The sequence below is a fragment of the Rhipicephalus microplus genome, chromosome 9, assembly GCF_043290135.1.
Source record: "Rhipicephalus microplus isolate Deutch F79 chromosome 9, USDA_Rmic, whole genome shotgun sequence".
NCBI classification, from domain to species: Eukaryota; Metazoa; Arthropoda; class Arachnida; order Ixodida; family Ixodidae; genus Rhipicephalus; species Rhipicephalus microplus.
The window spans coordinates 96,405,166-96,477,254 of record NC_134708.1 but is presented as its reverse complement, the minus strand read 5'-3'; the positions used below and the strand labels follow the sequence as shown (position 1 = coordinate 96,477,254).

Sequence of the window (72,089 nt, the reverse complement as noted above, 5' to 3'; positions counted from 1 at the left end):
CAGGCCAGCCGCAGTAGATGCCGAAAGAAAGCCACCTCGACCACCTGCATGCAGCTCCCATTCGGTCAGGTACGTCAAGAACGAAAGAAGCTTGTCCTCCGACGCAGAGTCTGGCCGCAGGGCTTGTCTTGGAAATCTGGATGTCATTATTTCAATGACGTCTCGTATCATTCTGAAAAAAATACAAGAAGTTGCATTTTTAGATTTAGTTCATGGTTGAATATATAGTGCTGCGATTTTTTTCATAGCTGAATAACTGTACCTTTGAAAAAGCGTTGCGTGTAAACTTACCCAAAGAATATGAGCACTGGTTGTTTGCTTCCACAGTTGCGTTCCAGCTCTGTCTCATACAGTCGAAGACCATTGAGCACCTTGTCACCAAACACTTGAAATGCAAAGGGAACCCTCATTTTCTCAATGTTGTTCGGGTTTGTGTGAGTGCTTGTTATTCCAGACATGGCTTGAAGGGTTACATTAGAGCTGTCAAGCTCCAGTGCTTTCCTTAGTAGACGAAGAGAGACCTGCGAAATATACACAGAGAAAAGACAAGCCGTTTGCATAAAAAAACCAATATACAGCCCTGGACATACAAACACGGCCTGCTTGCAACAGATGAAATGCAGGGAAAACCTACTGAACTATCTTACCTCGCCTGCTGGTTTGTTGAAGCTGCTCTTCAGGAGGCCATTTCTGAGGCACCTAATTAAGTGCAGAAAGTCGGACACAAAGTGAAGTGAACGGCTTGCATCAACTGGGTGTTGCACCTTGCATTCTGTCAGTGTTGTAGTCGCTCCAATTCCTATCAGAGACGACATCTTCCTGTTCCAAGATGCGCCGTCACTAGTAATGAAGTCAACAAATAATCCCGCATTTTCTGCAAGGATAACTGCTTCTGTCATAATTTTTGCTAGCAGGTCTCCTTTCACGTTACCATGAGTGGCGAATACGGCTAGAATCTGCGTCCACTTCCGAACAAACGGTACAAAACAAATGAACAGTGAACAGTGAACAGTGAACTTTATTGACATCATGTACATAGTACACAATGCCGGAGGCCGGCAGAAAAAGCCATCGCAAGGATAGCTTGACGAAGCTGCGGGCCCCCGTTTTGGCACCAGCGTACAACAGTGTTCTCAGTACATAAACAGACAACAACAATAACAACAACAAGAGAAAAAAAAATGTACTGAACAGATAAGTCACTTAGTACAGGACCCGAAGGAAAATGTGAGCCCACTACAAATAACCACGTCTTGCGTACAAACCATACACAAAAGAAAATATACACCAACGGATGTACTAAATAGCTCAGTACATATAGATTACCTTCATAATACATGCATACAGATTAACATAACTTTGTAATTTACATAGAGTACACTATAGATATATAATTGCACAAATCATTCAATACACGACCGAAAAAAAATATGAGAAAATATGAGAAAATATGAGGTGGTTACAAATCGCCATGCCTAGCGTACACCGACATATTCTCTATAGCTGACACTCATAGGCATGCGCGAGATATTATATAGTGTCAATGTAATTATTTGCAAGAAAGGAACGTATTGCATTGAAAGTGTTGGTTTCCAGCTGAAAGTTAAATTCATATAAAGCATTTAGTAGCCTCGGAAGTCTGTTTCCTAACGTATGTCGCCCATATGTTGTTCTACAAGTTTTAACAGTTCAAATTTCGCAGTTTCGCATTTTATAAGGCTGACAATTTCTTTTAAAGTTGGCAAGTTCAGTCAAGAATACATGTTTCCCCTTTAATTCTTGTTTATAGGCTTTCGTTAATCTAAAGTTGTACATCTTCTCAAAAGGCATTACATTATACTTTTCAAACAACGGGTAGGTGTGAAAATGTGAAGGCACGTCCTCTACAGCACGTAAAAATCTTTTTTGTAGACAATACAATTTTTGTATGTTTTCTTGACTAGTGGATGCCCAAACTAGATGGCAATAGTTAAACATAGGTTCTTGAGGAAAATAAAGAGTTGTAAATTAATATCATTACATGTCTCGGAATGATCAGGCGATTCCGGTAGACTAGTCCCACTATTTGAGATAACTTACTTGATATTGTGTCGATGTGCTCGTTCCAAGAAAGGTTTTTCTGGAAGACCACTCCTAGTGTTTTAATGCTGGGTATAATATCAACCGGGGTCGAATTCAGCAGTATTTGTTGCGTCAATGTTACCTTCTTATTTTTACTTCTGAATATTACAGATTTGGTTTTGCTCGTGTTTATTTTAAGATGGTTTTTCTCAGTCCAGCTATTTAGGTTTTCCAATACAAAATTTGCTTCGCCAACTAATTTGTCCGCCAAATTTCCTCGTAAAAATATGCTGGTGTCATCAGTATAAATAATAATTTCAGCGCTAGGGCTAATGCTGACCACGTCATTAATATAGATATTAAAAAGAAATGGTCCCAAGATGCTCCCTTGTGGTACACCAGAAGATAAAGGCAATAGATCGGAAAAACAGTCGTCGATATGAACCCTTTGTTTCCGATGTTCCAGATAAGACGTAATTAGGTGCGCGGCATTCCCTCGAAAACCGTAACGGTCAAGCTTTTTAGTTAGAATTTGGTGATTTATGTGATCGAAAGCCTTAGAGTAATCAATCAACAGCCCAAGAACCAATTCTCCTTGTTCTAGCGCTGCCAAAAGTGACTCTTTTTGTTTTAGCAATGCAAACTCCGTACTAAGTCCTTTGCGGAAGCCAAACTGTGAGCTGTTTAAGAGACTGTGCTTCTCTTCAAAATCTGTAAGACGATTTAAAATAACTTTTTTTAACACCTTTGACATGACCGACAGTATAGACAGGGGACGATAATTTGCCATGTCGTTTTTGTTTCCTTTTTTGTGTAAGGCTGTTACACGGGCTACTTGCATTTCACGGGGGAAAACAGCCTGGCACAAACATAGGTTAAAAATGTGGGTAAGTATGGGTGCGAGGAAATCGGAGGTGTACTTTATGGGTTTAATTTGGAAGCCATCGATATCTTTAGCCGTACTGGTTTTTAAGTTATGAATTATATTTACTACTTCAGCCTCAATAACTGGTTTCAGGAAAATAGAGCTGCTGTTATGCGCAATATTTTCAACGTCATTCTGCACTGTAGCAGGCTGTGAAACCCCTACAAAGTATTGATTAAACGCGTCTGCCAGAGACTTCCCTGTCAGCTGTACGTCGTTCACAATCACTTTGCTCACTTTATCAGGTGGGATGTTACGTTTTAAGATGGAATTTAATCTTTTCCAGATAAGATGGGCGCGCCCGTCAGCAGATTCAAATTGGTTAGAGTAATAGTCACACCTCGCTTTTTTTAAGTCTTTGTCAAGGCAGTTACGAATTTTTTTGAAGTCTCGAAATAAGTCTGGGTCTTTGTATTTAATGAATTGCCTGTAGAGCTTGTTTTTTTCTCGTATTCTTTTCATAAGCTCAAGGCTAACCCATGGTTTCCATATGTTTTTACGTCTTTTAATATGCACATAAGGAAAGCAAGATTCATAGATAGAGCTCAAAATGGCGAGAAATGTTTCATAGGAACTGTTTGCGTCATTACAGGACAACACATCATACCAATCCACTAACTCCATTCTCTCCCGAAACGTCAACAAGGCATGTTCCGACATTTTTTGCACTTTTTGTATTGGCTGCCGTATCTTCCGCACGTTTTGTTTACAGCAAATGAAAATCAGCAAGTGATCGCTGAGGTCACATGTCAATCCACCGGCTTTGATCTTATCGATGTCTAAATTGGTAAAAAACATATCAATAAGGGATGATGACTCAGTGGTCACTCTTGTGGGTACATCTATTACGTTTATAAGACCGTAAACCTTCAACAGTACATTCAGCTTGCATGCCGTGGCATCATTTTTCAGTATATCTATATTTAAGTCACCACCACAGATAAAAGAGAGGCGATTTCGAGTAGAAAATTCAAAACATTGTTCTAGCTTATCGAGAAAATTTGACACCGAGTCACTTGGAGGACGGTAGCAGACTGTTATAACAGTGTTTTCTACTTTTATCGCCATTATTTCACAATCGTTTGTACAAGCAGACAGCTCTTGTAGTAATTCGCAAGTATATCCTTTTTTTACCAAAATGCATATGCCACCACCTCGGCTTTTGGAGCGGTTTAAGTAGAAAGTGTTATACAATGGAATGCGAAAAACGGTAGTCTCATCAGTGGACCAGGTTTCGGTTAGCAATATTGCATCGAATGATTGTTTGATTTGTTCAAGATATAATGACAGATCTGATTCCTTATTTCTTACTGATCGTATGTTCAAGTGGAAACATTTGAAGGATTTTATGAATTCCTTTCCTATGTGTTTTTCAAAGGCACGTGGTAGTACATATGACTCGGTATTTTTATGGTTCATGTTTATGGCTTGGCCGTTGCAGTGTTTAGCTTAGTTTATCTAGGTCGCTTATGCATGTGACAACAACAGCCTTGTCCTTATCGTCTTTACGAACAAGAACTCGCCCGTTGTTGTGCCATGCGTGCTCGAAGTTAACATTCTTTGCCCAGCTTTTTGTTTCTTGAAGCAAAGCACGAGTTCGTTTAGTTAGGTTCTCGAGTATGTACACGTGACCATCACGGCCGCGAAGTTTATTCCTGTTATGGCAAACTGGGATCCCAAATTTTTGGCCTAATGCCGATGCGAGTGCTGCTTAAGAATCTGCAGGCACGCCTTCATTGTTTCAAGTGTACTTTGGGCAAAATGAAATATTTTTATAAGTTCAAAACATGTACTTCAACGAGGCATAGCTATTGTATGACACACCCGAGAGTTTCTTTAAAATGGTGACCTATATACAATGCCAAGCCACATTGTTACGTCAAACAGGGACCCAAAAGAGATATTCAACTTTCCGTACATTTCTATAATTACAGCACACGTCTGACAGCTGCAATGAGCCTTAAGAAAAAAAAGGCCCCAATAGGCAAGGGAATAACATCTCCCACAAAATAAGTTTGTCTTGGGTTTTAAAAAAAAGGTTGCTTTATAATAGCTCTTGTTTTGTAAAATAGCAAGCACAACGAATGACAGCCACGCACAGAGTCCGATTCAAGAAGTTTGGACAAGAAAATTTGAAGCCGGAAAACACCGACGGTGGGTATTTTCTTTTTTCCTCCGCTCGAGCTTGCTAACCCCCGGCCACCTTCCCGGACGTGTCTTGTTCTTCGTCGCCGAAAATAAGATGCTCTTCGTAAAATCTAATCACCGTTCCATGGTCACACACAGTGTGTTTGTCAGTCTTAGGTGTGAAGGAGCCCAGATCAACAAATCCTTCAATGAGTGCACCGGAAGTAACAGCTAGGTTTTCTGACAGTTTCATTTCGTCTACTAGCAGCCCTCCATGTCTTTTGAAATGATTCATTGTGCTTGTTTTTTCCTTAATGACTTCAAAAATTTTGGGATTAAAGCCAAATCTGGTCCTCTAAGACTTCAGGTAATTGCTCAGCGTTGATTTTGCAGGGAGTGTAAGAATATTTTGCTTGCGCAAGTGCTCATATAGTTTCGGGCCTTTCATTTTCATAATGACACACTCGAGGATCCAGCTCTTGCTGTATGCCATTCCCCGCATACCTTTACGTTTAGCTGCTGCAAACATATGCATAGCGGCCTCTTTTTGTTTTGATGGCAATGTTTCAAGTTTGCTCTTGAGGGCGTCTTCAGTGATTTTCGAATTTGCATTTTTCATTGCGGAAACCATTTGTTGCAGTGTGCTAGCACGTGAGGCCAAGCGCTTTGTCCTTTGCCGAGCCAGCTTCAGGTGCTTAGTAATGTTCCTCTTCACAGGCTTTCTTGTCTTGAACCATGACTTTCTTGATTGTAGGCTCTTCCTTAGGTAGCGGCATGCTACACAGACGGCACCTAAAGCAAAAAAAGTTTGGCTTTTATTTTCATATTCAGAGCCATATTTACGCAACACTTGTTACAATATGTAAGAAATTATTGAACAAATCAGCGAACAGCACAAGGCGAATTTTTCGATTTTTTTTTTTTTTGTAGTGGTCCAACATTATACTCACAGCCAATTCCGTATTTTACTTGTGCTTTCCTGTTATTGCCTTCTGGCACCTTTATTAATTTGTAATAACACATGACATAGGGTGAATCCAAATGGAGAGTTTCTTGTAAGTGCGTGGCAACATTTTTTAATTGCACGTTTAGTTTTCACTTGGATAAGCAGGGTGACAAGATATGGTATTCATCGGTGTTGCTGAAACTTATGAGCCTCGAAGACGCATGAAGTGACATGATATTACACTGCAATGTACAAGCGAAGCTTTTTTTTTTTTCACATCTTAAAGGGTGCTTTTTCCCACATGAAAAAAAATTAATAGCACAGTGTCGCAGAACAAGCTGAGTGCTTACCTTCTTTGCTTACTATTCCTGAGCAAGATCTGCTGAGAACAATGCCGTATACGATGTCTACAGAGTGCTTGAGATGGCATGTGATATCCTCGCTGTAGCTGTTGTCAAACTCTGCTTGACCCATGGCGCCCTTGCAGAAAATAGCACTATCGGAGTACCTAAAAGTCTCCGCCGCTTCCTTTACCGATCTGATTGGAACGTCCTTCCTCTCTTTTCCGCAAAAGCATAGGCGGGCGGTAACTATGTCTGCGCAGTCTGTTGCAAACATCAGCACTCTTTCGTGAAGAAGAGCAAATCGTTCTTTTTTTACACTTGTTGTGGCAAACACAACACCATCAAAGTCCAGAGCATCAAGTCGCGCCCACCCGTTCGGGACACTCACAGTGTTCACAATTGTACGTAGATCATGCCGGGGCACCATCCCATCCAGGCTGTCGTCGCCATCTGCACCCACATCTGGGGATGTATCAAGAACATCGCATTGAGACAAACGCAGCTTCCTTGTGCACGTAGCTGGGCACACAGCAATGCGTTTTCTCTGCGGTCTTCGCTGACGTGTCTCCTTTGAGAGGTGGGCTGGCAAATTGGGCAGGAGAGTAGGGACCGCGTCGTCGGTCAGCGCCGGCTTACCTCGAGGAATCCTTACTTTCTGACCACTGACGACGTGCACATAGTCGCGCAAAATAAAACGCTCCTCAAAGTGCCTCTCGAACACAGCTGAAGTCTGGGTGAGTGCCTTATCCTTGCAGTGAAGGTTTCTGTCCTATTGCTTCCGCCGTTCATTGTCCTTAGGCACTCCAAAAAGAGACAGCGTGCGCCCGTTTGCTTCTCAAAAACCAGGATACCCGCTCTTGCATCCGGGTGCATAGCAATACTACCCTTTTTTTTTCTTCTTCGTTTCCACTACCCTAGAAGTGACATTAGCACAGCATCGAACATAGAGAGAGTCATGGATTCACTTGCAAAAAACACACTGACCCGTCGCAACGCCACGCGGTAAAGCATGCAACCGCTTGCAGCCGGCACGGTCTCCTCGAGAAGAGCACACCAGCGCCCCTAGCGGGAGTTTTAGCTCTTGGCTTCACGAATCCTATGGCCACCGCCCTCTGCTCTTTTCACTATTTAATACTTCTAGTACACTGTAGTGCGGGTTGCTGTTAGACTACTGCGTTTTGTAAATTGTGTAGATTGCGATGTTAAAATGCGGTGCATCGGCGCTGTGCCTTGAGTTTATTCTCTGTTGTTCCCGTCTCCGTGTGGTGATTTGTCAAAGGTGAGAGTGTCTTCGCTTCCGAGTACCTCATTTCGGTCGTCGTGATTTGGGAAGTCGACGATTAAATAAATGTTGCACTCTTCGTGCACGTACACGTCTGGTGAGAATTTGGACGCACATGAAATAGTGGTGCTGGGAAGTTTTGTTACTGAGCCCGTGATCTCCGGCGGCCTTTGCTCCTGCATTGCTAACTTTCTAGCGAGGTGTGTGTAAGTACTTCAACGCTGTCACCTGCGCGCATTGCTAGCTTGCTAGCTTTTTAGCGAAGTGCAGAAGTACTTCAGCGCTGCCAGGCCGTGTCAGTCGGCAAAACAGACAAATTGTTCGGCAGTGTAATATAGTTAGCTGGGCTAATGCGGTTAGCTGTGGTCATCATTTATGAAATGCCGATTGCCGTGAGCAACATGGTGACACATCAATAGTTCGCAGCAACTTGGTTTGCCAATTACTGCCCCGCGTTCTCAGGGATTACAAAGAGGCCGATTTCCACCTACCTATAATGATACAACCTCGTAAATTCAAGCTGTAAATTTAAGCGGCTACGGTACACTGAGTGGAAGAGCAAGGTTTCGTGCTGCGTATTCGGTGCGCCTACTAGATGAGGCGGAGAGAAATAATGGCAAGAAACTGGTTGACCACTTTTTTTTTCAGGGGGGGGGGGGGGGGGTGGACAGTCTTAATGATTTCTTCGTGTGTTTGCGTATGTCTACGCTGCATGGTCTCCGTACGTGGGCTGAATTGAGATGGTTTCAAACAATATTACCTACCTGCTGCTACAATAGTGTTATATATCTGGTCATAATAGGCCAGGCATTCATTGTTATTTTTTTTTGTTCCATTTAACTTTTTTCTCTTTGTTTCTACCTCTTTCTTTCCTACCTTTGTCTCACTGTCTCCCCTATTTCTCACTTGCTTCCTTTTATTTCCACATTTTCCTCTATTGTGTTCCCTTTACTCGGTTCTCTCTTTTTGCAATGGTTTTCTTTTTTTATATATTTTGTCCTGGCTCTTTCTTTCACTCTCCCAGTTACTTTTCTCCTCTCACCCATCAGATTTATTACAGGCCACACTGGAGAAATCGGCATATGTGCAGGAGGCATTGGTTTTGGAAGTGTGAAGCAGAAGATGAAGAGCTCTGAGAGATTAAAAAGGACGAAGAAAGTATGTGCCGATTTATGGTGATAATCATTTCAAAAGTTTACATTAGCGCTGTTAATTCACTCCAACAATTTTGTAATTCAATAGTGCATGTGATTACATTTAGATATAAATCAATAGTTTCTTTGCCAATCTCTCATATTGGGTGTGAACCAATCATTAAAAAATTCATCATTTCTGTTCGCTCTCTCTGGCACAATGAAAAGCCTAAAGGAGTACCGACACGATTTTGAGGTGCAGCAAAACAGACGTTTTTAGTTTCTTTGACATGTAGTGTTAACGCTTTCCCGAACAGGAGCTGGGAAACACTTATAAAATATGTCACTTTGATTTTAAAGTTTTCACCTCCCAGCAGGCGTGTCAGTCAGTCAAGAACTTTAGTATACGGTCCTGAGGAGTTTAAGCTTTAGGCCACCAGGGTGTCCACGAGGGACTCCAGATATTTTTCACAGGGGGGCACCGCCTTTATTTCTGGAAGGGCACCCTTTTAAAATGGTCAGTTTTTCCTCTCTGTGCTTTGGCGAAAGAAAATTTGTAGGGGGGGGGGGGGGTGGCACGGGCCCGGTGTGCCCCCCCCTGGCTATGCCTATGCTAAAGAGGCTAGAACGCTTTTCTAGTGTCCGGAGCGGCGGAGTATTGGTGTAACATTTCTCGATCCTGTGGGTAGGTAGCGCTGCCGCTCGCTGGCACGCATTCAGCGCAGGCGCTTGCGCGCGCTATCCTGCCGTTCTACACCTTGGTAAATGAGCGTTGTTTCCTTCATTTCACTCTTGGCAGGCTCCTTGGCCTTTTCATCAACGCGAATTTAGCTCAAGAGACTGCTGGCTTCGGCTGAAAAGTACGCGAATGTTGCTTGCTGAATCCGCGTACGTTGTAGCTCTGTTGGCCGCGATTGAAGTTCTCGAACTTGCTGCGCGAAATAGGTATCCTGCCTTGTACCTACGCTTTTTTATAGTGTCTCAAAATGAAAGCGCCCTTGGCATTGCCGCGGCACTAATTACGCAAGCGCCCACATTGTCGACAACCTAAGTAAACAGCTTAAACTGAAACTGGGCAAAACGTTACGGCGCCTGGTCTGCAAACCGCGCACCAATAGTCCCCCACGTTTTTGCTGAAGACAGCACATTAACAGCGTCAAAGTAATATTGAAAGAACACAGTAGGTCAGAAATCAGCACATGCAACATCTTTACGGTTTATTGTATAACTTTTCACAACACGAAACTGAAACACTGAACTTGACTCGACACTCACTGGCACCGCCTCATCTTCAGAAGCTTTTGCTTTTGCCTCTGCAAATTTCTAGATTTGTTGGAGGCTTTGGTGAGAAAATGCAGCCTCGTAAGAGCATAGAATTTGATGATGTTTGCTGTCACTTCCCGGCCGTGAACTTGGCAGCCAACCATCTTGAGTTCATTGACTTGGATAAAGCTAAGAAAACAGGTCATGCTCTCAGCATGCAGCTGGTTGCGGCTGAAAAAAACAGTAAATGCGTTCTCAAGTTCTGTCACAAGGCGTTCAAGTGGTTTCGATGGGTAAAGCAAGCCACCATGATGAAATGCTTGAGTTATTGAAGCGTTACTATTCAACGTGGCCTGAACAGGAAGAATGCATAGTGATGATGCACACTCGAGACACGATATTTTTTTCATGGTCTTGCGTACAACGTAACCAGCTCCATAATAAATTAATTGGCTGTCACTCTTCTTTTCTACAAAGTCCTTGTGATGAAGCAAGGAGCTGTGCTTTTCCATCATATCTGCGGCATCTGCTAAATTTCCTTCATCTAAAAGCCTGTCCACGAGAGTTGTCATTTTACCAGCTTCTAGCGTAGATGCGTCAGATGGCTCCAAGAGTGCACTGATCAGCTCAGGCTGAGAATTTCTACCCCTGCGTGGTCTTGCTAAGCTATAGAAGCTGAGGTTATTAATAATGATCAAGAACTGTCCTGGAGTCGGATGATCATTACATCCGAATTACTGACAAACAATCCCAAAGACGTTCTCTACTTTGTCCTGACTGAGGTTCGCAGTAAGCAAGTACTTATATTGAAGCTTGGAAGTGGCATAATCCAAAAGAGACAGCGTACTTTTCAGTGTTGCACGAAGTCCCAGGGCAGTCCCTGCACTCAGAAAACCACCACCATGCTTTGCTGCATGCTCCTCCCATTCGCTTAAAAAAATAATGAACTCTTCCAAGAATTCTGCACTTTTTGAGTCTGATCGAAGACCTCTGAGTGGTGTTCGCGACGACATGATGAAAATCAACTTCTCCATAAGCCTTACAAAGTGCTCTGTAGGCTCGACTATACGGAAATTTTCCTGCAGATCACTCTTGTAGAAAAAGAGTCCTTTCAGGACCTCCTCGCTGAACAGCTGGTATGCAAGGTTTACGCGCATTTTTTCAAAAGCATTTGGCTCGACATGTGCTTGTGTTATATGTGGCATCACTTTCAGTGTGATGGCTTCTCTGTCATTTTTCAAGCCTCCTTGATAGGACTGACATGGACGTGGCCTTGTGGGATCTGTAATCCTTTGGAAACAAAGGCATTCTGCACGCACTTAACAAGGTGTGGAAAGTCAGAAATCATGTGTAGGTGTCTTGCAGAATCAACAGGATGGGGAGCCTTGCATATGATTTCCACTGATGACGCTGCAACCAGTAAGAAAATTATTTAAGCTAATGCAGGCAAGAAAAACATTGTTTTACAAAGATGTACAGAATGAGGCAACTTACCCTTTATTCCAAGCAGCTTCCAAAGACTTCTGTTCCATGGCGCACCGTCGCTTGTCCAATAATCAACACGAAGACCTGATTTTTCGGCAAGTATCGTCGCTTCAAGAAGTAATTTTGAAAGTAGAGGGGCCTTCACGTTGCCTTTAGAAGAAAACACGCCAAGTATTTGGGTCCATCTGCCTGTAAAGAAGATGAAGCAATTATTGCATTGTTTTGGACAAAGCAAGGCTCTTTGTTTCACATATGGGAAATTAAAAAGTGGACAAACCAAATTCTTGTTCTTCGTAAGCCACACGTGGCATTAATGGAGTATAATTAAGAGAAACCACCCACCTTGGAAAGGCTGAAACATTATGATGAGTCCGTGGTCGCTCAGAGAAGTCTTGTCTTCTGGTTCAGTGAAGTTACCAAGGTCTACAAAGCCACTCAATTCTCCACACGCTTTCACTGCAATATTCTCGGATAGTTTCAGTTCATCAAAAACAAGGCCCCCATTGAGACTGAACTCATCCATATCCTTTGAATTCCAGAATCCACAGCTTGTCGAAAGCCATGCCACGGCTCGACTTTCTTGACGCGGCTTTAAAACAAGTTCGTTCAGCCAACTGCTGTTTTGGCGGCAGTCCGCAAATTTTTTGCTCAAAAGCCGTATCGGCCACAGACTGATTCACAAGCCGCAGTTTTTCTACCGTTTCTTGGGCTTTTGCAAGCTTTCTCCTAGTTTGCAACAGCTGAACGGATTGCCTGGCAGCTCGTTGCCGGAATTTCGGTTTGGGATTCTGCTTCTGTCTGCGCATCTTATTTGATATAAGCTTCCTGGTGTACTTGCAACGCAAACACTGTTTCCCTTCTGCTGTTGTAACCGAGCATGCGTGAGAGTAGTACGATTCACCAAACTTCGTGCACTGACCGGTCTTGATGGGCTCAATACCACACCCAGGGCACAAAAACAGCGCGTCAGCTTTCTTTAACACCGCGAGTGCATCACTTTCAGTGGCCACGAAAAATTCATCAAGCTTGACGTTGCGGCAGTATATTCGGCACAACGATGTTTCAGCCTGTTCCTGCGTCGTTTTTGAGCACACTGCAAATGTGACGTGCTTGTGAACGAGCACATCTCTGCATTTTTCCCCATGAATGTGCCATCCGAAGCAAAGTTCCCCAGGCTCATTAGTCAGCACAATTTTGGTGCAAAAAGCTGACGGCGGTGAAATATTGCTGAACAGGTGAGCAGAAGTCTCCGACGCTGATTGTACATCAACACTCTCAATGAGTTCACTGTCGGGCATGCCTTCATCTAAAGCCATGCGCTTCGGTGGTGACGCATAGTGGTTAGCGAGGTCTCTCTCTTTCCTTCTTTTTGGAACATGCTTTGTGAAATACAAAGTTGCGCCTGGGAATATGGTCGGCACAGCGTCATCGGTCAGCGCTGGCCGTTCGCGTTCAAGCTCCACAACCTCTCCATTGATGACATGTTTGAATGTTCTCTGTATGTAGCGTTCATCGAAATGACGGGCACACACCACACATGTATTGTCAAGTACCTCGTTGTCTCGTTTGATGTTTCTCGACCATTTCTGCAGACGAACAGGATCTGTGGGAGCTCGAAACAATAACACTTTTACCTCTGATGACTTGTATCCATCCTTGCAGAGTGGCACAAAGCACGTGCTACCCTTACGGGCAGGCATGGTCACACATCCGACGAGAAAGGTGAACGCCGACAATATATGATGTTTGCAGCTCCTTCACAAGTCAACACTGCATCAGGGCGAAGTAGTTTGAAACCGCGCCAGCACAGCACACGCACAAATATACCGCATACATCTCACTACCGCGCCTGACAGGCCTGGCCACGCACAAACTTGCCAGCGTGCCAGCGGGCTGCAGAGCCATCTGGCGGACAGATCCGAACACATGTCACTGCGCCCGCGGAGGGCGCGGCACGCTCACGACACTAGAAAAAAGTTCCAGCCTCTCTACCTATGCCTCCCAGCATGTGAAAAGCAGCTCCACCACCATCATAGTGTTATGCCGATTCAAAACACCTCAGTAGGTTTGCGAAATCTGCTTCCAGCATGCAGCCTAAATTGCAGAAATCATTTTTGGGGTTGCTAGACAACTGTTCACTCATCGTGAACCACGTGTGACTGACAGCAAAGAACAACAGGTGCATCTTTCACGAGTTGCAGTTTGCCTGTGACGTCACGGGAAGACTTGACACGTCACTGCAAAGCCTACTTTTCGATACCAAAACCAAAATAAGTTTTAATGCGGAGGAGGAGGAGGAGAAAAACTTTATTCAACAGAGGAGTTTGGAGCACGCAGGCTCCCGGGCCCCCGCACGACCCCTTTGCGCTCAAGCGTTCATTTGGTGGTGATCCATGACGCTGGCAGCCCGGTCGGCCGCCATGGTCTGCTCAACCGGGTCCTCTGAGCGCAGTAGGGTCTCCCAATCCTCCCAAGTCTTTAGGATCCGCCGGGCAGTGAGAAAGGATGTGTATAGCAGAAGCATGAGGTTCAGGGCAAAGGGTACAGGCTGAGGTGAGGAAAAGGGGGTGATAGTGCGATAGAATGAGAGGAGAGGGAAGAGTGTGAGTTTGTAGCTGGCGCCAGAGGGTTGCCTGTCGGTTGCTCAGGGACTTGTGCGGTGGGGGATATAGCTGACGTGCTGCCCTATAGGCCTGAGTCAGCTCGTTGAAAGTGTGCGCGCGGTCCTTCGTGAATCCCAGATCGGAGGCCGCGGAAGCCCGGTTTAAAGAACCTCGGGCTAAGAGGTTGGCGGCCTCGTTTCCAGGATTCCCGCAGTGCGCGGGCACCCAAATCAACTCCACTTGACGGGGCGGGGTTGCAGCAGGCGAATCCAGTATGCAAAAAGCAGGGACGTGAACTCAGCCTCGTGCAAAATTTAGGATTGCGGTTTTGGAATCTGATAAGATGTAACGTGCTTCTGTGTTTACGATTGCTAAGGCAATGGCAGCTTCCTCTGCAGCTTCGGGGGACGTGTCTGGAGGGAGTGTGTGTGTACCTATGGGAGAGAGATTGTGATCCACCACGGCAGCGACCGCTTCATCACCCACGCAGGCTGCGTCTACCCATACGGCGTCTGGTTCGGCGCCGTAACATAGGTGTAGAGTTTTAGCACGAGCTCTGCGACGTTTATCGTGGTGGTCGGGGTGCATGTTACGGGGAAGTGGTGTAATGAGGAGTTCGCGGTGCAGGGGTCTTGGTATGGGGAGTAATGTGGGATCATTGGCGGGTATCTGGATTCCAAGAGAATGTAGAATATGCCGACCAGTGTCGGTTTGTGTGAGACGAAGGTATTGTGCTTGGCGGTGCGCGTCTATAAGTTCCCCGATAGTGTTGTGAAGGCCTAACTTGAGAAGTCGATCGGTAGGTGTACTTATGGGAAGGTGGAGGGCTACTTTGTATGCCCGACGGATGAGGGCGTCCAATGTTTCAGTGTCGCGGCGAGAGAGTTGGAGGTAGGGGGTGCAGTAGAGCACACGGCTGAGTACAAAGGCATGAATAAGGCGACATAGGTCGCCCTCCTTCATGCCTCGGTAACGGCCTGAGACCCGGCGGATGAGGTGCGAGATCGCCCCTGCAACCTGCTTGAGTCTCCGGATTGTGTTTGTGTTCTTCCCATCGCTCTGGATATGCATGCCCAGTATCCGGAGGGTGTCGACCTCTGGTACCGATCTGCCATCCAGTTCGATGACGATGGGTGGGGAGGGGGAGTTGCGGCTTTTGGGGCGGATGCAGAGCAGTCCGGACTTCTCTGGAGAACAGGTTAGTCCTACGCTAACTGCATAATTTTGCGTTAGGTTGGCGGCTGTTTGGATGGTGTCCTGTATGTCACCGTCACTGCCATGGGTAGACCAGAGCGTGATGTCGTCTGTGTATAGGGTATGTTTCAGATGAGGAACAGTTGCCAATTGTCGAGCTAGGGGGATGAGGGTGATATTAAACAAGAAAGGTGAGAGGACGGACCCTTGAGGGGTGCCGAAACTCTTTAGTGTGTATGTTGGGTGGGTGAGCGGGCCGAACTGAAGTTCGGCCGTGCGTGCTGTGAGAAAGGCCTGAATGTAAGTGTACGTACGTGTACCCACGTTCAGTGGAGAAAGTGCTGTCAGGATCGCATGATGCTCAACGCGATCAAAGGCTTTGGATAAGTCCAGAGCCAGCACTGCCTTTGTGTGGCCCGGAATGAGCGGGTCGAAGATGTCGTGAGTGATTTGTAGCATGGCATCTTGAGTGGACAAATGGGGGCGAAAGCCAACCATGCTGTGAGGGTATAAGTCACGGTCTGTCATATGCTGTGAAAGCCTCGCCAGTGCAACATGTTCGAAAAGCTTGCCCAAACACGAAGTTAATGAGATTGGGCGAAGGTTTTGGAGTGTAAGTGGTTTGTTGGGCTTCGGTATGAACATTACTTTCGCGTGACGCCAGGACTGGGGAAGCGTTCCTTCCTTCCAACACTGGTTGAAGTACTCCGTTATGCGAGTGATCGATTTGTCATCCAGGTTGCGGAGTGTTGTGTTGGTAATCAAGTCGGCTCCGGGTGCGGATTTAGTGCGGAGAGTCAACAGCGTGGCTCTGACCTCCGCCTCGGTTATATCTGTGTCGAGTTTGTGTATGAGGGAAGAGAAGTTGGTATGCCGGGTGATGTGTAGGTGTCGCGGAGTGTATCCAAAAGATCATTGGGGTTGTCCATGTGTGCGTGTATAAGCCGGGTGACGTGGTGCTGGGTAGTGGTTTTCGTGTGCGATGGGTCGAGGAGGTGTCGGAGGAGATGCCACGCCCTTTTGGGGGTCAGTCTGCCAGCAATGTCGTCGCATACCTGCCCCCAATTGGAGCGGCACAGCTCCTCCGAATGTATTTGGATTTGGGATTGTAGAGTGGCTAAGGGTTTCTTTAGCGTCCTGTTATGTTTACCCCGTTTCCACCGCTCTAGAAGGCTGTGGTAGGCATCCCATAGGTGAGCGAGTCGGTTGTCTAGTGTTGGAGTGTCTGTGGTGGTTTCAATTAGTTGCGTGTGATGTTGAATGTCAGTCTGAAGAGATTCCACCCAGTCGTTGATGTCGGTTATGGGATTGTCTGCGCGGGTGGTACGCGCAGCACGAAGAGCGTCCCACTTAATGAGTTTGTGTGTCATGTATGTGTGCCGGGGTGGTTTGAACGGGACAGTGACTTGTATAATGTAGTGATCACTGCCCAGTGTGTGCTGTGTTCTCGTCCATGTGACAGTACGGAGGGAGCGACTAAGCACCAGATCCGGACTAGTGTCCATACTGACACTGTTGCCTATGCGTGTAGGTGTCTGAAAGTTGTTGTGGACGGAGAGTTGGAGGTTCTGCATGAGCAGCCAAAGCCTGCGACCTCTATGTGTAGTTGTTTTGTATCCCCAGTCAGTATGTTGACTGTTGAGATTGCCGCGGATTAGCAAGGGATGTTTCCCCGCCAGTCGATGCAGCTCCCGGAAGAGGGAATCCAGCGAGGCCATCGGTTGGGATGGGGGGTGGTAAATGTTGGCAATAAATATGGAGGGGATGGTATGTGTGTGGTGGATGATTTCTGTTATTACACAGGGTGTGTCTGATGTGATGTAATGGGTCTTGTATGTGAGAGCGCGGTGCACAAGGGTAGACGCTCTGGGTGCGTTTGTGGGGTCAGAGTGTGTGGAGCTGTAACTAGGAAGTGTGGCCTGTGTGGCAGTATCTTGGAGAAGAAGAACTTGGGGCGTTGGGGAGAGAGTAGGAAGTAGAAGCTGCAGGGGCGCGCGCTTGCCCCGAAAGCCACGGCAGTTCCATGTTATGATATGAATGGAATTATTATTGGCCCGCACTGCCATAATGGAGCGTAGGGGGATGTATGAGCGCTGTTAGACTCTCGTTAATAGAGGTGTGGGGATCCGTGGCGGCACGTTGTTCTGTGATGGGAAAGGGGGTGGCAAGCGGAGGGAGCTGTGTGAGGCGTGTCTCTAGAAGGCAAACCATCCTCTGGAGAATAGTTTCCATGCATTGTTCTATCCGTGCCTCTAATTTTGTAGTTATGTCACTGATAAGGGCGTTGAATTTACTTTCGATGCGACTTTCAAGTTCCTGGAGCTTCATGTCGAATTGGTCGGACAGATTTTTCAGCTTCGCGTTGATATCGATCGATCCGGAGGTGGGGGTTGGGGGATCAGTTCGTTGTTTTTTGGAGGGTGGAGGATGGGGAGGGATGTTAGCATGCGTTTGAGTAGTGGGTGGTGGAGGTATGAGAGAAGGGGTGGGAGGGGTTAGTGAGCGCTGTGTTATAGCTTTAAGGCAGCTTACCTCCTCCCGCAGGGCCCGGAGCTCACCATCGTTGTTGTGGTTCGGAGTCTGCTGGACGGGGGCTGCCGGCGATTTTTGTGCTCGATCGGCCCAGGTGAGGTCCTGCTTGGGTTTGAGGCTCCGGTCACGGGAGGCGGAGCGCGATGCATTGCGCGATGGCTTCTGAGGGGCTGGTTGTTTCTTCTCCTGGGATCTGGACTGGTGTCCGGCCGCTAGTTGGGTCGTGTGTGGCGGCCGGCGGGCGTAGCGGTACTTGCATTCAACGTTCCCGGTGTGGTGCCCGTCCCCGCAGACGATGCATTTCGGTGGGCAGGTTGGAGGCTCTGTTGGAACATGCTGATCGCCGCAATTATGACATCTTCCGCTTGCTGGGGCCGGACAAACGTCTTGGCGGTGCCCGATGCGGCGGCAGTTGTAGCACGCTTCCACTTTCGGTCGATGGGGGAAACATGTGTGGATGCCCGCCCAAAAGCGGATAGCTTTGGGTAGAGGGCCGGTGGCCAGGGTGATGAGGAGGGATCGCTTTTTCCCAAATGGTCGAGCATCAATTATTGGGAGGTCCGGGTTGTAGGGGACAAGTCCCTCCAAAATTTCTCTGTGTGGCTCATCATTGTAGGCCATGTGAATAATGCACCGCACGGCATCGTCGGGAGGAGCGAGGTAGGCGGTGACATCTGTGCGGCTAGCGCCGAGAGAGATGGAAGTGAGCTCGGCATAAGCCCGCGCCCAAGCCTCCACAGGGGTGCTGAGTGTGAAGGTATTGTTGGTCGGATGTAGCCGCAACTGGTCTTGGGCGAGGGCTTCCTGCAGGGAAACTGCTGTCGTAGAGGAGATCGCTGTTAGAAGCGTGCGAGGGGTCTGCTTGGTTACGTCCAAACCGCCACGGGGTCGGACAACGACCTTGAAGTCTCCCCTCGGGAGTTGCGGGAGAGGCGCGCGTCGTAAATGGCGAGGAGGAGCTGGTGGAGGAGACGGCCTTGGAGGCGTCGGCGTCCCATCTTGCGATTCTCCAACGGTTCGGCGGCCATCGCTGCCACTGATTTCCAATTGGCCGATCAAGCTTGCTGGGCGTTGGAGACAGTTGTCAGCCGTCGCAGGGCGGTATTTGTTTCAGGGACGTAGGACGGTCTCCCATTCCCCATTTCCGAGTTCGGTTGCGTCGATATCAGTGCCATCTACGCGGTATTCCATGGCTAGGCGAGCGGTGACCACACGGAGGCGAGGCCTGGCATAGGCCTAGCTCCGACGGGCACACAAGAAAACAGCACGGATCGTGGTACCGATCCCGGCGGGCTAGCGACAGTCAGGTGAGATCAAAGTGGGCAGCTGACCATCCCGAATACAAAGCGGGGGAAATCGAGAGGATCCGGTCGAAATATAGGGCTCTGGTGAAAGTTGAGGCAGGAGCGCATGTGCAGCGCGTCCGCTCGCAACGGCTCCCAAAACCGGTCTCTTTTAATGCGGTGGTATTAAAGATATATTCAATGTATTCTCAGGCTCCTTGGCACTCTTTTTAGTGTTCCCGACACCCGTGTTTTCATGTAGAGTGTAATGTGTAAACTGTATAGTAGCATTATATTGAATTTATGCATAACGTTTCGAGAATGAACATACCTTTTGGCTCTCTCTAACATTTTTTTCGCATCAAAGGGCAGCCGCAGCCATGCCCTGCACGCTCGTTTACATCTAAGGTGAATACCTCATTCTAGCTTGTATTGAAGCCCTTGAATGAAGAAGCCGGTGCTGCATACATAATTTTAAAAAAATGTTAGTGTGTTTATTGATACTTTGAACAGAGGACATATATGTATCCTTCACGAGTTTGAATAAACGTTCTGGATTTACTGACTTTAATTCTGGATGTGGTCAACCTTGTATGTTTGTTCAAACGGGGCAGTACAGGGGTTAAAAACATAAATTAAGGCAGCTGTGCGCTAGTGGTGCCAAGAAGCCTGAAGAAAGAGGGGAAGTCTGCCTTGTTTCTCTTGAGCTATCCCTTGCCTCTTCTCTTTATTTTTTAGTTTTTTTTTCTGTCTTTATTGCTCTTCTAATTATCTATTTTCCTTGCCCTTCCTGCTTTTCTTCTTTTTCCATATCTTTCTAATTCCTGCTTGCTACCTCTTTTCTGATTGTACGCCAAGCGACGACCGCACAGACCCCTAAAGTGCTTCACAACTAAAAGCACCTTTGACATGCATGATTTCGCGCTATCATGTACAGCAGCACTAACGCCACGCATGCTAATTTTATGGTCACACATGTAAGTCTACGCATATTACGTATGCTTGAACATTACATGTCAATTTATTTCCGAGCACTTTTTAGATTTTACATGCCAGAATAAATTTAGCGTTATAAAAGTAATCCTAAGGGGTTTTATAAAACCCCTTAAGATGACTTTTATAACATCGCAGAACTGCGATGCATTTGACGTTGGGAGTACGTATAGGCAACATCATTTGCAACGTCTAGTTTTTGTCTAAGGGAGAAGTGCATGCGACGTTCATAATACGTCGGCTCTCAAGACTGTAAAGATGGTACATTGTGGGGATGTTGATTAGATGTTATCAATAGATGTAGATGTATAGATCTTATTTCTGCGTTGACAGGATATCGGTGGTTCACTGGGTGCACTCGGGCACAGGACGGAATGAACGACCGGTAAAAATTGGCCATTCCGAGAAAGCGGCGCAGGCCGCGTACGTCGTTGGGCGCAGGGAAATCGAGGATTGCTCGAAGTTTCTCCCGATCAGGCTCAATGGAGCCTTCGCCCAGCGTGAAGCCAAGTAACTGAACTCGGGTTTGCGCTAGTTGGGCCTTTGCAGGGTTTAACGTCATCCCGGCGGCTCTCACCCTCTCGAGCACATCAGCAATGTGGGCCAAGTGCTCTCCGAAGGTTCGTGAATAAACCACGATGTCGTCAAAGTAGCACATGCAGTAAGACCACTTTGCTTCCCCGAGGACGCGGTCCATGAGTCTCTGAAAAGTCGCAGGAGCATTGCAAAGACCAAAGGGCATATGAGTGAACTCGAATAACCCTCTGTGGGACGTGAATGCGGTCATGCACCGGTCACGCTCATCCATCTGGACCTGTAGGTAACCTTTTGAGGCATCTAATGGCAAAGCACTTCATCACCAACGGCAAGGTGCCTTGGCAAGAGAGCAAGATAATGGACACAAGACTGTACAGTGGTGAGTGCACCATTTATTGTTATCATGACAGTCATGTAGAGAAACAACCTGATCCTCCTTGTGATGTCTATGATGAAACACTAAAACGGTTCTGTAAACGTAGACACAACTGCCACAATGTTTTAAAAAGTGTGCATTATATTGCAGCACAAAACAGGAAAATACTGACTTCAAACAAAGATGAAAGCTAGAGGTGTTCTGCTGTATGTCCTGAGGTCTGCTCTTTACAATTCACAATACACATCAAGCTACTTGCCCAACAGAATCAACTCAACTTACAAAGCTGCGACAAAACACTTGCTCCGTACACTTCTCATGCATATTGTTTTTCAACTATATGCATGAAAAGTGTATGACAAGACTAGACAATGACTGAGTGTGCGCGCGTGTGCTGCCGAATGTGCTGTGTTTATCTCTCTTCCCTCTTTGCTCTATCTTTTATTTCCCCCATCCCCCTCTCATGCACAGGGTTACAAACCGGCTGCCTATAGGCTGGTTAACCTCCCTGCCGTTCTTTTCCTCCTATTTTCCTTCCTCCCTTGTTTTTCAACTAGGGGAGATGCCACTCGAAAAGTGAAATTTTTATTTTTCTTAAATACAAATCTTTTCACTTGCTTTACCAAGTTTATTTTGTTACTCGGCTGCTGACCTGCAGGTCGCGGGTTCAAATCCCGGCTGCGGCAGCTGCATTTCCGATGGAGGCGGAAATGTTGTAGGCCTGTGTACTCAGATTTGGGTGCACGTTAAAGAACCCCACGTAGTCAAAATTTCCGGAGCCCTCCACTACGGCGTCTCTCATAATCATATGGTGGTTTTGGGACGTTGAATCCCACAAATCCAATCCAAGTTTATTTTGTGTACTTTCATGAAAAATAAATCTGTGTTGTAAAAAAGCAAGTATTAAGCTAAAGTCCAATTTTAAAGAACACTACATGACTATTAAAACTAAAAAGAGGCTGATATCAATTGGGAATGGTCATCTGCCTACTTGTCGTTGGATTTCGTGTAAGGGGTTCAGAAAAGTACATCAGCACATGGCAAATATGTCCCTTTATGTTTTGAGAGGGGGGGATTTATGCACTTTAACCCCTTTGACATTGACAGCTAATTGCCGAATTCGAGTTCAAGCGTTGCTTTACTGATCTTTTTTTGCATCACTTCTTGTAGTGCTGTCATAGCATCTACCTGCTGGGAGTTTGGGAGTTTAACAAGCGCAGCTGTTGCACCAATGACATGCCGAAAAAATAAGGAAGGTCGTGCTGTTCCTTTGATTCCTGTGCTGCCTTGACGGCACGCAGTTGATGAAGGCATTCGCTTGCGATGTCGATATGGGAGATTGTCTTTGATGAACTGAAAAAAAGCAATGCCTACTTTTGACACATGATCGTTACATTGTCAGAGCTTTTGTTCTTACGTTGCACCACTGGCCGCTATTCTTGGAACCTTGCGCGGCCTGTCAGTGAAAAACAAGAAAACTGAGTGACATAACGCCAAGAAAGGGAAGTATCGTAAAATGTAGCAAGTGCGAATGCCGGATAAAAAAAAGCTGTCATGCTTCTGTTGGAACAACTTACCGCTCAGCCTGCTTCCTTGTATTTTGTTCGCCCTCTGCACTGTCTGACCTACGAAGTAGATTGGTGTTGGGTACATGAATATTGTATTACAGCTAAAGAGTAAAATGAAACGTGCAACGTTTCACTTCGGATATTTTATGTTAAATAAATTGCTGTGACCTGTCTCTCGGTGTTTGCAGGTGTTGCACCGGACGAAGATGCAGGCTGTTCTAGTGGTTCATCCAAGATGACTGTGACATGGTTGTCGTAGTCGACCTGGCCCTCCTCTGCGTTGCCACTGCTGCTGTTACTTGCAGGCGCCGGACTCCGCTCACTTGATGCTCTATGTTAAAGGTCGGAAAGATGAACTCGCGTGAAACATTTGTGATGTAGAGAAAATAATATTTTATCAATGAGAAATAATTATTGTTGGTGATTGTTGCAAAAGCTAGATAATATTACGAGGTGATATACTGCTTAAACTTTATTTTCTGAATGCACAAGTGGTGTTAACTTTATCAGGTAACATGCTTTTGCACTGCAAGCCCTATTTGCTTGACTCATTAAAAAAGTGCACCTCACAACATTCACTTTCACCACATCCATTCCTTCACCCGTTCATTTGATTGTTAGCGTCTTTGGTAGGCATGCAGAAAATGGCTTTTTAGGTGATAGCAAATGTTTTCATCATCTTCTTAGCACTATCATGCATTTTCCTGCTGGCAAAGTTATTTTGGTACCTTTCTTACAACTTACCGATCGGGATTGATGAATCCTACGTTTGTAGAAATGCTGGAAAACATTAACATTTTTTAGTTATGCTACAGCAATCAGGCCTTAAAAAAATTTCGATGAGCAAGTTATGCAGTACGCTATGTTCTTTTTGTAAAGAGGGGTTTATTGAAGGACTGAGCAAGCGGGTGGTAGCTCTAAAGGAACGCAGGCGGACCCAGATGACGGTGCTTGATCGCCGATCTCGTGCCTTTTTCTTGTGCTGATGAGAGCTGACCTGATGGTATCAACGTCTTTCTTATTCACTACATGTTTATAAACATTTACTAATCAAATATGTTAATGTCATCTGTTGTAATTGCTTCCTCATTGTAGTCTTCATGATTTTGTAAATAAAAGTATGCTGATTTATTTGTTAAGCTTATTTGACGTCAACAAGCAGTGAGGCCAGTGCATCAGTAACTATGAAACGTTAACTTTGTGCTTTGCATTGTGTGTGTACGTGTTTACTGATGTGTCACTCTGAAAATTGCTAAACAGCAAAACTACGAAGCTTAGAATCTTATGCAGTAGTGATCTACCATTCTATCAGCTCATCGTGGCTGAAATATTTGTTCTCAGCCGACGTATTTCGTTGTAGGGGCATTAATGAATTCTTGATTTGTTGTGCAAGTAAACTGTGATTTTCTTTTTAGCATGTGCAATTGTGGCCGGCAGTTCTGCATACAGGAGAGCATTATGTCTTTGCGTTGTTTTTTTAAGTTGTGTACACTTTCATTGCATTGATTGATTTATAAAAAATAAAAAGGATCACAAAATTTGGCTTACATTGGTTCTTTGAGCATGGGACTCATCATGGACATCATTGCCTTGAAATGCACCCATTTGACGTTGTGAACATCTCCAGCCCCTGCACCACTTTTCATGGAGCCCTTAATTTTGTTCTTGTGTTTTGTAAAGGTGTCTTTCAAGTTCTTGAATTTTGCATGTGCTTGCATTCCTGTGGAGAATTCAGTTTACGTATTAGGCAAGCTTTTCACATCCTTGCAAATTTTACACCAACACAATGTGAATGTCGCTAGGTTCACAAAGCAGTAAGTTGCTTGCATATATTTACGGGACGAAAGAGCAGCACGTAATGCACAAGACAATCTAAGTATGCATGGCTGTATGACTCGCTCGTTAAAATGCGCGCTCTTTTTAACCCTGCGCGTAGTGATAAAATTTTATTTCTGGAGGGGAGGACCTGCTGCAGAGTGTACCTGCTTTAGAAAAACACCTATGTTTTCATTACTTCTTTTTGGTAAGTATAGCCACACTCGCTCTATTCAACCAGCCAAGCAGCATATTGGGATACGTTTCTAGACCTTAAATTAGGTTGCTACCGTGTTCAATTCAGCACAAACGTGCTTCGAATGATGCGCCTTTACAATGCGTCAAGCCAGCACAAACGTGCTGCCTTTAGTTGTCAAATCAAATTCAACTCATGCGACATTCGTGAATACAACGCAGGGCAAGCAGGATGGTGAACAGACAAGCACAATGCCGGCGCTGTCTCCCCTGGAGCGTACCTGCATCGCTGAGCCCATCGTTCAATGAGCACGATGTCTGTCTAGCATTTCCGTTGTTGACATCAAACAGCGCACTGAAGAGCACGATCAAACGGCCAGTACGCGTGCGTTTCCACGTTCGTTGCAACGCGGACGAGAAGCATGAGTACTTCCACAGCACAAGGTGTTCACAATAAGGAGCAAAGCAATATAGGCACATAAACTCGTACTTACCAGTCATTCCGAGCTCGTTTCCGATTTTCCTCCATAAGTCGTCCTTCAGCAAGCTGTCTTTGTGTTTTGGGTGACGTTTATCGTACAGGACGGGGTGGTTGCCCATCAATTCGATCAGCATTTCAGCTACGCGCACGCTGCTCGACTGCGACATGACAAGCGAGTTGCTCTCGGCCGCCATTTCTTCGAGTTCTTCGGCTAGCGCCCCCTATTGGTTCGCCGCGAGACGATTCGGCGGCGACGCCGCAAAAATTGGTCCGAGAGCGATCGGCGTGGAGAGGGTCCTTTCGGCGGATCTCGCCGGCGCCGAACCGGATTCGAAGCACTTTCGGCGGCCGGAGTGCTCAGTGTGGACGCGGCCTTAGGCACCAACACAATTGGAGATGCCCAGGCGCTGGACGAACGGCGAACAATGCCAGCTGAGAGCATCTCGTCCAGCAAGCCGTCAATTACCTGCCTCTTGGCCTGGCCGACGGGCCTGGGGTTTCACTTCAAAGGAAGCGCGTCGCCAGTTTCGATCGAATGGCTCACCGAATCGGTACAGCCGGGTTGATCGGTGAAGACCTCATCGTATTCGTGTAACAATGCTGACAGACGAGCCTTCTGTGTATCATTCAATTGAGTTGCACAGGCAATCAAAGGATGCGGAGCCTCTTCGTGTCGTGCCGCTCGATCGCGATGGAAATTTCGAGCCGACGAGTGCATAGCGCAGGGGCCTGCCCCCGAAGTTTGCACGTGACATGGTTTAGACGCTTCAACTGCACAGGCAACAGAAAGCGCCGGTGGGCTGATGAACGGCTTTAGCTCGGAAAAAGGTCCGTCGCGATAGCCTCCATTCCCAATGTCCACTACGATACCGGTTTTTAGGAGAAAGTCCCGACCGAGAATCACAGGAACATTGAGCCCTGGAAGATGAACGAAACGCGCGCGTCTCATTCGGCCTCCCCATCTGACAGTCAACCTCGCGGCACCCGTCAACTGGGCCACGCCTTTCGCGAGGGTGAATGTCGTTCGGCTGTCCCGCAAGTGCACCGAGGGCTTCTGCAAGTGGGACAACACCTGTTCGCCAAACAACGAAGCGCTTGCGCCCGTGTCCAGCAACGCCGAGAATTTGCGACCGACAATGGTGACCGAAATAAACGGCGCGTGCGCACCAGCAAGACTGCGTGGCGCGGTTTCAATATGGATACCGGCCGTCGCGACATTGGGGAGCGTCTGTTGTTCACAGCTGACTCTTGGGGCAGCTTCACGTGAAATTGCTAGGCCGCCTGCGGCTAGTGGTACAGGCGCGTGCTCGAAATGCGCTTGGCTGCTAGTTTGCGTAGCAGCCAGCGGGCAAAATTTGGCAACGGCTGAGGCCGCGGTGCCGATCTGCGCCCCGGAAGCTCCACTGAGAGCCGTTTCGGAGCGCTGTGACACGGAACTGCCATGCATTCCAAAGAAAGCAGTAGCAATCCAATTCGTCCGCGTGAACTATTCGGGTTGGGCTATGGCCCCGGACCCAAAACACGCTACCTCTCCAGTGGGAGCTGTTGCGTAGCACCTCGTGTCATCCCGACTGTAGCTTGTGACAAGTGAGGGTGAACGATTGTGATGCTCAAGGCGGGCACTGGCCCTGTTCTCGAGCAGTGCGGTATCTGCTAAAAGCGTCGGGGGACAGAACTCACGCAGACCAGACATAACGAGGGCAAACGCGGCGAGCCTGATTCGCAAAGGCCGGGCTGACTCGGCTAAGACTAATCAAAGGCTTAAGAGCCTTTGATACCGCGTTGGGCGCCAGTATGGTGACCCCGCTACTAACTGCAGCGAATTATCGCCGCGGGTTCACGCTTAGAAAGCCACAGGGCCGCGACTCCGCCACCTACTCGCGTGTAGCGCACCGCTCCACGCGCGCTCAACTAATAAGGCGTTTAGCGCGGCGCGGCAAAACAGACAGTGTTCAAATACAAAACACACAACATTTTATTGCCCTTGGCGGCACCCCGAACAACAGTACAACGTCCGCTCCTGGGACGCGGGGAGCAAAGGCATCCGCACGCGGACGTTCACAATAAGGGGAAACCGCGAGCACGTCGCAGCTGGCAATGGCAAGCTTTGACACGCCGGTCGGGAAAAGGTCCCTGGCGGCTATGATGCGCACTCTCACGATAGTCACTGGTCCTGGTCGCGAGTGGTAGGCAAACCTCGTACGCGTAGGCCTACGGCAAGTGCGGCTCGGTGTGGTACGACCACTTTAAGCACTAGGCACCGCTGTGGGCTTAGCGTACGGTACCGAAGCTAGCACTCAAGTAAACACGCCTGCCGAGGTGCCACAGGCCACCCCAGGCAGGCTACAGTCCGGCAATCCCAAAGGGGACGCAGACGAAGGAAAACACGTGCTTACCCGGTGCCGACCACGGAGGAGAGACCGCTCCCTCGGTAGGGTGACTAGAATGAAGAGGTGTGAAAAGCGGCTGCTGAAACCTGTCCCTAAGGTGCGCCGATGCCGCTTGGAGCGCTGCACGCAGAGGCGCAGGTACCCTTGCGCAGGCGACATACGAATGAGCGTGTGCTGCTCTCCGCTGAAATCTCTCTCACGCAGTTAAACGCAGGCCCGTAGCTGGGGGGGGGGGGGGAGCTAGGGGCCCCTTTCCACTTAATTTTTAGCAAGAGCCCCTCCCCCTGAAAAGAATTTCTGGCTATGGGCCTGCTCTCACACTGTAAGGTGGTCACCTATTTTCAGTGCAAACATTTTTTTATTGAGTCAATGTACGACTATACTTAAGATGCTTAAGCCCTGTAATGTCTTACGTGGCTTAAGTATCTCTATATTTTCTCGCCTCTGAAAACAATTCTCGAGAAGGCATGTGAGCGAGACCCGACACCAACTTTTGTGGATTTCGTAATATTGCGGTTACTCACGGCAGAACTGCAGGTGTGTTACGAGACGTTGCGATTACTGGAAGGCTTTATATTACTTAGAGCATGTTAACTTCCTTCATCCATGAGCACGAACGTCAGTACAAGAGCCTTGTTTTGCTGCTCCACCGCGAACGCACAATCTTGTGCGAGTCGCAGCTAAAATTCTCACTTGGCATTCAATTATCGCTTTTCGAATGTAGAAGTTTTAACAGCCTACAATTGCTCATTAACTTAGACGAGTAACGAATTAAGAGTGCTAAAACTTACGTGTGTCGCGAAGCCTTTGACTCAAGAATCGTCCCCAGTAGCAGAATTAGAGGAGACACTATTTTAACAAAAACATAAATTTATTTCCATGCATGTTGAGGTATTGGTGCTCTGCCACTAGAGTACACATGGCTTAACTCTCCGCCCTTTCTTCTCGTCTTTTTTTTGGTTCATGCCTTTCAAAAAAAAAAAAAGTGGACACGAGTGAGGCAAAAAAATCGCACCACACTTTTGGTCAAGCGAGCACCATGCTTTGGGCAGCCAATTTGTTGCGTCTCGCCAATCCCCTTTAGCATCTCTATGGCTGACTTAGCGTGAAGACGTGCTGAGCTCAATAAACGAGTTATTTTGTCCTCAAGGTTCAGGATGAGGGTATAAAGGGAATTCGACAGATGCAAAAGTCCGCCCAGATCCCACAGCTTGCTTGCCTGGGCTGGGAGATTTCCTGGCACATTTTCTCTCGAGACAAGACAGGCAATCTTGTACTCATTACAATTATTGCTAAGTATACTCTTTCTCGCAACGTAGCCTGGGATATAATATACAAGGCGGGAGTCACTTCGCTCAGCAGTGTACAATGCATGATCTATCGACACTATCGGCACCCAGGCACAAAGCCCCAACGCTGGGTCTTCTTTTTTACCGTTGACATCCTCGGGCATTTTAGAGGGACCTAGCGCAAACACTGACTGATGGCATACTTGCAATGTAGCGACTGCTTGCGAAGAAAATTCCAGCGCACCTGCAGCAAACACAGGGAAGTGCGCCGCTCCCTACCCGCGTCGCTGCCATCAGCGCCCCTTGCGGCGTCGGCGTGCCGAGCGACCCTCTCTGACAAGCGAAAAGGGCACCGCTCATCACACTTCCCCATTCCAGCCACCCTACCCTTGGCGCGGGCGTACCGCGTGCCGTGCCCGCACGTGGCGCCATCTATCGCCACGTGGTGTTAGCAGAGCAGAAAAGCAAAAGGGTGTGGCCATGTGGTGGAATGCCCGCGAAATGGTCGCGGGCACGCCTCAGATCCCCACACAACAAATAGTGAATAGTTTTGGCTTCAAAGCTGCAAGCCGTCGGATTTTAGCAAAATCTTTTGCCTGTAAGGAAGCTTATGGAACTGCCCATGGCTGCTCTGAAAAAAAATAGATGCGGCACTACACCCCTCGTGCCGAAAGGCAAGGAAGAGTAAGAGATAACATGAAAGAATGCATGTAATCATTTTAACCAACACAAGGGCACTCTTCAAGCCCACGTGCAATCACAACATCATGCTTTTAATAATTCGTCTTAGCTTGATATGTTTTGCCCTCTGTCACTTGGTGCTTCTCACACTGTTAATTCATTTCTTTCACTAAACAGTGCAGATGTGTGAGCGTGAGGACATAAAAAGGAAAAATTCTCATGCTTGCTTCTTCTTTGTGAGAGTTGCATCCAACACCGTACGAGTAGAGGGAATTGCTCTTTACTAGAGCCACAACATCGCATATATGCTGTTCATGTGTAGCTCCGAGACATTGAAGCGTTTAGTGATTATATTCTCAAGAGCTTCTGTGGATGCGTATAAGTCTTACCAGTGGTACAAAAGTCTGCACCCTGTCTCACTTCCCAGTGTAGCTCGAGGACAGCAAATCTGTTGTAGTTTCAGTTTGCCAGACAAGGAAGATGTGCTCACATGTGCGACAGTTGAATTTCAGGATGCGATTTCTTGTTACGTAGCCCTCTACATAACATATTAGTCGCGAGTCACTCTTCTCTATCACTAATGATGAGTGGCTCGCACGGGAAGCTTGTAAACTGGCTAGAGACTCTTCGGCCTCTTATAACCACCCTTGTGAAAAAAGTTCATTAACAATGTTTAGAGTGATGCTCGAAGTATTGTCTTCTACGTATTGATGATATCAGGGGTGCTGTTTGCACCATCCGCACTCTTTGCCATGTTGTAAAACGGCAGGCAGTTTACTGTTATATGGAACTGATTTGGCGATGTGTGAACATTAGCCACTGAACTGGTGGACAATGCCAAACATGTGCTCTACGGTGTCGTTGCCGAGGCGTGATGTCGTAAAGAACCCTGCATTCTCTGCTAAGTACTTCAAAAGAGATAATGCACTGACACTAGTTACTCTAAGCCCAGTTGTCGTGGAATCGCTACGGAATCTGCCCATGTTAACAGAGCCAGCTTCCCATTTAAGTAAACAAGAAATTCCTCTAAAACTGCCGAAGTTTTTGAAGCAGGTCTCCAAGCTTCTGCACAAAGATATCATTGCTTTTATCAACGTGTTAGTCTTCCTGGAAATATAAACAACCCATAATGAAAAAAATATATATCGTCAATGAAACTTTCTGAAAGAACTTTTCTGTGGACGCTACTCTGCTGATATTTCTGTGTACTACTTTGTTGTAGGAAGACATGACCCTGGGGACATTTGCCCTAAAAGTTGAAAGGCCAATGGTACTCTCACTTTTTCGAATGTGTTAGGATTGAGGTGCATTTTCTTAAACACACCCATAACCTTCAGTGCGCAGTCAGGGGAGTCCAGAAGAAACGCCGCATGAAAGGGTCGCACCGTCGCCGTAGATTTAGTAATAGACGTGAACGTAATGACTACAAACCGGATTTTAGGCAAATGCCTATTTTGTTTTTTGCACAAGTCAAGAAAACATAGTCCCACTCAAGTGGGCACCTTTAAAAAAAAGTACCGGCATGAGATTTTCTGGAAGCCACAAGGTTATTGTCTGTCTCCAGCTCCAGAGAAACTGAATCACATTAATAACCTTTCCGCATGGTTGACCCACGTAAACTTTATACGAAAAATTCACTCTCACTTTTTGCCGGTTCAGGCGGCTATTTGTTCTGAGAGGCCTTTAGATGAGTTGTGGAAACAACAATGGTGGACCTTGCCACGGTAGCTTTGGAAAACGAAGCCTGCTTCTGGTTCCACAGAGACAGGATTACGGTGTCCAGCTCCTCTTCTTCATCACCCGCCTCGCTTAGAAACTTTGGCAAGTTGCGGGCACCTCGGCAGGAGTTTGCTCTCGAGTGAATACTTGCACAGGAGTTCTGTGATTTTGCTTTTCCACAGGTGGTTCTTTGTGTCGACGAATGTGTCTTGCCTCAGTGATTCCTACAGCTCTTTGAGAGGTCTGTGGGGATAGCTGGCTCTGTGTCATGGGGGAAAGTCCCGAAGGAGCATGTTAGCCTTCTTCCTTTACGAGGCCTGAACGGATTCCTTTATTAAATTGCTTGTAATTCAAGTCGTCAGAACTCATCTGATGGCTGACGCTTTTGTTTCCGTTTACTCCTGCCAGTATTAGCCTCCGATTTCACGTGCCACGCTTGATACTGCTGCGCAGGAAGTACGCGTAGATATATCTCGCTTCCAGGCATTTTTACATCCAGGGTTTTGTACTGCTCCACAAGAAGTACACGTGGATTGTTTTGGCTCTTTCCCATTCTTTCCTGCACAGTCGGGTTCTGCTTCGCAGGAAGTACTGAAGTCGGCCATTTCCACGAGGCTAATCTCCCTGAACTCTGGAGGGACCATGACTTTTGCTTTGTAAAAAAAAAAATGTGAAAGGAAAGCAGCTCCACTATCCTTTAGGCAAATGTAATAGATATTCTGCAGAAGGACTTGTTCTTGGGCTGATTGATGCCGGCTGTAAATCTTAATATAGTGTGAAAAAGACACTATGGTCTCACGAAAGTGCAAGACCACAAGTGCATCTAACAACTTCAATATAAAGTTTGTAACACGCAGAATATATTTTGCAACTGCGCAGCTGCCTCTCTTGTCTGTACTCAATATAGGGATGCGACTTGCGTTGCCCATACACAGATGCGAGTAGGAGAGCAGCGGAATGTACGTCAGCACACGACGAATGCTGGAGAGAGAACATGCTCTTTATTGTGTGTTGATTGTGCCACGAGCGTTCCGGGTGCTGTAAACGGGAGTGCACTGAGCGCACCACTCTGGATTCGTGGTGCGATAAGGGATAGTGGGAACGTGCCGCTACCCCCCCCCCCCCCCCCCCGCAGAAAATAAGTCGTAATTTTGAGATAATTTTTATGGGTAACGATATCTAGACCAATTCACGCTGATGTGACAGTTTAAATTAAGGGAAGTGAAACTGATATCTGAGTTCGACATGTACGCTCGTTTGACTCGGTCGGTTGCCACAACGTCCGTGCGGCCATTTACAGCCTCTGTGAAGGTCTTTTTTTGTGTGATTAAGCACCTTGAATGGACGCTCGTACAGTGGCGTAAGCGACAGCCAGATGTCTTTTCGTCGCACAAAGATGTGACTTGATAAAGAAAGGTCTTTGCTTACGAAGACATTTTAACTGGGAGGTAGTCAGGCTGGTGTAGGTCGCAAGCGTTAACATGAGAACCGCAAGTTGTCGACGTAGTGAGGTGGGGAAATTTCAGGTGCCGTAGAGGTGAACTCTCCAGGTAGACGAAGGGTGGTGCCGTACACCATTTCGGCTGCTGTGCACCCGAGGTTTTCTTTGATCGCTGAGAGAATTCCGAGCAGCACGAGGGGAAAATCATCAATCCATGAAGTTCGAGCGTTGTGAGCAATGTGTGCAGCCATCAGCTGTCCTTGTAATGGTTCGACCAATCCATTTGCGGAAGGGTGGTATGAAGTTGTATGAATGTGACGTACACCGAGGATACGTGTCGGTGCTCTAAACAACTCCAACTCGAACTGATGGCCGCGGTTCGTAGTTGCAACAGCGGGGCAGCCAAAGCGAGAGGTCCATCCGGCAAGAAAAGCTGATGCCACTGATGATGCCATAATATTGTCACGAGCAAAACAAGACCTGCAGCCAGGAGTTCACCTGAACCAGAGCAACGAAAATGTTCTCTTCTTTGCAGCGCAAAACGAGTATGAGCCACAGCGGCTCAATCATCAATTGTGGCATTACCCCCTTCTCCCAAGAAGCATCGTCTTGAGGCTGTACATGAAGGGAAAAAAAAGAAAATGAGACGAAAATTACCATGCAAGCAAAATGAATGGCATAAGACAAAATAACGTAGTTGGTTGTGGAGTCAAGAGTCAAATGAGAAATAAGAAAAATAGGAAAGAATGTAAGGAAAAGACGAAACAAAAAGAAAGACGCGAAGTTACCAATAAAGTCAGTCACTTACTGGTGATTCACAGCGCGAAAAGTATGGTTTGAGCCGTGAAACGTGAATGACTTCAATTTGCGGGGTGAAACAGGAACGTCTCGAAGTGCCTTCTGGGAGAACCTCATAATGGACATCACTGAGACGTCGTACGACCTTGTAAGGCCCGAAGTAGCGGCGAAGAAGCTTTTCTGAACGGCCACACTGCCGGATAGGGGTCCACACCCAGACTTCATCACCAGGCTTGAAAATAACTTCATGGTGATGAAGATTGTAGAGGCACGCGTCTGCGGTTTGGTGATGTCTAATACGATGATAAGCAAGTTGAGGGGCCTCTTCTGGGCACTGCGCGAATTCGGCGACATTCGTGTGGTATATTCCTAAGTTGTCGGGCAGGAGCATGGCGTCGAGCATCGTCGTGACTTCGCGACCGTGGACTAAGCGAAAAGGTGCAAAATCGGTACTTTCTTGAACAGCAGTGTTATACGCAAAAGTTATGTAAGGAAGTATGGCATCCCAGTTCTTGTGATGAATGTCCACATACATTGACAGCATGTCTGCAATTGAGGAAGTGAGGCAGTTGAGGAAGTGTCCCTCAGGTGTCACCTCTGGGTTAAAAATTGTGCCCGTGCTGCGCCTACCGAAGCAGTGGTGAGGGGATCTCTTGAGACATGGTACTCTTCCTCGCTCTTGCCCTCCCACACCCCCTCCTGAGCATTTTGTCTCCCTTTGTTCGACCGCGGCCGGGCTAAACTGCACCTGCGCGCAGGTGCAGTCTAGCCCAGCTGTGGCTCGACACTTGTTTCGTAAGGCCCCAGTTTTCACCGTTGCTATCACTATCCCTAGTTTGGGGCAGGTAATTCAAGGGCATAGCCTATGAAATAAAAGTTTTTTTGTCATGGCATGATGCAGGCCATGTAAACAAAAGAAAAGCTTTCAGTTTTCAGTCATTTGTCCAGCTGTGCTATTGTTACTTAAAAAATCATTAAGGGGAGATGCTACTCGAAAAACTTTTTCTTCAGGTATTTGTGATAGCTTAATGAAACCTTTACCAGTAATGGAGTTCGCCCCGCCATGGTGGTCTAGTGGCTAAGGTACTCGGCTGCTGACTCGCAGGTCGCGGGATCAAATCCCGGCTGTGGCGGCTGCATTCCCGATGGAGGCGGAAACGTTGTAGGCCCGTGTACTCAGATTTGGGTGCACGTTAAAGAACCCCAGGTGGTCAAAATTTCCGGAGCCCTCCACTACGGCGTCTCTCATAATCAAATAGTGGTTTTGGGACGTTAAACCCACAAATCAATCAATCAGTAATAGAGTTCGAGCTCCTCTTTTTAAATCTGCTTTTATTTTTTTTTATGGCTCATTTAATTTTTTGAAGACCATGCATTTTTAAAAACAATGCATTTTGGTGCAAGCCTAAGCAATAATAGCAAGCACAAGGAAGCTCCAAAAAATAGCAAATCTTGCTCTTAATGAATTGCAGAATTCAATAAAGCAAACAAACGTTGTGTAGCATTTGTGTGCTGGCCTAGAAAAAAATTCTAATGCCGAGTTTGAGTTTTACCATACTCAAGTAACAAGCTTCTGAAATTATCTAGCTGAATATGCTTTGGAGACCTGTGAAAGTTGTTTATTTGAATTCAGGACATATTAAACTTTAAGCATGCCAAGTTTCATTGCAATCCGACTACATGAAGCGTACAAATTATAGTGCACAAGCTCTAAAACTGCCAGAAAATGAGGAACTAAGAAAAAGGTTTGGAAATTTGAAAAACATGTTTGATGCTATACTCTTCAACTAATCTGGAAAAGATTAATAGAGATTGTCAGCAAAGCTATCTTGAAAAATTTGACAGTTTCAGAATAATACAGCACGGTATACTGGACCCTTACAGTCTCTGCAAGCTGCCTCCTCCCGAAGGGCTTTTTTTTTTTTTTTCGGTACTGCAGCGATGGGCCATTGCAGCACATTGCAGCACGTTGCAAACAACAGTTGCAGCACATGCTTCATTTCAGCGCTAAAGTTTTCAAAACGATGCCATTCCTTGTTGTCTACTTGCCATTACTCGAATCAGCGCCTCCTCTATTTTTAGATGCCAGTCAGTTCATATGCTGAACAATGGGAGCTTGCAGGACGCTTTGCTTTGCGTGCTTGCTGTGATGCAGCGCCAGCAGCTGACATTATCGCCGGCCTGTCGTCTGCTCTGAACGAAGGTGCGGTGATGCTCCAGCTGTGCCATTTATAGATTGGGAATTCGTGAACAATGCACAGTTTTCACACGGTAATGTTAATGTGCTCGGGTAGCAGAAACTACGTTGTTTTGTGTATCGCACGCGGATTTTAAGACTACGTCTTTGGGATAGCGTGATGCTTCGCCTTGTGAAGCTGTGTATGTCTTTCATGTATTTGATTGTGGTCATTCTGCAATTTGTTGTCGTGCACGTTGGGAAACGGCGTGAAGAACTACAACCAAGCTATTGCCCTCCTGATGCAATAGTGTCATTTTTCTTATCATGCTTTGGGAGATTGCTAAGGGATGTTTCTTTCCAGCAGCACCTAAGAGCCCAATAAAAATAGTTGGGACAGGGAAGTCCTACCTTTTTTTCTCATTCGATTTTCTTTGTTTCATTTTAGGTGCTAAAGATGCCCCCCAAAAGTTAACATTGCAATCAACCTAGCTGCCAATTTTAACAACTGGCGCTTTATTGTCAGGAATCTTATACTAGCAACCAACGTACGTGTGTGCCTGAAGGCAAACCTCCAGTTTCCCATAACTAATGCTTCTCTATTTTTATACTTTGGGGTAGACAAAAAATTAACAGTGACAAAAAAACACACACAATCCACACTACAATTTGAGAATTTTTTGCGACAATGGTTTGCTACCATACATTTTGATTACAGAGTTCTTGTCAGTAATGTTCATCGCATGATTACTTAGGAGTGGCTTGATGAAGTTTCTGCAGAGAAGTTGAAGAAATTATTTTCTGTGGTCACTGTTTTCATTCTTGCATTCAGGACAGGGAGGTCTGTCAAGGCGTTTACGGCATGCTCCACACTGGTCTCTAGTCGCCTTACAATTTGTTTTCTATAGTCAAGCCCAGTCTCCACAAACTTGCCGAGGCTTATTTACAGTGTTACGAGTTGTTTTGTGGGGTGCTTGAGTGCTCCCCTGTCCTGATATGCGATCAGTTCATCAACAGGCGTGTTTCCTTTTGGTTTCTCAACTGCTGCTATGCAGCCCTGGCATTTTAATTTTCCTGTCATGACTCGGGCTAGGTAGCCTTCAATCAAAGCAAGGGTTGTAATTTCCGGATTAGGAAGCCAATGGTTGGACCTGGTGCAAATTTCTCGCAACCTATTTATGGCTGCCACTGGGAAAAAATTGTTCTCTGGGGTATTGTTACTCCCAGTGGTAACGCTGGAAACAACTGTGGTCGCTCAAAACAATGTCGAGTCATTCATATTACTCTGCAGTGACGAAGAAATGATGCCAGTTTTCAGTATTTTCTCTATTCTGCAGAACACACTCCTCATGTCCATGGCATCATTGCACCCCGCGGTTTTACGAAGAAAACCAAATAGTGCCTCGATGGGGTTACTGAAAAATTTTCTTGTCAGTATGAAGATGAACTTTTTTCAGTCAGCAGAAACCTGATGCACATTGCGTTTGATGTTGTTGTAAGTACCAAGGCAGCAATGTTTCCTTGCTCAAAAAATTGTTCGGGTGTAGCTTCTCGAGGTAGCCCAGGCAAGTTTTCTCGAGCCACTCCAGTCTTGGGTCATTTGGGTCACTAAATTGTCGTGTGTCAGTATTGTTCTTATGAATGTGCTGCTGCGTATTACTAACATCCATAAGAACAAACCACTTGTGCATTACTTGCATGAACTCGACAGTCGGGCCCACTGTTGCAAATTCTAGTTGGCAGGTGTGGCCAGCTTGACCTCTCATGTAATGCAGAGCAGCTGTGACAGGTGGAGAGAGTCTGCACAGCATGCTTCACGCACATTTTCTCTATGTTGGTCGGATATAGACGTTTGCGCGTCAGGAACCTAATTGGTTTTACTGTTCACCCCTTCTGCATCTTGTGGAGCTCCTTCAAAGGAGCTGAAGAAATATCTTTGTTGGCCCCAATGCATTTAGCAAGAAATTGAGATCTCACATTTTTGTTGATGAGGTATTAATTAAATGCCAGGAACAGGTGTCTGGAGGGGTCTGCTGGATGTGGGGCTGATGTTTTTGGTTGCCCTTTGCGCAAAATTTTCATTGCCAAGACACTTGTCTTGTGATTGTCTTTCACAAGACGCACAACTTGAAAACCCAGTTCTTCAGTTTTTTTTGCGACATGAGTGCTGCCTGCAGCAATGTCTGGTCCTGTGCATGCCTTGGTAAAGAAGTACCCGACTGGTATTTTAAAACATGAAGCCCAGCCACAAAGAAGAAAGCACAGCAAGGGGTTTGCCAGTTGATCACTCCTATCACCTGGCACCAGTTGCTGTAAATCACGGCACATGTTCACATCATCTACAAACGCATCTCACTGGTTATTATATTCAAGTTCCTGCTTTATCTGCATTTCATCAACTATAAGGCTGTACACTTTAGACTGATCTGCAGGTAGGCACTCAAATTATGTCTTCAGCCTCAATCGAACCAAAGGACTGAAGCCAGCTTTGCCTGTTGAAGTGCCAATGTACTTGTGCAGAGTATTTCTGCATGGCATGTGCAGGAGGCCTTTTGAACGAATATATTCAATGCTCTGGTTGAAAAATTTCTCAAAACCATGCAGTACCTGACAGTTGTTTCATTCCATGTTGCTCTCTTCTTGGTTTAATTCTTGATTTGGTCCATAGTGAACGAAGCCTTCACACTTTTTTGTTGAGCGACCGTGGCAACATCCAGGAAGGTGCTGACGTTGCAGTGGTCCTTCAGTTTGCGCAGCTTCGCCTTGTATCTATCCACTGTCTGCTACAGTCTCAATATGTGAAGCCAAAAAGCTCGCTCTTTCTTTCAGCATTTTCTGTGGTATAGAAAATTGCTCGCACTTGTTCGAGCTGTGTCCGCCTGTGTTCCAAAGGCTCGTCTCGCAAATAGGATTTCTTCATCACGAGCATGGGGTAGGAATATTTAGGTGTTGATACTGCGCGTGACGGCGCGGCCAGATCTTGTTCGGCAATCCATGCGCTTCGCTCGAATGCCGGCAGACAGCGCCGCGCCACAGGGGCCTTTCTGGTCGGAACGTTGCGGCTGCTGAAGTGCAGATGTTGTGGCTGCCGAAGTGCAGATGTTGCGGGATCGTTCGATGTTGCGCCGTGTAAGTTGAGTTTTTTTTAATTGCAGCAAGGCACACAACGATTGAAACTGCTGTCGACACTAAATCATTTTCTGTTACTGCCATTTTTACTTGCTGAAACTGCGGGAGTGCGCAAAAGAGCAGCGAGAACGCGGTCGGCGACCCTTCCGAGTTCATCATGGAATTGAGTTTAATGCAAATAATTTTGGTGTCCAAAAACGCTGCAAAATCCCAGAGGCTTCTGGTCGACAGCTAGGAACTTCACTTGGCAACTAAATAATGTTTATTATCTCTCCCTCTTTTCCTTCATGCGCACGACATCCGAGAGCATAGCATAGCTACTTTACCGCATCATAAAATAAAATGTCCTAAACGCGCATGCTCGCCAATTCTGGCAGAGCCTACGCGTATCATGAAATGTTGACTGAGCAGTGTAATGCCCGCCCTGTAGAGAATATGGTAATAATAACCCGACCTGCTGGGGCTCTTTCTTCAGCAATGTTTCGTATTTCGACTGCATCAAAGATACCCCCTCAACCGCTCTACGTGGGATTGCCCGGTCCAAAACAAAACCAAGTCTACTTTTATGACGTTTACATGGCTAGGGCAGTGCATTGACACGGCAAGAAAATGGTCAATGAAAATGTCTCTGGCGTTCTTCCTGTCAAGCTCGTCGTTTGTGCTGATATCAGCGCTGCTGAGCAGTTGTCTATCTCAGGTATGCCCGCGCAGATATCATATACTTACGCGACTGTACATTGGGATTGGCGGATGTCAGTTGAGAATAATTGAAGTCGGCCTGGTAAAGCAGCTTGGTGGGTCACGAAATTCCCCACTGAACATTATAGGGTGGTGCAAATTATACAACTTTACCAACATATTATGTGGAACGAAACGTACAAGTGGAAACTGGTTCTGAGATGGCAGACTAAAACTAATTGCGCTGCTGCCTTGATATACGGCAAATAGTGTGTTTGTGTAATTGCTTCTTTAGACTGCATCGGTCGCCTAAATTATTTCTGATAAATTTTTAACTTAGGCTGGTTGGTTCTTCTGCACACATTTTGAGGGAAAACCACGCGTAGACGAGGACAATGGAAGGAAAACGTAGAAGTTGTGTGCTAGGCACACGGGTCTGCAGACTTTCGTTTTCTACAGGGCTTTCTTGGAGTTGTCTGCTTTGTTAGATATTTGGGGCATCCCGGAAAAATGCTAGGTACAGCATTTGCCGATAGCACCGGTCTCTTCTTGGGTACATTTAAAAGCACCTGGCCATCGAACTCAGCGAAGTACGATTTCGATATCTCCTTCTCGGGAAAATGCTTCGCACAGAGTCAGTCGCTCGGTTGCAATATCTTATCTGCTCTAGGTATGGCCCGGCGCTGAAGTTCAAGGCGAGCAGTCTCCGATGAAGCTTTGAAAAGCAGCACATGATCAACGCACCTTTGGTAGCCCGATCTGTAGTTGGGTACGAAGCACTTCTTACCCATTACCGTGTCCTAGTCGACCTCTGAGCCAAGCTAGATTTCGCAAGCGCGCCACTTCAACACCGTGCACTACAACAACAAACACATCACAGCCACCAAGCACACAGGCCGCAACATCCACACGTTGGGTCGGCCCGCTCCACCACGTGAGCTTGCATAACGATCATTGCGGCTGGTCCCAAACCACGACACAAAAGGCTACGCACGGCGCCGGCCGCCCAGCTGAAACGTAAGCGTCTAGTCCTTGTTGTGCAGACTGCAGCAAAAAACACCGAAAAACAGCTTTAACGGCACGGAAAGGCAAGCACGGCGCGTAACCACCGTAGCAGCGCACGCCACTCCGCAAGCGATTGTCACCCCTTATTTGCAGCGCCCCACGCCGCTGCGGACAGCGCATGTACTAAAAAGGGCGAACAAGATCTGGCCGCATTCTCCGCCGCGGCGCCCGGTCAGTGTCAACACCTAAATATTCCTACACAGTGATCACGAGCCACGCCTTTAAACACAGGCAGTTTTTCGGAGGTAGTGCTACTTGAAAGCACCGCAGAAGCCACTGATGAGAGATCATCAACAAGGAACGTGCTGTCGCCGGATGATTTGACGGTTCGCGCCACAGCAGCTGTAGGTGCGTCCTTAGTCTCTACGACGTCGTCAGTCGTTGCTGGGTCTCCCGTTTTGGAGGATATTGTTGTTTCTTGCTTTTTCTTGAGGCAGCTGTCATTGCTCAGTCCACATGAACGCTTGCGGCTTTTTGGGTCTCTGTGCACCTTACTACGGACTGGTTGTTCGTACGATGGGTAGCATGCAAACACATTCGGCACAACTCCCTTCTTTCCTTGAAATCAGATGCAAAAAAGTGCTCGCTGCACGCAACAGAATAGTTTGACATAAAATTTGGCTTCCAATCCTTTCTGAAATCACCTTAATCTACTGTCGGCGCAGCTCGAGATTAGCAGGGATTTTGTGGAGCAAAACTCCGGGGTTCTTCTTCCTCGCACTTGACGTGCACATAGGTACATAGCAGTATCGCATGATGAAAGCTGTTCATCTAAACTTCCATGGTAGGGAAGCAGGGCCACCGTACACGGTGAACCACGCTACTCATGCACAGAAAGCATTGAGACGGAATGCGCAGCTGAGCTGAGCCAGCTGAGCCTTGTGTCAGCTGGCTCAGCTGGCTCAGCTCTCTCTCATTCACCTCATTTTGCCGCTGGTGAAGTTGCCAGCTGAAACAAGGCTCAGCTGGCAACTCCACCAGCGGCAAAATGAGGTGAATGAGAGAGGGCGACAGAAGAGGGCTCGCGGGGCCAGCGGCACCCCTTTTGATGGTCATCTAAAAATAGAGGAGGCGCTGCTCGAACGGACAGCTTACACCGCCCGCAGTTGGAGCATACTGCGCCGCTGTCGAGGTTCCGGATCGCATCGGTCTCACAAATAAATGTGCTTCCGTGTTCGTCCTCACACTTGCCTTAGTCGTCGACCATCTTTATCATTCATTGTGAAGCACTGTCGAAGTCATCGACGCTAGAAATAAAGCTCGAACAATTCAAATCGGGTGCGTTGCTGCTGTCGTGGCTAGGCCTAGCAGCAGACTAACCTCTCGCCGGTGCTCACTGCTTGCGTTTAGGTCGCCTTCCCTCATACTGGCGCCGCGTAATGAACTTCCGTGATCGAAATTATTGTTTCTTGCTGGCATCCACGGCACGAAAATGATAATTCCGGCGGCTGTGTTCATCGATGTCTCGGCAAAAGCAGGAGAGCAAGAAAGCGCTCGCATCTGACTGTGTGGCGGAATGCTCGCAACCAATAGCAGGGCTCCGATCATATCACGCGACTTCGAAGGCCCAATAGCCACTCCAGAATGCAGTGGGAAAACAATTCTTTGTTGTATTTTTAGCGTGAATGCCGCCCTGCCGAAGTGGGCTCTGGGAGAAGAAGGATACGCCTACATTCCCGCGAAATTTCAACAGCCGATGATGCCGTAGAGCGAAGTGCCCCGTGCACAATAATCGGGTAATTTCGCACGTTCACGAGCCATCGCGAGTGCTTTAAGTGTATTTTTTGATAACTTCTAGTTGATTCTCAGCTTTGATTTTTTAATTAATTAAGGAGAAGGCTTGGAGAAATACAAAACACAAGGAAACACAAATTCGAAAAAAAAAATAGCAGTTTTTCGACTCGCATCTCTCCTTAAGGCAAAATGCGAGGGCAAAAATGCTGAAAAAGTATTTTAGTTCTGCTGCACTAGGTGTCAAACTCCGAAAGTACGCAATTGAGACCTGTTCTTGTGAGACCGTCTCTAGAAGTCCTGGCTCTTCAGAATCGACTCACGCCCGTAGCATCGATTGCATTTGTTTTGAAGTGCTAGATTGATCTGTGTGTCCGAATTCACGTTTGTATAAATTAAATTAATTCACTTTCTGTCTTCTACGAGAAGTTGCGAGGGCACGTCAGTCACCCAGGGCTGTCGTTAATTCCGTGGGTGAGCGGTGTGAATTTGTTTATGAAGTATGATGCGGCCTTCAGAATACACGGGAGCGCGAACAGCAGGATTCATACTTCGTAAGCAAATTCGAATTACTCCTCCATGAAATTAATGAAAGTCCTGGGCGACTGATGCGCCCTATAGTTAGAAACAGAAACGCTGGGTACTCACACCCAGCGCCCGAAGTTCAGTGCACAGCTCTGTTCCGTCCATGTTTTCTACACTAAGAGGCACTTCTGTTTCATTGTCTTCATCAGCACAGCGGCATCTTTTGGCCCGAATTTCTTGAATGAGGCCCTCAGACCAGTACTTTGCGTCCAGTTTTTGATACGCTCGACTGATGCGGACGTAATAGGCTACCTCTAGCTTCTTGGCTAGTTTCAAAGCATTTTGAGCAGCATTTCACTTGTTCGTTTTCAAGTGGTGCAAGTGTTTCAATACACCATTTTTTTTTTTCTCAATTCTCTGACTAGAAAATCATCCCAAGGATTTGAACGTCTCATGCTTGCTTGCGGTATGGTGCACAAGTATATGCATGTATGGAGTAACACGCTCGGGGCTGTATCCTTTGCACTCTTTTCGCAATTCTAGGAAAATTTTAAAGAACTTAGAAGCTTTGTTTTGTATACTGAGTCCATCTACATTGTGTTTGAAGTGGTCTAGCACTTTCTCGAAGAGTTTCCAAAGGTGGACATCTCGAAGAGTTTCCAAAGGTGGGCAGTCTTGGCTTGTGTTTGAGCGGGGAGACTGCCAGGAAGCTTCTCCAGTAAGAGCTTCAGAAGGCGCTTCATTTTGCCACCTGTCAAACTGGTAAACGTCATTCCTTTGCGTTCATTGTGCCAAACGTCAAACTTGACACAGCTGTTGTTGATCTCGTGGATTATTCTCTTTAGAGTGCTGCTCGAGGCTTTCGGATTAAGCACCTTTGCTCTATTGTCGTGGTCTTCTGCATCGACCAACAAACCGTCGATTAAGCGCTTCATAATACGAATTCCCATGTGCATGACACCAGGTATGATGAAACTCGGTTCTGCGCTGAATAAAGGAACAAATGCAATTGGCTTCGTTTAAACAATCTTCTCTCACGGTTTTTGCCGTACGAAGAAGTGGAGGAGTTTTGAACACCGTGATGCTACCACCACTTTTAGCACGCTTTTTTGGATTGGCCCTACAAAAGACACGTGGACACCAAGCAGAAATTTCATATCTTATCCGGTACAGATGCATACAGAAATCTCCTGGTCACTTACACGGATGCTACCCCTTTGGGCTACCACATTTATATTCCGTATTAGCCTACCAAGGACTCTGTAATGCTAAAATAACTTTCTTATATGGCTCTGCAAGTTGCTGTCACTCTAAATAATGACAAACGACGGCGTTGTTCACGTCTTGTGCCTGTTCACTATGCAACCATCACCCTCCACCTTGACTAACAGGGGTTCTTTGCCAATGTCTTCCAAAGTCAGCCCTTTAGAGGAAGCACATTTCTATAATACTATCTTCAACTCTTGTTCAAAATGCACCTGAGCACCAGCGGCCTGCCCAGGCGTCCTGAAAATTATAACGAGCCCGTCGAGTTTCTCCCTGTCGGAGTTTATAATCCCGAGTGTTGGCAAGTTTGGAAGTTCGGCTGAAAGTTGCTCCCAGAAAACATTGCCGATGTAGCAATTATTTAAGAGCGCCGCAACGCTGCGTACACACCGTTGGTCAGAAGAAGTGAGGATATCATACTTGGGCATGCAACCACCAGAAAAGCCGCGTTTGACGTTTCGTTTAACGTGGATCTGGACATTTTCGCGAACTGTGATGTGAATGAGGCCTTTGAGGTCAGGGATGAGAAGTTCACAGAGCGTCCACACAAAGAACCCCCCCCCTCCCTATTTGTCATGAATGACAGTATGTAAGTTTTTGAAACCTGACTCAATAAATCTGTGGTTATTTATTTATTTTATTTTTTATATTTTTTGAGATTTTTGTTTGTTTTTTGTTTTAAGTTTATTTTTTGTATTTTCCGACACACCTTCTGCCCCTGTTGAGAAGAAAGAGATAAAGTGAACACAGATGACAACATAAAAATAACCACAGACGCACACTCATTCCCTCCCCCTGGTTAGGACGGCACTTCCCCACCCTTGACCCTGGCTAGCAGGGCTCTCACCTTGCGCCATTACGACTGCACCCAACGAGAGTACAAGTGCAGCTGCTCCATCACATTCACACCACATTCACACACACTTTCTAAGAGCATGTAAAAAGAGAAATTATCACAAAATGAGCACAAAACGGGCAAAAGGGCCCAAGGTCACAAAGAAATTTAAAAAATAAGGAATAAATAAAAAAAAGATTACAGTAAATGTAAGACATAAATAAGAAACACAAAATAATAGACAAAAACTTTGTAAGAACATGAAAAATATTGGATTTAAAAAAAACATCATCTCCTTATCTTCGCTCACAAAAAAAATCGGCATACAGGAATGTATACAAAAAAAACTTTATTTGAGCCCTGAAAAAAGCTGTTCGATGATGTATACATTCCCGTGCCTTTTCCTGAAGACCTGGTCAGCCCTGGTGACTGCCTAGGATGGAGACTCCTGCTCATTCTGAGCGCCGTGCACCAGCACTCCAACCTTGATGAGCAGCCTGATCTTCAGGAAGAGCATGTCTGGGTTTCTCTTGTTGAGGGCGGCTTTCAAATCAGGCATGCACGATTCCAGGATCACTGCCTGTCCCTGATTCTTCATCTTCGGTTTGATGAGCTTCGCAAACTCTATCAGGTAGAGGCAGTGAGCATGGATCAAGGTCATGGGGTAGCTTGTCTGTCGGGATGGCAGCAGCCACAGCTTGAGTCATCAGCGCAGCCGGGTAGTTTAAGGTGATTGTGCTTATGAACTCTGGCGTTATCGGGAGGTGGGCCGCAGAGTTGTAGACCGTGTAGATGGTGACCTGATACAATGTCAGGGCCACCCTCGACAGTGTAAGGTCTTCAGGAGGGACCTGTTCCTTCTTTAGATTGTAGTTTTGGATGAGCTCATTAATCGCAGCTGCTCCCTCAAGCCGCATCTTCCTAGGAATTCTTGCCTGGTTTGTGCCGCGTGTCAGGAAGATGAGACACATGGTGGCGAAGTCAGTCATGAACTCAAGGGTTGTTCTCTTTTTTAGGTCTTTCTGCTCTAGGCCCTGATGTGCTGTCTTTAAGGGTCAAAGCCCTGATAGGCAAACTTTGAGATGAGCACCTCCCTGTTGGCCTTTGACATCTCGAACTTGCCCATCTTGCCAATGAAGGTGTAAATTTGCTTGTCTGAGAGCAAGCACTTTCCGTTTGACATCATGGCTGCAGTCCACTCAATGTACTCCTCCACGGAGCAGCTGTCAGGTGGCTCTGGCGGCGGTCCTGTCACCACCGGTGATGGTGCAAATGGTGGTGGAGTGTCGTTGTTACGACGACCGCCACCACCCCCACCATTGGCTCCTCCTCCCACATTCCCTCCGCTAGGTCCAGGACCATTGTCCGGACCGCCACTTCTCCTTTGTTGGAGCTGGGTGCCTCCTGCTGGCGTTGCCCTGACAGGTTCTGGAGTTTTCGTGACGACTGGATCGTCATCGGTCACCCCTTCGGTGACGGGATCCGTGTCAGTAGGCTCCTTCACCCCCCTCCACCCCCTTCGTGGCTTCCTCGTTAGTGGCCATAGTGTCTTGCAAGAGCACGAGGCCACCTGGGTCCCTCTCTTTGTAGGGCTTCCTGCCGTTCTTGGAGCCTGTGGTCTGTTTAGGCATGTTCTTGTTCGAACCGAAATTCTGCATAGGTCTCAAGCACGCTCTCTAGAGCTTCCACTATAGAACTTCCTGCAGCGCGGATTTTTTTTAGTTCTGTCTTCCAACCCACTACAGTCACCACTTTCTCTGTGTTCAGAGGCATGGGTGACGGGCTATAGCTTGCAGTTTTCTCTAACTGTGCACACTTCTCTTCAAGAGATGTGATTTTTTTGTCTGAGTGCCTCAATAGTTTGCGTTGACGCAGCCTCGACACGACTTGACTCTTCTTCCGAAGCACTGATGATAATGTCCTTTACACTGCGCCTTGCCGATGCCCAACTTATATTAATCCGCACTGTTCTCTCGATCTTGAAAATGCTCTGCTTTGTGCGACCTGCAAGATCCTTGTAACGCCTCTCAGCACTTCTGCACAAAACTTTAGAGCGGCTCTCTAAATGGTCGTTGTCAATCATAAAGACAGATCTGACTGGTATATAGCGCGTAACGAGATTCGGGTATGGTCTCTGCAGAAGCTCATTTTCGTGGAGATGTTTGATGGCTATTTCATTAGTTAATGTTAAGGTGATGCCTTAACTCTCGATGCTAGCAGCAGTAAGTGCTCCAACATTTTCTGAATCCATGGCAAAGGCTGGTATAAAAAATATTAAGCAGAAAGACTCCTGCTAGGCAAGAAGCTCACTGAGGTTGCTCTTCTTAGGTAATACAGCAAGGTAATTTCGGAGATAGTCAAGTTGGCTACACTGCAGCCTTCCATCAACTCTGGAAATTCCGTTACTGTCGATAATCAGTAAAATATTTCTCCAAGATTAGTTAAGTGGACTTTGCTTTTCGTTGGCAACACATGCAACCTTCCTCAGAAATCTCTCTCTGTGTTCGTGGTGTATCCAATATTGCTTCACTTTACTCAACTCGTTCGATGTGAGAGATCCTAATTCTCGGCTTTCACGCTGTCACTCTAATCAATTTTAAGAGTTTGTTGTACAGTTTCAGGTCCATAATGGCCCAACCAGCGGTTGGCGATGTCGTAGCCAGCAATGCACTTTTATTTCGTAGCTCTAGCTCGGCTTCGTTGAATGTTGTCGGTTGGTCGGTTACCGACTTTGTGACAGTGTAGTGCGCACTGTCCGCTTATCACCGTTGATAGGTGTGTGCCTACTGTTCCGAAACTCTGCGCATATATGCGTGCCTGTCCATGGTGATATCTGGACGGCATGCACTATACAATCGCGAAGGCTTGCTGCTGTTCGGGTTTCACTTGAAGCTGATAGTACATCCCCTTGACAGATTGTCACGTCAGCGAGCAGTTCGGCTAGTTCTTCATCGTTTTGAATGGCCAGCAGTACATGACGTGGCGCGATCCTCAATCTCTGGTTGTCCCGCGTCGCGTCTTTCACCAGTTCCAGGACCTCTGCAGAGAAGTATTCGAGCACCGTCGTCAAGTAAACTGGCGCGCACCCGCTCACATGCTTGGCGTACTATCATTTCCTTAGCATGCGGTGGATTCGGCCTACGGGGAATGTGAGGCAAGTTCGCCAAGAGCGGCTGAGCTGCATTCCACATTGGTGCATGCTATCGTTGCCAGTTGTGTTCCAACTGGATGACATTGTAGTGACAACGTAATTTGTCAAGGTCGGTGCAGAGGACCTAGGGGCACAAAAAGCGTAAAAAAATTCTGCGTGCGTGCACTCCTGTTGACCACTGTGGTCGGTTGGTCTAGTTCCCGGTGTAATTATAAGACCCCAGTAGCTCTTACCTAGATTGGCGTGGTCCTTCTCCAGAAATGGTGTGTAAGACTGCAGCTGCATTGAGTTGTTTGTTTCGCCTTTTTAATGCAGCACATGCCTGTATCCAAGGAGTAATTCTATTCGACAGAGCTAAGGCCATAAACTAGCATGTCAGAGTTGACAGGTTGGACAACCGAACAGCCAGGCTTCCAAGGGGTGCATAAACCATGAGGAGTAACCTTGACAGTTCAACGCACAGCTCTTGTGTAAGATGGTAAGCTAAGGTAGGTGTCGTGAGGATAGTTAAAATAGGGCTGGTCTACTAGCGAGCGCGAGAGGCGAGTCGGAATTTCTGAAAATGTTTTCTGAGTGTCATACACTAAATTTGTCCTCAGCACTTCGTAAGCCCATGTGGTGAGTATTTTGCTGTCATGGAAGACTGTGACCACTTGTACGCGCAAAGTTTGCTGAATGAGTTCTGTGGATTTTTTACCGTCACCTCCCATTCCTGCTCCACCTGGATGGACAGGAGCATTTGAGTGCATCTGCGCCGAGATTTCGGCGTAGCCGGTGCTCGAGGCGGGCAGGCATCGCTTGGCATCTGCTGTATCTGATTGCCCATTATGTGTACGTTTCCGTCTATATCCTGGCATTCCATAGAGGATGCGGCTCAAAACGCATTGTTCCACAATATTCTTCGTGCCCGAACCGTCCGCATCTAATGCAGAGTGCCAGTTACCAGTGCATCTAAAGTTATTCTAGGAGAGGGCGGCAGATGCCTGATCAGCTGCGAAGACGTCTTTGTGACCTCACTCGCTTTTGCATGTAGCTGCTGTAGCTCACCACATTTATTCGTGAACTCCTCACCAAATGTTATGTATGTGCAACTGTAGTTTATTTATTAACAGCTGACTTAGCCACCTGCAAGTGCTGCCCAAGCCAGAAGGAGGAATTAATGTCTGTGAGACACTGCTGTCCACTCACTGTTAAGGCACGTCGGCCTAACATGGGATGCTCATGGCTGCATACCTTATATTCCGGGGAATACACATCTGGCGTATGGACCAAGTACAGTGGCTAAAAGAAGTGTGATCAGGGAGCCATCGCTTGCGTGCGCCGTGATGGCTGTCACGACCGACCATTGAAGGCACCGGTGATCCGGGATGAAGATGTCGACGCAGGAAGAAGGTGAACTTGACAAAAGGATTGTTTACATTATATGCACATGGCGAGCTCTCTCAAATGAGCAGGTTGGCTCATTATAAAGGGTACATTTTCTCCAGATCTCTAGATTAAGAAATGCATGCAGGTTGCACTGTCCAATCACGTTACACAACCTGCGAAGGTGACGTGCATACACGACCAACTAAACGTGTCCATTATTGAGGCCTGGTCACTGCCCTCCAAGGTGGCACCAACATGGCTCTTCCTTGTCATGTGTTTGCCACTGGGTGAGGAGTCTGAAGCTCACGACAGCATAGATCAAAAGGGCCATCACAGCAGCTCAAAAAGATCGGCCTAACTGCTCGCTCAATTAGCCGGGCGATTAGTGGCCGCCGTCGCTGTCTCTTCCTAGAAATATTTTGCGTCTTGCGTATACCTTGTGGTCGTCTAGTGAAACGGCTTACGTCATCAGGTGTCACGACTCCTCACCTTCCACCTAGAAAGGACAATACATGGCGGACTTAGGCCGGCAGCTGTTGGGCAACTTGTGTGAAGATCGAAGAACGCGGCTCCCTTGTCAGCTCAGGCGCCGGTCGCAACAGCTCGTCTGCCAGCGGGAAACTCGACCTGAACGTGACCAGCTACACCGGTTGCCTGAAGTGTTGTTGTGTGGTGGCGTCTTCCAGGTCACTACCAATGACGCACCATGGCGCTTTCCAGGCGCTTCACGAGAGGCTTTTTTCCCGAGCTTATACAAACACATCCACACAAATACGAGCAAAAGCACGGGATAGAGCCCTGCCCGCACTGAGGTGCATCGGGTCCATAAGAGCGTAAAACAAAACAGTCCGCCTTGTACATTACAATCAAAACATGAAAGAAGAAATCGTAGTGTTTCTTTTTGTTCTCACTGAAGCCCTGCATTTGATAAGGGTATATATGGGCAAACAGACTGTGAGACTGAGTGAAGAGCCCTGTGTGCTGTCGGCCTACTTAAGCCATCAGCGTTACCTATCAGTTTTCTTTCTCTCTACTCAACATCGAAGTTCTATTGCTGAAGTGCCACACTCCACCTGAGTAAGTGGGCATTTTTGGGCGACATGTATTGAAGCCATTTGAGCGGGCAGTGATCGGTTTGATATGTAAATTCGGTGCCTGACAGATAGCATGACAGATTCGGTACAGCCCATACTGGGCATGCGCATTCCTTCTCGGAAGCGCTGTATGCCTCCTCTTGAACAGTAAGCTTACGGCTAATGTACACAGTGGCATGTTCTGCCCCGGCCTCATTGCATTGACAGATTACTGCTCCCATGCCCCGGTCGCTAGCATGGCATCGTACATTGAATGGGCATTTGTAATCGGGTGCCTGTAAAATGGGATGGCTGATGAGCACAGACTTCAAATTTTAGAATGATTTCGGCTTTTTTGGACCCATATCAACGTGGTGGCTTCCTTTTTTCGCAGCGTATCAGTGAGTGGGCTCGCCAACTTTGAATAGTTCTTTATGTAGTGCTGATAGTAGCTTGTAAGCCCCAAAAAATTGCGTACGTCAGTTTTCATCTTGGGTCGCGGGTAAGATGCTACGGCTTCTACTTTTACATCAGAAGGCATCCAACGTCCTTGCCTGACTACATGTCCCAAGTAGCTCACTTAAGCCCCCCCCCCCCCAAGTTACATTTTTCTGTCTTTACTGTCAAACCAGCTGCACTCAGACACTCAAACAGGTTCCTTAAGTGATTCAGATGCATCACCCAAGAGTCTGAAAAAACGCCGATGTATTCAAGATAAGGCAAGGCAAAGTCATTTGAACCATGAAACACCCTGTGCATGAGTTTAAAAAAGCAAAATGGGGCATTCTTGAGCCCAAAACTGAGTATTAATGGACGGAAGGATGCAAAGGATGTTACGAATGTGACATAGCGACTTGCTCGCGTCGTCAACGGCACCTGCCTATACCTGCGAATGAGATCAAGAGTAGAAATGTACCGCCCCTTATTGATTGTCTCTATCCTTTCCTTGATGTGAGGGATAGGATAGAGCTGATCTCTCGTCTTTGTTACCTTGTGGGGTTTGCGTGGTGGTCTGACGGAAGAACCACACCGCTCGGCTGCTTGGTACGAACTGCTCTATGTTCGCAAGACAGTGCCTGTTTGTAGAATGTGCGATCCGTGCGCTGCGTACCTCTTGAAGGGAAACCGTAACCCGATATTCCTTTCGCTCCGGCCGCCCAGCAGAGTGACCGGAAGTTAGTGATTGCGACTCCAGGAGTGGCGGTGGGCCCATTTCCTGCAAACGGCAGTGTGTCTCTTGTAGAACATCACATCCCTTTCATCTTTGATAGAATCACCATAGCGATCTTGGGGTTGGCGATGTCGTTGTGGACGTGATGCCGTTGTTGTGTCTATCTGGGTCATTAGTTGTGGTGGCCCTGGCTCTTCTGTTAGGATGAAGGTTGATGACACAGGGGAGTTAGCTGTTGGATCCACAGGGGAGTGTGCCGGTGACTTAACAAAGTGGCTGACTGGGCTAGTTGGTTTAGCATACTTGAGGTTTAACAGCGTGAAAAAATACACGGCAGACGGGGAAAAAACAGAACAAGCGCTGACTTCCAGCTAAAATATTATTGACAAGAAGGCTGTTAGTGTACCCGAGTGAACAGAAAAACAGTGAACCTTAAGTTTACTGTTTTTCAAGTTCGACAGGAAACCTCATGTCTGCTGGTGAATCCAGCATGTATGGAGCCGGCACAGGGGCTTGCCGAGTTGTTTCGCCTTGCTCTCTGTTCCCGCTTGGCATGCCGTCTTCCTTTTGACTTTGGTCGACACCGGGTTTTATGTGGTCTAGGTGCCTTGGAAACGTTTCTGTTCCACATTCAATCATCCGAGACCTCAGCCCGAACCTCTTCATTATCTTTCCTTCCATCCATGCAGGGCTTCTTCCAAAATTTTGGATGAATACAGCTTGCCCTACAAAAATTTATCATCTCGGTGAGCGATACACCCTGGTGTTCTAGGGCATTTCCTCAGACGGCTGAGGCTGCAGTTGTGGGATCTCAGTGACTATCTCGCGCCCGAACGTTATAGTGGCTTGTGTTTTTTCCTGTTGCTGCTGACACAGTGCTGTGTTGCTTATGCAGGAACAGCGCCAGCCTGCATGAAAATGTTCCTGTTTGGTTCTTGGCTCACGCCTGTTTTGTTTCGACCATCGTCTCTGCTTGGCCTTGTTTTGACCATCGTCTCTGCTTGGCCGTTAGGGGAGGGATAGTATGGAGCACTTGTAACATGTTACTCCATTCTTTTTTAAGAATTCCTCAAATTCGGAGGAATTAAAAGACGGGCCATTGTCCGTCACAAGCTTTTTGAGGAGCCCAAACGTTGTGAAAAGGTTTTGCATTTCCTGGATTAATGTGGCACTTTGAATGTTGTGCATGCAGCGCACTTCCAGCCATTTGGTGTATGCATCGACCACCACTAGCAACATCCTCCCTTTCATAGGGCCAGCAAAGTTCGCTTGAACGGTGTGCCAAGGTGTGGTTGCGCGCTCTCACTGAGGTGTGGGTGCTTTGCCTGGTGCCTTTCGGGGCTGGTGACATGTTACATAGTTTCTTACCACTTTTCAATGTGGCTGTCAACACCTGGCCACCAAAAGTAACTTCTAGCGCAGGCTTTCATTCCAACAATTCCTCTGTGGTTCTCGAGGGCCAGGCCCAATACACTTTCTCGCTTTGAGAGGAATCGTCACTCTGCAGCCCCTAATCAGGCAGCCCTCCTGAATGGAAGATTTGGCCTCGAGCTTCCTGTATGCTGCAAACTCCTCATTGGCTAGCTTGCGCAGTTCACTGCTTCTGACCTTTTCTTTCACACAAGACAATCCTGGGTCTTGTTGGGTCATTTCAGCCAGCTGACTTGGCGCTAGTTGAATGCTTGGCGTGGAAACCAGCATGAGCACATTTCCTAGCGGATAAGCCTCATCAACATGCGCTGGTAGGGGAAGTTTGCTGAACCTGGCCTGGTTTCTACACCCATTTGCAATCATAGGTGGCTATCTTTAGACACCAGCGGGTCATTCTGGGCGATGGTACTGACTGCACTTGTTTCTTTTCGCCCATGATACCAATAAGTGGTTGATGGTCTGTTATCACGGTTACTTGCTGGCCAGCGATGTACTTGTGGAAATTGCTGACACCATATACAATGGACCACCCTTCTTTGTAAAGCTGGGAATAGTTCTTTTCCGTGCTTCCCAATCTACGCAAAGTGAATGCCATGGGTGCCTCTCAGCCAAAAGCATCTTCCTGAGCCAGCACTGCCCTGGTACCGTACGGTGACGTGTCTACGGACAAAGGGTTCGGTTTCATCGTAATGCACAATCACTGTGCAAGTGCGAACCATGTGTTTGAGCTCCACAAAGATGGTTTCATGCTCCCCTTTCCATATTCAGTGCTCATTTTTCTCCGGCAGTCTGTACAGCTTCACTGCGACATGTGCCTTGTTCCTTAGGAAGCGGTCATAGAACAAGATTAGCCCAAGAAATGCTCGAAGAGACGTTTTGTCAGTTGGTTTGAATGCCTGAAGTATAGCCTTAATTTTGCTCTTGGTGGCGTGCACCCCGTTGGCATCTATTGGGTGGCCTAAGAACTCAACTGACGTGATGCCCAAGTGGCAATTGTCTTTTCTTAGGCGTAGGCCCATCTCACTTAGCCTCGTTGAAACCTGCTCCAGATGATCTTCGTGCTCACAAGCACCTTTACCGTTGATAATGATATCATCAAGATAGACATTCATCTCCGGAATGCCGGCCAGTGTTACTTCTGTCATTCTTTGGAAGATGGCACGTGCGGCGGATACTCCAAATGGAAGCCGATTCACTTTAAACAGTCTCTTGATCATGTTCACTGCGAGGAGCGCTGCTGTTTTATCGACTTTCAGCTGCTAGTAGGCTTGGTACAAATCCAACGTTAAAAAAAATGTTCCACTGTGCAAGTTTTCGAACACCTCTGCTGTAGTTGGAAGAGGGTATGCAGCCTCTGCGTTTACAGTGTTCCTGTAGACACGAAACACACGCAATGTTCCATTATTTTTCCTAACAAGAGCCCAGTTGGAATGCTGTATTGGTGAGAAAATGCCCTGATGTTGCAGACGGTCAAATTCATATTCCATAGGTCCCTGCAGGGCCAGGGGCATAGGACGAGCCTTGAAAAATCTAGGGCAGGCGTCTTTTTCCAATTCCAGATGAATCAAGGGGCCTGTGTAGCCAGCCATCAATATCCTCTCTGAACACGTTGTGGTGTCGCGAGATGACTTCCTTGTTCTCATCAGTTGGATGTTCCACCTGGTGGGTTCTGTGAACCTCAATATGGAGAGGAGCTAGCCAGTCTCATCCTAAGAGGTTGCTTCAAGCTTTTTTCATTAGCAGCAACGGTAGCACACAATTGTCTGTTTCGAACTTCACCCAAACATGGGCTGTTCCCAGGACGCAGAGTTCTTCCTATGACCAAGTTCGCGAAACGAGTGGCTCCTGGGAAAGCAGAGGGACGTCCTATGGCCACACTTTCTGATAGGTTTTCTCGCTTACGAGGGAGTGTGCAGCACCCTTGTCCACTTTAAACTGCAGGGATTTCCGCTCCACTTCTACTTTCATGAGGAACTTGAGGCAGTGTGTGTGCCCACTTACTGCATGGAGCTTGTAAAAGTAGTCGCTGCATTCATTCTCCTCTGTTATGAATTCGGGAGTTCGATGGCATCCCACCGCTGCCACCACTGTTACGATTTCCGGATTCTTGCAATGGTAGCGGTAGTCGAAAGCGGCGAGCAGTCGAACGAACTTTTCTGAAGCCTTCACCCAGAGGCGGAATACGAAGGCAATCATTTTTAAAGCAGCAACAAATAGGAACATTTACTATAGCAGGTTATCGTTTTTACAGAGCCGGCCAGCACAACGAAGTCGGCTGAGGCAAAATCGTTCAAACATGGGGCCGGCACGGCCTTATTTGGTCTCTTCTATGAGACCAGTTTCTGATGCTTCAAGGAGAAGGTGAAGCTTTCCCCGGAACGGCTCGGTGGTTCGGCGGAGGAGGCGACGCTTTGCCCAGAACTGCACGGTGCCGCCTTCTGCGTAAAAGGTGGCGCTCGGAGGAGGGGGGAGAGTTTTGCCTGAACTGCGCTCGTTCTCGTGGAAAGAAGCGCTCCCGAACAAGGATCATGCCTGTGGCATAACAGCACCCCCGCCGCCAGACAATGCATCCGGAGTTTTGAGCAATCTAGCGCGGCTCGGAAGGAAGGATGCTGGTTGACCGTTGAGAATTGTGGCTGTTCTGCTCTCTCCGCCCGTGGTGACTTTCAGAGTCCTGCAAGGATCACTAGAACGATGGAGTCGAGCACAAAGATAAACCACTCTGGCCAAAGCAAGCGCCCTCCAAATGCTGATCAAATCGCCAGACCAGCAGAAAGAAAAATATTTCCTCGAGATATGGCTGAGCTAGTAAAAATAGCATCACGAGCAACGTATCTCAGGAGGAACACATAATGATGACACACCTTTACTTAATGTCAGTGCATGATACTGCTAAGCCAAACAATTTTTTTTTGTGAGTGATTCTCAACTGGGACTTAAGCAGATTGGGGACAATCGAAGCTGCTGAAGTTAACTCAAATTGGCCCCGAAACTACAATTTAGAATATGAAACACTTCGTACACACGCACATTGGTGTCGCTTGCAAATGTCAGACCGTTAAACGAAACAGAGTCATTCGATAAGCTCTCGCTCAAAGAGCTCAGGCAATGAGCATTCCAACAAGATAAAACATGCTTGAAAAAGTAAGAAGATAGCACTGAAAATCAAACTTGCACACGTTACACAAAACAATGTTAAAAGTTGGCCTACACTGATGCGCATAATAACACGTAAAGCAAAACGCAGAAAGTGTCTTAAACAGCACCTTCAAAGTTTTTATTTTGCTTTTGCTGCCATGAAGGCAGTTTGAACATAAGTTGCTGTTTTTTTTTTTTTGGAAGTGTTCCAAGTGCTTTATCAATATTAAAATTTGCAGTGGGCAAGTCTTCTTCTTCACAAGGAGAATGTCCTGTTTTGTCTTTTCTCATTTCAAAGTAGCACGAATAGGCTCGTGCTGCTGAATTCTCACCGTGCGCTTGTGCCTAGTTTTGCTACATTTTCACTTGCTTGCGGCTTACAAACAAGCAAAAACACAGGCGGTCTTTAGCTAGGAAGTTGTGCGCTTTTTTTATCATGCATTGTCATTTTGAGTAGCCACTGAGCTTATCGATTCAGAAGGGTACAACGAGTAGGACAGGCATTACAGAACTTACATTTCTCCACACATCCAAGTGAACACTCATTTTTTTCACTGTCTGCTCGTCAATATTTCCATTTTTAACGTATACTGCCAAATGTGCAACTCGTCCATAGGCACTCGCTGAAAAAGTTAGCACACTGTAACAGCCTCCTCAAACCTGGGCACAGCATTTTCTACTGAGTTATAGTACACGACAACACGGTCGTCGGCAACCTCAACTGACCAGTCTTGAATGTTCCGATTTATTTCTGCCAAATCCTTGAGCTCGCTATGAAGTGACTGAATAGCTCCACAAACAGGAGAGTGGATTCTCTCATTGCATATTCTTGTAGCATCACCATCACCTTGCTTTTTGGACAGCTTGACAGGAGGTGCTGTCTGCGCAGTGGTTGTTTACGTCCCTGTGCAAGTTTCGACTGATGTGAAGGGCAGTTGGGAAACAATTGAGGAACAGCACTATCCTTGGGAGCCGATTTGATACGCGTAAAGATGGCGTAAATACTGTGGTGTTACCAGCTGGATGTGGCCACTGAACTCCACAGTTGCGGCAGTTGTTTGTTGTGTTTCGCTTTCCTGTTTCACGTGATCGTTGACAGGGTGGCTTCAGGTTCTGACGACCCTTGTAGCTATGGTGGGTTGGATGTAAAGCTTAATTTTTATTTATTTATTTATTTATTTATTTGTATACCCTAAAGGCTCGTAGGGCATTACAGGGGGGGGGGGGAGATTTACAAGGAATTGAATACAATTTCATTTTAGGAACACAGCATATGAAAAGGAAAACTGGAAATATATTACAGAAACAATAAGATTTCACAAGTGAACACAATCAAAGATCAGTATAAAATACAATTAAGTGATCCATTGAAAAGTGTTATCTCGCTAAAGAAACGAGTGGAGCACTGATTGAAAAGACTGATTATTGTTCATAGTGACAATGCTGGATGGCAGTGAATTTCATTGATCTATTGCTAGTGAAAGAGGTGAATTCTGGCATTTTTCAGTGTGAGCGAAAAATGGCTCGACCTTATAGGCATAATCTAATCTAGACGAGATGTGGTGCGCGGGTATAATATCAGATTGCGAAAAAGACATGGTATGGTAGAGTGTGTGAAAGTAGGATGACCGGGTGAGTGTTCGATGCAAGGCGAGTGAATGCATATTAAGTGATTTTTAGTTTTGTGACACTTTGAAATCGAGAATAAGGTAATAGGATGAACCGGGCTGCTTTTTTGGGGGGCCACTTTAAGGTGATTAGACCAAGTGAAATAATGTGAATGCGAAATAGTAGATGCGTATTCTAATGAAGCACGAATGAGTGAATTATAGGCTAATAATCTGGTGTCCCGGTTCGCGAGATGCAGGTGTCGTCTCAATAGGCCGAGATTCTTTAGGGTGTCAGAAGTTATGCACTTTATGTGGTTTTTCCAGGTCAAGGTCGAATTAAATATTACACGTAAGTGTTTATATGGGGAAATTGTGTCAATTTTTATATTGTCAATTGTGTATGAGTTGGTCTGAGAATTTGTTGCCGTGCTAAATTTGATGTGCTTTTTTTTATCTGTATTAACTTGCATCTGCTATACGGAGCACTAATCGGACAGTATATTGAGGGCAGGCTATAAGTGAATGATGTCGGTGGGCGACGTTACTTTCTTATATATTAGGCAGTCATCTGCTAAAAATCTGACAGATGCACTTATGTTGGTAGCTGTGTCATTCATGTAGATCAAATACAAAAGTGGACCTAGCACTGACCCCTGTGGTACCCCAAGTATTACATGTTCGCTATTTGATATATGGTTTTGAATTCTGACAAACCGTTTTTGGTTTGTTAGGAAATGTTCAATCCATTTGTTTTTTGGTGAAGCTGGAGATGGCGTTCTTTTAAAATCAAGCGGTTTTGAGGGACGCGATCGAATGCTTTCGAAATGTCGATTGAGATTGCGTCAACGTACAGTGATGAGTGCAGTGATTGATGATCTGTCACTAATTCAATAAGTTGGGTTTGGCAAGACAGGTTTTTGCGAAAGCCATGCTGGGTTATGAGAAGTAAGTTGTTGTTGTTTAGATATACTATGATATGTTTGTGTATTATGTGTTATGTGCTGCTCTAAATTTTCGAATTAATTTGTCACACCTAGTTGCAGTGAAAATGCCAGCTGAGCGCTGTCAATACTTTTTTCTATCTTAGAGACTTCACGTTCGACTTCGGACAGCAGTCCTTGCTCAAGAATTTTGGACAGCTTTAGGGCGTGCAGCATGGCATATTTCCGCAATCCGCAGATGGGTCGATGTTGTCGTGAAGATGATATGGCTCTTGATTTCATGGCTGGCGTTCAATTTAGCTGTAGTGTTGGGCAAGCTGTCAGAGTTGGGCATGAAAATTATTGAGACTATCACGTACATTGTTTTGTTTGCCTAGAACGATACACAGCAAAGGCTGTGTTGACTGATGGTGCAAAATGAAAGTTGAGTTTTGTTTTTGCCGCTTCATACTAGGACGTTGCTTCTAACGTGCTGGCAGGCAGAGGTTGGAATAGGTCATACAGCTATTCATCGATGTAGTGAACCAAAAAAGCTTTCTTGCGAGTGTCCGACGTGATGTTGCATGCTGCGAAAAAGCTTTGGTATCATTTTACCCACTTTGTCCATTCAAGTCCGATGTTGTAGGCATCATGGGCTTGAAGGTCAATAGTTGAAAACGTTGAAAGTTCATTGGCCATGTTGCTTTTGTCCAGGAGTTTCTGGCTGTCCATTCAAGTCCGATGTTGTAGGCGTCATGGGCTTGAAGGTCTATAGTTGGGACGTTGAGAGTGCATCGGCCATGTTGCTTTTGTCCAAGAGTTTCTGGCTGCATGGAAGATGTAAATTTCTCTAGGTTGTTGTCTTCAGTTGTATGGGTGGTACATTTTAACGTTTGTGCTAGCACTGTAGCGTTGGCATCGTGCCGCATAGCTTGGATTAACATAGAAAGGAATGCGATGAATGGTTACTTGAATGCCATGTTTATCGACTGTTGTAGTTGCCAACCGAATGAGCCAGCCTGGCTATATTCGGATGCTACACAGAGGAATGTGCCCAGTCTTCAGTTGTTCTAAAATACCCATTTCAATTATTTAAGTATGTGACTGTGGCTTAGCTTGTTCTGTCGTTTCTGTAAGCAGTCCAGTGGGCTTTTTGGTAGCCTTACCTGTAGCAACGTTCGAAAGTGCACTTGAGGCAGCAGTTCATGTTTCGAGCACTTTATCAAGTCCCGAAATCGCGGCTCAACTGTCACAGGTTTCCTTACAACCAGCAGACATCTGCATGGTCTCGAGAAGTGATTCAAGGGGATCAATGTTCGAACTCATCCACACTTGCCACAGGCACCAATTGTGTGATCAAGTTAGTCGCAAATGCACTACATTGCATATAACAGATGGTGTCTCTTACACCTTCCTTGGCTCTTTTGTCTTTTTTGTTTTATTAGGTTATGTCTAATGATAAGTCAAGAAACTCTATAGCAGAAATCTAGGGCCGACTGTATCCTAATATTAGTAAGTACGAGCGTGAGTGGCATCTACTCTGATAATATATTCCATTCACCCCAAGCTTCTTGGTTGAGATGCAAGAGAAGTGATAAAAAGCTTATTGATAGTTATTAAAAACGTGCCTCTACAATTTTATTATACAAAATGTGCCTGTAATTAGGTGTCCTTGTGAGCTGTAAATATGGTTGTAGAAAACACCTCATATTTTTTCTGTGATTTGCTGTTCTTTCACTAGAAAAATGCAGTTGTGAACAAGTCATATTATTCTTCGTAATGTTGAAAACATGTCACATTTTTTTTTTTTCGTTATTTGCTGTTCATTCATTAGAGAGTAATGCAGCTGTGAACTAAGTTAGCCATCCATCCTGTTTGTAATTGTGCTTTTTGCCTTTCGTTCATAATTGCCGTAGTTTTTGAAGCCTTATTGTGAGTGAAAGATTTTTAAGTGCTTCATTTTGTATAGGTTGTTGTGGCTTGTCTTAAAAGGTTGCCTTGTTTTACTGGTCTCTGAGGTGTAGGATCTGACCAGTGTGTATTGTTGACAGTGATACTGTGTTGCCATTGACCCTTTTATAATTGTTTGTGAAGTGTCATGCAATAATAAAAGTGTGTGATATAGCCTGCCATTTTTTTCCTCTTTACTATGGTTACTTTTTTTTCTAAACATCCGCAGGGGCGTCTGTGCAAGCAGACGTTTGGTGAGTAGCGTCACCACGGACCCGAGCTAACGAGGAGGGGCTTGAGCCCCCCTCCCACGCCTGGCTGCACACAGCTGAGCCAATGGGGTTAAGCTTGTGCAATGTGTTTGGACTTTTAAGGCCCTCAAGGAGGCGACACGCCCTCTTTTCGCACATGCTTCATGTATACGGCTCCCCTGAGCTGACTTACCCACGAGAAACTAGCAGCTACCTTTTAAGCAAAGCTACAATGAGTTGAAGGTTTTGGTGGCAGCAGTGGCAGAGCTCACGAGAAAGCTGGTGCCAATAAGTGTGCAGAAGTGTGAGTGCACACCAATAAACTCTCTAAGTTATGCCAGTCACTTTTATATTTGTACCTTTTTTTAATAATTGATTCTTTCTCGATCATGGGCTTGTTGGCTCTTAGTCATTTCTGATAAGGTAACGTGTCTTGATTATCAAGGTCACTTATTACTTCATTGTTGCCTCTCATTGTTGCATTTCATTTTTTGTTTTTTCACATGTGGTCATCATTACCTGTAGCAACAGAAGTGCTGCGCTGCTCAGCTTGACGATGGAGGTTCGATTCTTGGCATAGAGGAAACGAAAGGTTAGGAGAGGGCATTGCACAATGCAAGAGAAAGGAAAAAAAGACAAAGGTAGCTCAGGCACAAACAGGTGAAGCCTTGCATGGCTCCATTTTCTTGATAAAGAAAGGGCTCCTAATGTTTTTTCTATATTTTTTTTACTTTGTCTTTCACTTTCACTCTGAATCTTTCCTATCTTCTTACTTCCATCTTTCCTGGCTGCTAGGACCAGCCAAGCTAGGCACGTGAGGCTATAGCAGTCATGTACGCCTGACATGTGCAGGCTTTTAGCACGGTTAATCTGGTAGAATTCTCTGGTCGGGCTTCATTAAGGATGGGTGCTGCCGCTGCTTAACTCTTTCGTTACCGTGCGAAAATGGTTGTTTTTCATATGTCTCTGAAAGATCATTTTGCCATATGAAAAAGTACTCCAGCAAGTATTGCAGCATTTCAAACTTTGCTCAATGATATGCTCTTTTTAAAGAATGTATGTTGTAGAGCAACAAAAATATTTTGGAATGAATAAAAAGGTGAGAAGTGTAGAAGTGAGAAGTGGGTCACAAGTTGGTAAAGAGTGCAACGAAAAACACTATATATACAAAAAATATTCAAAACAAAGAAAATTTAGAATATACATGTTGTAAATAAATGATCCAGAAACAGTATTAAAAAATAATGTTGTACAAAAATGTTTCTCTTCACATAGACAAAGAAAATCGGAACCGAGGTGTTGCTTCGTTGCTCATGCCATGTGGGGAAGCATTGCATGATTTTTCATGAGACGCAAGTGTACTTGTGCACTTTTTCTCAGTAAATTTTTGTTGTGTTGCAATAAGAGTCTCCCAGTGTTCGAATAGAGATAGATGTATACCTGTGATGTGAATAATCCCTCAATAAATTAGATGTCCAATGAACTTTACTATTTCATCTAGCGTCTCCTCTTTCTTTGAGCCACCTTACACCGCATAGGTTAGCGTTTCAATATATGAATCCAAACATATTTCTTGGCACCTTTGTGCATATCGTATTAAAAAAAGGACAATATCGGGCTCAGTTCTAAAACGTTTTGCACTGCTTCATAGTCAGGGCCAAGATGTACTCTGGGGTGTTCTCGTTGTTGGGAGAAGCTCTGCAGCCGGCGCCAGCCCACTGCGTCCCAGCGAAGTGTAAACCACACATGTAACCAGAGTAGCCATAAGATTAAGCATTAAGGTCAGAAGTCATACGTCCTTGCGGCGGAGCAAACAACTTGAGGATGTGAACAAAACAAACCCATGAACAGCTGTAGATGTGTCAGGCTGATGCAAAACATCGTCGCCATAAAACTCGAGTCAAAGTTGAACGCTAAGCTTGTTGTCACTCAATTCAGGTGGGGTTGCAAGACAGTTTCGAGCAGCGCATGCGTTTTTCAGCGCTGATGCGCACCCATGCGCGTGTGACGATGACATTATAAGAGCGACTAGTGACACCAGATGCGACCTTGCGTCTGATATAACGATGCAAGCAAAACCAAAGCTGCTGTATGCTGTCATAGAAGGCCACCGCAACAATTCAAACATGCGGCAGACCTTCGCAAATATTTTTTGTCATACGAATTTTTTCTGACTCCTAGGAACAGCTTTCTATTGAATATATGGCATAAATTACTGGCTATCATTACTGCTCAACATGGTCAAATTGCGCAGCTGACACTCTAATTCGATATTCCGCTTGCAGAGGTTCTCTTTTCATTTCGGAAGTTCGATGTTACTGTACCATAATCACGAGGGGTACGCATTTCTGTCAAGTTCGCCAGCCCAGTGCACTTTTCCAACAGTACACGCACATTGGTTTGCGCGAATGCCTCTCAAAAATCACTATGTTGCCGAAATGGACAAATTCAAATTGATTCTGAAAGTTGAGTGGCTGGACTAGCTACTAGAAAGCACTGGGTGCACGAGAAACAAATTTAACATGCAAAATTGATGATCCAAAAGAGTATTACCGGTGATCAATTTGGATAGGCGTGGTAACGAAAGAGTTGAGAAAACAGCTAATACATTTGGAGCTTTGCTGCTTTTTCTACATGATTGTACAACCTTAAAGTCTCTCCACCTTGACGAAACATTCAGGTTTTCCGTCACCCAAAAAGGAAGAATTCTTTGCTATTTTAGGGTTATAACAGAAATAAACGTGCTCCTTACCATTGTAAAGAAGGCAAGTTAAGTGTAAAAATATTCATATTGTAGGGCTATAACTTGATTTTGTTGCTTTTTTTTTTACTACGTTGCTACCAACTGTAGTAACTTCGACAGTCGTGTGTTGAATCCAAAGCCCAGATGAAACATATCTCTACAGCGCCTGTGCCGCTGTAGTCATTGCCATTCTTAATGGAATTTTGCTGCAGTGCGGCCAGGGAATGACGTAACATTTCTAAGATGTCATCTATTAAATATTTTCACATGATAAAGGTAGTTTGAAATGTTTCATGTACAAGTGTGCTCAATACGAGTCACAACGTAATGTCAGTGCTCAAAACAGCATTAACATTCCAAAGTGGCACATGCATAAAAAAAAAATTGGGGAATTAAGATTGGCTCAATTAGCAGTACTTTCTGAACTAACTTAGTGTAAGTCGATGTCATTGTTCAGCCTTGGGGTCGCTTTCATCATCAGCAGCATGTTTCAACTGATATTGAGCGTGTCTGTACACTGCATTGAGCAAGCTTTGGTCTCGAGAGTATGCACTGCTCAGTATAACAAGTCCTGTCAAATATAAGAGGTGAATGGTGTTGAGATGAATGCTATTTGATTTGCCTGTATAGCGCTACATAAATAAATGGCATTCATTCTTAAATCATTATGAAGTTTAATGGCTGTTAAGTCCATTCATTATGTGCCTGTGTGGCAGAGATGTTAGTCGCTGTGAACCTTCTCTGGTACAGCTCTAGGCATGTTGAGACTAGGAATAATGCAGTATTCTTAAAAGTGCTGCCTTTTGCGAAAGGATACAGACTGCCTTGCACCGTAATTGTATACAATCTCTTGCAGTGATCCAGTTCTTGTGGTGCTCTTAGCAACTGAGATTCGGGCAGTGGTTGAGAGTTGTTTCAATTTTCAAAGGTGTCAGAACTACCAGAGAAGCTTGTTTAAACTAAGGTTTAAACAACTCAACTGAAAGCAGAACAATGGAACGCAAAAAGAGACATTACTTGTGTGAGCTAAAAGACTTCCAACATTCCCTCAGACAGCCTGTAATCGGCCAGTTGGCTGTAAGCTGCATGGCCTGCATTTTTGTACAGTGTACACAAAAAGACACCAATGGAAAGTATATAAAAAATATTGCCTCTAAATCTGATTTTTTCACTCTGACATTGTGTAAGTGCACTTCCTGTAGCACTTGTTTTTTAGCTCTGGTGTAATGAGTGGACGCATAATATGGCTTTGAGTATTCAAGGACCTTGAAGGGTCATGAAATGGTGTGAAAGTTAAGACAGGACAAGAGCGGTAGCTCAAACTGGGTACAGAAGGCGCAGTAACACTAGATGACAAGTGCTGATGTGTTGCATGTTAACAGTACCAGACAGTGAAAATTTCAGGAGCCCTCTACTATGGCATTTCTCGTAATCAATATTGCGATTTTGGGATGTTTAATGCCAATTATTATTATTACTATTATTATTATTATTGAGCGCTTATGTGTTACAGTATCCTTCACCGCCAATGTGCTTTAGCTGTTGTCATGACCGTCCACCTAGGACAGGGCATAAGGCGTCCACGTTATGATCGACTTTTGATTCTGTTTTGTTATTACAGATGGCAAAAGACCTGCAACTTTGCATTGGATAACCTCAAGATCTGATCAGTGACCTGGAGTTGCTTTATGGCCCCAGTTTTTTGGTTGTTGTTTTTTTTTTTCATTCATATTTAGTGTACTGTTGCTGGCTACTCTATTTTTGCCAAAAGCTCATGCATGGTTGAGTAAATAAGAGAGGCCTGTTTGGGTACTTTTGTGGCAGTGCACATTTTTGGCACATTGCACATATTATGCTGGTATTGTTTGCTTTTCTGGCCATTTTTCCCCAAGCATCGAAGGGTACTGTTTGTATGTTTCCTCTGTCCTGTCTTGTTGAAGCAGACGCTGCCTAATTTTGAGCAGTCATGATCATCCCTTTCTGGATTGCACATGTGATAAAGTGAGCCAGATTCTGTCAAATCAGTCAAGGTAAAGCTGCAGTCTTAATTGTTTAATTTCTTGTTAATGGCCTTTAGATTAAATTTGAGCTAATAACACGACACGGTGCAGTTTCTAGAAAAACTACAAATTTACCGAAATATTTGCCTTGCGTTGAAGCCATACTTGGGCGTTGCCATGTTTCTCAAAACTCTGGGTGTTTCACGACCTCTGTAAAGTAGTAAAAGCTTTCAATGGGATTTCGACAGCAGAGCTGTCTAAAGCCAAGGTACAGCTGTGAGCAAATGTATATGAGCCGTTGCCGTTTATATACCTTTCCCTCTCCGCAGTCTAGCGGTGAGTTGTTGGCTGTCGAAAGCTTTTCTCTGACGAATTCCATCAGAGTGATGCTCTGAACAAACGATTGGTCGAAGCAATGAGCTTGGCAGCATACAGCTTGTCACTAGATGGCGTAAACAGCAGTTTTGGCTTGTGCTTCCGTGGTCTGCATGCTTCTGCTCATGGGCAAACATCCCTGGGGATTCGTTGTCCAGAATTTCTAGCCTAGCTGTGAGAGCAAAGCCTGATCAAAGGGAGAATCCTCATAAAGCTAAGCAATGAGAGGGAAGCCTAGTGCATAGAGTTTGCTATAATTACCCTAGACTAAACTCTGGCGCTCGAGTGTGTGGGAACTGCTAATCACGGCGCTTCAGCCAGCAAGGGGAATGATGGGTAGTACACGCATTTGTCTAATTAACCTTTCTTTGGCTCCGTTTGGCTCTGTGTAGCTTGAATCGGCTAAGCAGGGCAGTTGCGCTTCACCATCTTGACTTTTATAGGCTCACCGATTCAAATCGGCTCACGAAGTTCACGACCAGTTGTTTCTTTTGAAACAAAACCAAAATACAGCAACAAACAATGCCACATGTGTGTTCAAAGGCCGCAAGCACAAATGCTAGGCACATCCATGTACTACCCGTCATTCCCATGGTGGCTCAACGATCGTAGTACCAGAGCTGCCGCCAGTTGATCTTAGCTCTGTGGCCTAGTGTAGCTGCTCAAACCTGGTAGAAAAAGGTCCAGCAGTGTGGAGAAGGTCATGCTGGGTAGAAAGAGGGACCACAAGGATGAAGCATTGGCTATAGCAGAGCTGGTGTGGTCGGAAAGAGAAAATGGGGGTGTGATCGACTGTGCCGGTGAAAAGAGTTGGCCAGGGGCAGTGCCCGCACAAACACAGGTCAATCTCATAAAGGAAGTGGAGGGCCCCTCTGGCAAGCATTGGCAAAAAGCAGAGCAAAGGCACGCTAATGCCACCAGCTCCCCTGTTTAATCAGCCTTTGCAATGTTAAGTTAGTGAAGCTGTCCATAGTCCACGTCAACTATGGTGTACGCAATATTTGTTGTGAGCATATTTTTTCTTTTATGCTTACAGTGGAAAAAAACATTCTAAATTTATTTTCTTATGCCCTATCATTTGTTCTATTCATGTTTGTGATACCAATGTTTGATTGTATTACTGAGGAAACGTGTTTTTTCTTGCTACTGGAGCTGCAAGCTGTTAGCTGGAAATTTCATAGAAAATTTTTTTCACAACTTCAAAACGTGGTGGGACATGAACCACGCATACTGCAAATAGCAACCATTTGTGCAGTCGTCAGTTTGCGTTTGCTGTGTAGTGTGCTCTGCAGTGCATCAAGGTTGTTGTTTTATTGACCAGTTCATTCATCCTATAAAGTGCATTGCTGTTGTTCTGATAAAGGGGGACGCTGTCCTCCGCTTTGTGTGGGAGATCTGTAGCAAGCTGGCGTTGTGCAATACATTTATGCAGCTCTTTTTCCTTCTCCGTCTCTATTTACATGCCTCAACAAAGCCGGCCCTCATATCAGCGACTTTGAAGCATGGGATGCTGGTGCAAACCAAGTCGTAGATGACTGTGGGTTCCCAGAGGGTGACGAGGCCAGCTATTTGAAATGCAGCCACTGTGACTTCACGAGCTATGATGCAGCTGCGCTCATCGGGCACCAGCAGCACGACCACGCAGTCGCCGATCTGGGGGTGCGCTACCAGTGCCACCTGTGCGACTCTTCGTTCGTGTACAAGAGGCGCCTGCAGCGGCACGTCCAGATGCACACCAACTCGAATGCCGTCCGCTGCTCGTTCTGCTCCAAGAAATTCTCGAGTAAGAAGCACCTTTCGCGCCACATCCACACGATGCATTTGAGCGTCCAAGTGCACCCGTGCCACCTGTGTCCAAGCAAGTTCTCGCGTAAGGACAACCTCGTTGCGCACATGCGCAAGCACCATCCCATGTTGCCAAGTGATGACACAGTGTCATGAGTAGAAGGCGTGAGACTCATGCAAAGCAACCAAGAATATCTGAAGGCATGCGATTAAAAGGACAAAGTACTGGATGGTGTGCAGGAGTGGTGTGCAGGAGTGGTGTGCAGCGATCATGTGCTATGGTATGCGATGTTATGCGATGGTGTGCACCAGAGTGGACAGACACTCTCACTGAGGTATGGCCTTATTTTGTGAAAGGGCAGTGGTTTAGCCCAGTGAACGGTACGACTGATGGGACGAGAGGTAAGGTAACAATGAAAACATAACCTGTTTTTACAGTGAAAGCTATTATGAGATCACAACTTGGGTCACGCGTGGTGCTGTAGTTGTCCGCCGCCGCCGGTGTCCATAACCCCATCGCACGAAATTAGGAAAAAATTTAGTACCAATGACACAGTAAGGCTCGAACTCTGGTCTGCCAGGTGCTAGCCCAGTACTCTACCACTGAGCCACGGGCTTGGGACTTGTTGGCAAACTTGCCTTATGCAGGCTTGTTGTCAGGAAAACAATCGTGTTTATATGACTTATAAAGCGTTTTAAAACAGCGAAAGAACAACCAGCCGTCGCACAATGCGAATAGCGCAGAGAGTAGGTCATTCAATGCTCCATTACAAAAGCTTGTTCACCTATTGACTGTGGCACATACCCACTTCAGGTATAATTAATCGTCGTCAGCTGCTGCATGAACAATTGGCACAAAATTCCTCACAATTGTTTAGCGGATACCACGCTTCTAAAAAAAATTGACGAAAAATAGCATAGCAAATTTCGGCCTACTACCCTAAAATTTTCATTATTAATTTTGTAGTGGGCATCAAGCAAGTGTGCTTGCAGCCGTTACCCAATGAGTGTTTATAAAAATCTCCGAAATGCCGTTACTCTAGCTTTAGCTGTGACTGTGCTGCGCCTTCTGTGCAGGCCTGGTATTTTTTTATTTTTCTGCATATAACTCGTACAATAGTGTGGAAAATTCGCAATTAAAGTCAGCGAGCATGTTGTACGAGAATATCGGTTTTCAAAGTGCTTTGCAGCAAAGAAAGTGGCTGCAACAGTAACGGCTGACACTGACAATATATGAGGATTAGGGTGTGACACCGGTAACTGAATACAAGTGAAAATGAAATTTTCGCTATCTTCAAGCTAGTGCTGGTATAACCATAAAAGTGTAAAACTAGTTAGCTTAGCTGAAATGTGTGGGAAATGCATGTGGACTTTTCTAAAGAAAACTTGAGTGTGGGTGTTAGTTGCAAGTGCGAGTTATATGCAGGAGCAGGTTACCCGTGAAAAAAATACTGTATGTGCTCTTACCTTATCTCTTTCCTCCTGCTGACCAGCACTGTTCCTGTCGAACGAAACACGCTTGGGCCTAGCTTCAACGTCCTGTGTTGATGATATTGTTGTTGCAGGTGATAAGATGGCACTATTCCTAATGAAATCAAATATAGTGAAATGTTAGGAATGTGCTTGTAAGCTCAGTTACTGGAATAGACCTGGTGATGTCTTCTAATGAATAATGCTTTGTGTAAACTGGGATAATAAATTTGTCATGTTGTGAAAAAGTAATGCCTGTGGTGAAAGAATAACTTTTGACAACTGCCGCACAGACAGCCTAAAATCCTTCAAAAAAAAAAAAAATAATAAGTGCCCCCCCCCCCCCCCCCTCTTTTTTGTTTCCAGTTTCTGGCTGTGGTGAAAATTCACGTAATAGCAGTCGTGGTATTTCACTATGCTCAAACAATGATATCATCTGGCGTGGTATGGTGGTCAAGTAGTAATGGGGCTTGTCTGCTGACCTAAAAATCGCGGGAGGGAACCTTGACCGCGGCAGCCACATTTTGATGTAGGGGAAATGCCGGTGGCCCACGTGCTTTAAATTTAGGTGCAAGTTTTCAAAGCCTTTTGCTATAACGTCCCTCGTAAGCGTATCTTGGTTTCGGGACTTAAAACTGTGACAATTATTATTATCATTTACTTAGTATATAATGACACTTACTGCAATGACTGTTACATTTTTACTTCTTGTGTGACATAAAATGAAGACTGCTGATATCAATTCTCACTGGCAATATGTAATCGTTGCATATTGCCAATGCATTATGTGTGGAACAGACAGCCAGTGGTCATATATAGATTGGAACAAATACCAAAGGATTGAAAATGCAGCCAAGAATGACCCGCATTGGCATGGCAAGATGAAAATAATCAGTTTGCGAGCGTAAAATACAGCAGGCTCACGCAAAAAAAGGTTAACTGGAAATTGCTGGGAGAGGCTTTCATCCTGCAGTGCTTATAAAATAGGCTGATGATGATGATGATTCATCTCTGAAGTCAATACAGCTAACAATGCCGGCAACAAAAGAGGAATTGACAAATGCCTTAGTTTGGCCGCATCGCTTGTTCTGCAACTTTCAATCTTTTAGGAGCTTTCCCGTCGCCATATCCACGCTCTCTCTGGAGCAGATCACAGGGTCAGAATGGAACGCAATGCACATGTCTCCCTTCTTGCATGTGAGGGCACGCTGGGCAAGCGACGCTACGTCAGCAAAATGCAAGCTTAGACATGAGACGCGACCGACAGACGTCCTTTGACACGCCCATAGATGGCACCGTTTCAAGGCACGAGTCCTGCGCTGCCTCTGGTAGGACACGTCTTAGTCTGATAATCGAGTGGGTGTACAGAGGATTCGCGGTTTAGCAAATTGAACCTCCAGAGCAAGCTCCTTCATCATCATTCACTTCGTGGATATGGCGTAATTTTTGTATATCCATTGCTTGCCGTGTGGAATTTGAAATGCGCGCACATCGAAGTTGTAGCTGAAGTTGAGTGGTGAAGCAAGCACTTTTTTTTAATTAATGCTCGCATTGTGAAGAAGCTATAGTGCCTCTATATGTTCCCACAGAGCATACTTGCAGTACATAATATGCGACTCTGTGATTAAAAAAAAAAAAAAAGCTCAACAAGAGAAAAAGCACCCAGAATTTCATCACACATTGTGTGAAGCTGTCAAGCCAAATACATTGTATAAAAATCTCTGCAAGAGGCTTTGATTTTGCACCAGGAAGCTACAAACGTATTACCAGGCTTCACAATAGAGGACTTTCAACACATGATCCAAAATGTGTTTCTCTGGCACTGATGGTAGATGTAGGCATCATATGTCCTTGTCTCTAATACAATCACTCAATGAATCAACCAATATGTGAAGAAAAAAATCTGTACAGAGTGACAAGACTAGTTCTTTTGGGATTTATTAACTGCTTTTGTTCATTTTGTTTAAACAGCACGTTATGAGATGAGACAGAAGTGGGGTACAATCGACATAACGCACTGTTCAAACAGAATGAACTTCGGCCAACTTGTCCACCTACTTTCTTGAAATGGCCTTTGAGTAACAGCTATGTAGGTGATGCATGCTTGTTGTAGTTAGCATATCTGATGCACATTTCAGGCCATGGGCATTCAGTTATCCCCTAATATTAAATGTCATGCTAAGATAAAACATTCTCTCTCAATATTTCTGGCTCTGTGTCATATGTATGAAGCATTATCATTTTTTTTCTTGTTGCTTCATTATCAAAAAATGTTTTTATGAAGCTTTATTAGTTTGTCCTTTTAGACTGTGAATGCTAAATTGTGTAAAAGGGTTAGTTTATAACTTAGCCTTCACTAGTATTAAGATTCTTGATCTTAATCATTGGAGATCTGTCTTAAAACTTTAGGTTACATACACAGCAGAAGACAAGCGGAGCGGATTCGCGAGGCTTTCACCAGCTGTAATAAAAACAAAATTTCTGATACATTTAGCCCAAACTTTTTTTTACATTTCACTCTGGTTGGATTTGGGGTGGCTTTTTTTACTGTCACTTATGGGTAATGGCCTCTTTCTTAATGCTATGATACTCCTTTTGCACCACCGAGACGTGTGGTGGACACCGAATAATAGACCAATTTCCTCCTCCTGTTGTCATGCAGCTAGTCTGAACATTCTAGGCATCACCATCAGGAATTTCAAACACGCTTTACAAGAAAAGCAACCAGGTGTTTATGGAATGTTTGGGTCAAGAATGAGTGACAGTACACTTTAGTTAACCATGTGC

At 45.9% G+C, this 72,089-nt stretch overlaps 1 long non-coding RNA gene across 1 annotated transcript; it reads left to right on the top strand.

Moving 5' to 3' along the window:
• Window positions 1-44,663: 44,663 nt before the first annotated feature.
• On the top strand, window positions 44,664-69,554 carry LOC119163148 (uncharacterized). Its single transcript, XR_005108660.2, has 3 exons — window positions 44,664-61,233; window positions 65,294-65,377; window positions 67,522-69,554. It is a non-coding gene; the product is annotated as an uncharacterized LOC119163148 (long non-coding RNA).
• The last annotated feature ends 2,535 nt before the right edge of the window (window positions 69,555-72,089 follow it).